General features: G+C 35.3%; 1 protein-coding gene across 1 annotated transcript; it reads right to left on the reverse strand.

Moving 5' to 3' along the window:
• Positions 1-27894: 27894 nt before the first annotated feature.
• LOC116117658 (sugar transporter ESL1-like) lies at positions 27895-31046 on the reverse strand. The gene is made up of 18 exons (XM_031403680.1): positions 30845-31046; positions 30679-30741; positions 30493-30582; positions 30353-30412; positions 30123-30188; positions 29975-30040; positions 29815-29890; positions 29672-29736; positions 29510-29602; positions 29312-29392; positions 29123-29207; positions 28976-29019; positions 28833-28895; positions 28684-28743; positions 28546-28599; positions 28364-28423; positions 28127-28241; positions 27895-28019 (listed from the first exon to the last, which is right to left on the reverse strand). Exons 1-18 carry the CDS (start codon positions 31022-31024, stop codon positions 27895-27897), a joined length of 1446 nt encoding a protein of 481 aa, XP_031259540.1. The 5' UTR covers positions 31025-31046.
• Between the last annotated feature and the right edge of the window lie 41043 nt (positions 31047-72089).

The raw sequence follows: 72089 nt of genomic DNA on the forward strand, positions 1-72089 counted from the left end.
AACTCTCTTGTATCAGCACTATAACCCACGGCACAAACAACCCCATACTTCTCCAATTCTTTTATTTCACTCAAACTACATTCTCATCACTCAACAACACTTCTCACAATTGAAGTGTATTCAACAACCACACAGCAAATATTCATCTTAACTCATCTCAATAACATAACAACTTATACATACATAAATCTACTCAAAGGATTTCTCAAATCTCAACTTGGGTTGGATTTACTTACCTGTAATGGAGAGAGTTCAATAACACTTTTCTTTCCTTTGATAACTTGTCTTCTCTACAACTTTAAGCAATAAAACCATAAGACTTCAATATACATATATAAGCAAAACTTCACTCTAAACAAGAATCTTACCTTAGGATGCCTTAGATTAACTTTCTACCCAAACTACTCAAAAAGCCCTCTAAAATTCTTGAAATATTGAAGGAAGAGTTGAGAGGAAGTGGTGAATGGGAATGGCGGTAGAGAAGAAAAAATAAAGGGTTTTCTAAACCGAAACCCTTATTAACTTACAATTAACACTGCCTTCCCATTTTGCCCTTGCTCTTCTTGGAAATTTTCATCTAGTCCCTTAGTCAATTACAATAATGCCCTCATTTTATTGTATTCTCCCTGAAATTCTATCTCTTTTCACTCCCCAATTTTTCAACTGAAAAGACCATTTACCCCTAATGAAAGTTTAAGGGATTTTCTTCACATTTCTCAAAATAACTTTAACAAAATTCAACTAAGGGTATAAGAACATAAATTAAATACATACCTCCATGTGGGCGTTACACATGTAACAACAATACTAAACATAAAAGATGATTTATTCAAGGTCACAATAAAATTTGAAACATAAAAAATTGAAAACAACAACTCTTTAACGGTTGGCCTTGGCAACTCTCTTGATTTCATCCTTCTTCGAACCTAATTTTCTAGATCTGCATGTGATCGATTCTAGCAACTGCTTCTCTTGTGGTGCAGCTTGCTTGCAAATTGAGCACTTATACCTTCGAGGAATCCTAGAGGCTGATGGATACGCTTAACTCTTTTTCTCCTTTTTATCTTCTTGAATGAGGATGGATGATAATGTCAACCAACTCTGGCGGGCACCACCCACTGCTCTTCTGGAGGAACTGGATATATGTTTCTAAATAAGCCAACATGTAGGGATTTGCCATAGAGAGGGGAGCAAAGTTCCATGTAAATTTTTGAACCAAATCCAGCTTCCGTTGGTGTTTTAGTGCTGTAGTGCATGAGGACAAGGTAAACATTGAATGTCAAGCACTTTACAGCTACAAGCTTTACTAAGAAGGTTAACTAGGGCATCGGACCATAGCGTGCACGGTGAACCCTGAGCTTAAGAGGATAGGCAAACAGTGCATTTGACAGTTCCATCGTTTCGCAAAATTTTTCAACTGACGGAACAAGGATTGTGGTAAAATTATCGACTTTGTACGATGCTCATGGACCACTGTAACATGGCCTCTGGTTGCATCAAAAAGTGCGACTATTGGAAATCTCTTTCTATTAACAACTTCGAATTTATGGACTCGGCTATGTTCGTGGTCATGACATCAAACCTTCTTCAGGAAAGTAAGCTCTATTTCATCGCTCGAAACCAACATCAGCTCAAGATACTTAGCAAATTATATACCTTGATTCGGATTTTTCGGAAGTGCTCCTCGAACTCATTAACTCGATAGCTTTTGCTGCCATGTAGTCTGTCTGAAGGAGGCAACACACTTAAACTTTTATTTTATGTTCTCACTAAGGTGCCTGATACAGAATCTGTATGTGCTTGAGGGTAAATAGTGGCAATCCCCTTCTTTATAGAGTTAGCCTATCAGATATTATGCACAACTCGTCACTGTTAGGCATATGGTACGTAATTGCTGAAAAAACCAAGTCCACGACTATGTCATTCTTAGAGTCAAACCTACACCATGCAACGGGATATGTGTGATTCTTGCTGTCTTGTGCAGTGGCCACAACAATGTACCTTCATACTTCCCATCAAAAAGCAACCATCAATAGCCAACACCTTTCTCATGTTTACAAAACCCCTTATAGCAGAACCGTAAGCAATAAAAAAATATTTAAACATCTATTCTTGTCCCACTTCAAAGTCATCTTGCTACCGGTTTGTCAACTCAAGCATATAACAGTACGCTTCTATACTGCGTACCATGCTCTGGCGTGCCCCTCACAAAAATCTTGTGCATTTGTCTCCCTTTCCAGCATTTCCAATAACTAACAACACATCCCAACTCTGTGTGCAAAGTCTCTGAATGTCTTTAGAAGATGGACCTTTCCCTTCAACGAACTGACTTTTGACAAATTGTCTAATAAACATCAGTGGAGGCTTGTCGATGCTCACCTGAAATATGTCCCAAACCACATGTGTGCTCAGGGTATATGTGCTAAGAATAAATTTTTCGGACTCCGTCAACCTTCTATAATAAACCCGCCACTTGCACTTTCGATCATGACATGCAACCGTCACAATGATGAATTAGAGTTTTGGTGATTAGGGCTAGTTAACGAACCGAGCCACTCGCGAGCTGGCTCGGCTCGGCTCGGCTCGAGTCCGGCGCGTTAACGGCTCGGTTCGTCTGATAACGAGCCGGCTCGACTGGTCGAGACAAAACGAGCGAGTTCGAGCCATACAAGGCTCGGCTGCCGGCTCGCGAGCCGCGCCTAGCTCTAAAAACCGGGAGTGTTTTTGAGAATTTCGAAACATGGGACTTAATTGAAATAATGCAAACAAGTTTGAAAAATAACAAACTAGCCCCATTATTAAAATCCCCAAATCGCGAAAAATGTGTCACACTGAACCCTTGCCGTAAAATTTGAATCAAATCCTCCAAGGTGTTGATTTGCGGGCCAGATCTGGTCATCTTCGTTAGCTTCGTCGGATCTTCGTCGGTATGTTCATCTTCGTCGGACCTTCGGCAGCGTGGGATCTTCGTCATCTTCATCGATTTTCATCAGATCTGAATTGGATATCATCGGCTCATCATCAGTCCTGGCTGGTCGATTGGGATTTAATTGTTTGTTGGGGTGGGGGTTCTTCATTTTTGTCAAATTTTAACTTGTTTTTCGTGATTTGTTCGTCTGTAACAGGGGGCTTTTTCCGATGAAAGATTTCAGGAAGAGCAGTCTGTGAAGAGTAGTGCCATGGTGGTGTTGCTGTGAAACCCATACAAGGTTAATGCTTGTGTATATGTGAAGAGTAGTGCCGGTATGGGTTTGTTGACTGTTATTTAAATGTGTTATGAATTGTGATTGTGGTTGGTGTGGGAAAAAATTTCAATTGTAGTTGTTAATGGTTGATGGTTGTTATTATAATTGTGGTTTGGGGATGTGGGTTATGGCGTTTGCATTTGTTGGTGGGGGCTGGCCGATAGGTAGTTTTAAATGTGGTTGTGGCTTGTTGTGGCTTGTGGGAATGTGGTCCTGCATCTGGTGGTGGGGACGGGGATTTAAAAATTTGTGGCTGACTTATGGAATGTGTTCATGTGGGGTAAAGAAAGCAGAGCCAGTTCCTTAAATATGAGTAGATGAGATTGGTGTTTGTATGTATTCATCTTTGCTATAGAAAGTAAAATTTATTGGGGCAAGTAATGTACGGTAATATAAATGCCATTAAGTTCTCCTGTACATTAAAGGTCCCATGTTACATTGATGCTCAAATCTGACTCAAATTGATTGCCAAAGGAAGACAGTTGATTTAGTAACCTTTAGTGTTTGAACAATGGTGTCAAATGGTCCTTTTCCTGTCACATTGTGTTGAACTACAAATCCCAAGAATGCCAACACATATAATTCCTTGCATATTCAAACATCATCTATTATCGGCACATATAAAGCCCACCCGGTTAAGTATAATGAGAGCTTAAGTAAAATCATGCTTAGAAGTGAGCAAAAATAAGAAATGCAATTTGCACTAATGTGGGGTCCGTTTGGGTCCACTTCAGTCTAGATAGATGAAATGGGGATCTACCTTGGTTTGTGTGTATTCTAAGCTGTTACTATAAAATATCTATATTTTTAACCCTTAAATGTAAAGTAGACAGAAAAAATATCAATGGAATATGAATTTCAAAACAATACTGAAGAAGGTTTTAGACTCAAGATTCATCAGAGGAACTTTGCAGGGGGTAGAGAGGTCATTCAAGCTCTGTGGGAATCGTGTCTCTAACTAGATAAAAATAATATACATGTTATATAGCATGTGATTATGATGATAATGGGAAATACATGATATGTGTGAAACAGATTATTCTTCAACATTACTTTGCATAGACAGATGATTTCCCAATCTGGCCTAGTGACTCACATGGATACGGGGTGAGTTCTTAATATGGCATGGCATGGCAGCACATAGATTTATGTACCTTTCCAATTTATTTACATAAATTAAATAAATCAAGTTCAATTCAATTTATGTACCCTTCCAATTTATTTACATAAATTAAGTTTATATATGCAACTTTAATGAATTCAAAATAAAACATGTTAAATTCTAAATATTAAACATGTGAAACTTAATCAAACATGATACAAAACCAATGTCTCTAATTAAAGAATGAATGAATGTTGGGATGTATGGTGACAATTAATATTGGTGTGCAATGTATAATGTATGGTTGATGTGTGTTGCAATGTAATAGTTTGACATTATTCATATTGGTTTTGCATTAAATTGTTGATTTTTTTTTTTTTTTTCATTTATAGGTTTGTAATGGAGGGTAATTCCTTAAGTACCCCTGCAATACAAGATACAATTACCGATACACCTGGCGGTAACCTTAACTTGAATGCAACCACTACTGATACGGAGTAAATATTAGTAGCCGGATAATGGTGATGAAAATAAAATCCGATCGAAGCAAAAAAGAGCGAAGACTTCAGTGGCATGGTCAGAGTTCAAGGAGGTGGTACTCCCTAATGGCACCAAAAAGGCTGAGTGTATCCATTGCAAAGTCAAGTGTTGTATATTGCCACCGGAAGCACCACCCAGTTAATAGACATTTAAGCCGGTGTTTAAGGAGAAAAGCTTCCATGAGGCGACAACATATTAGTTTTCCGACTGCGGTAATGTGTTCCAACTACTATTTTGCCAGCTTTAAGTGGGAAGTTTGACATGTCGAAATGAGGGAATTGATCGCCCATTGGGTGCTTATGCATGAGCACCATTACAGTGTGGAGGAAGAGGGCTTGAACAATGATGAAGTATGGGATTCTGGATGGACTTCAGTTTCCCGCCACACTTGTAAAAAAGATTGTATGAAGGTATATGAAAGTGAGAAGGCCCAATTGAAGACTTTGTGAAGACTGTGACAAAAATCAGTTGACTACAAACTTATGGAATCAGGGAATCAAAGATGGAGGACATGGTGTTGACGGGCATTGGATATATAGTAGTTGAGGCTGAATAGACGTATCCTTAACTTTGTTCGTCTACCTCCTCCCCGGACTGGTATTGCGATTGCGGATGGCATTTTCAAGTGCCTAATGGGATGGGGAATTGAAAATAGGTATACACTATTTCTGTGGATAAGCTTTAAGTAATGAGTTGCGATTAAGGTTTGAAGGAAATTTTGAAGTTCGGGGAAACTCTTTGTGGAGGTAAAAGTTTCATGTGAGATGTTGCGCACATATCTTGAACTGATTGTTCAAGATGGACTTCACTAAATTAGGTACATCATTGACGACATCTAGAGAGTGTTGTATATCAACAGTTCCGAAAGTAGACTCAAGGTATTTTTGAGATTGTTTAACAACTTAAATTGCCGTATCGGAAACTTATTTTATTGTAAAACAAGGTGGAATTCACCTATGAAATGTGGCAGCGACAATTAAGTTCAAAAGGTTTTTCCAAGAGTGAAGAGAGAATACAATTATCATAATTCCGAGTGAGAGGATTGGGAGAAAGTGGAGAAGTTTGTGAAGTTTTGAAAGTATTCAATGGTTCAACAACTCATTTCCGGAAGTGATTATCGACGTCTAATTTATCTTGAAGGAGGTGTGTGCAGTGAATGTATGTTGGATAGTAAAGTGAATCTGAAGTAGAATTTATTAGGTAATGGTTAGGAAAATGAAACAAGAGTTTGATAATATGGGGGGAATGTAATGTATTGATGTCTGTGGCTACTATATTGGATCCTCAGTGAAAATTAGGGTTATTCAGTGGGCATTCCCAAGATGTATTCAGAGGCGAAGGATGGGCAAATATGGTGACGGTCCGGGATGCATTGTATGAGTTATATGGGGAGTATGTTCAAGCAACCAAGGTGTGACTATCGCCCGTGTTCTACATCACAAGGGATGGACATGGAGCCATTGGTGAGGTGTCTGCGGTTGAGGGGAGCCGAGGCCTGGGATGATTTTAGCACTTTTGGACGTGGTTGAAACTGTTGAGCCTAGTCAGTCTGAGCTAGACTGTTATTGGGGAGGGATGCCATAAGTGTGTGGGGGATCATAGATCATTGTATGCCTTACAGTGGTGGAAGGCAAATTCAACCAGTTTCCTGTTTGTCTACGATGGCTCGAGAGATACTAGCCATCCCGATCACTGGTTTGCTTCAGAGTCTACTTCAGTGCTGGGAGCAGAGTTATTGATAGTTACCGAGCTTCTTTGTCACCAGCTAGGTGGAGATGTTGTTATGTGGATGGGACTGGTGTCGCACTTTGAATGGAGTGAAGAAAAGGTGGAAAAGTTCCATGCTTACATGTTTTGTTTAATTCTATATTTAAAATAACTTTATTCAACCTATAGATTATTTTTATCTCTTTTTCACTTAGAAAGAGGAGGATGAGGATCACTTGGAGATCAGCTTATTCTTATCAGGTGATAGGGTCAGTGTTAGTTGATTCACTCGTGAGTATTGGCTGTCGACAGTAGGATTCTGCAGGTCTATATTTATTACTTTTGTGTTGGGTTTGCATTTTCATCTTTACGGTTTATATAAATGACAATTATACTTAATATGTTTCATATAAGTGGTTTGTAGGAGGAGTGGGGCTACAATAGACATACAGCCAATTATCTTTTGCTATTATATATATTTTTTGATGGATGGGGATGTCACTTGATGTATAGTTATGCTAATCCCCAATTTTGTTTTTGTGAAAATTTTATTAAGTCAAGTGAACTAAACAAAAAATATTTAGTTCACTTAACTTAATTTGTGGTACATACAGTATGTTAAATGATAATTTGTTAATAGCAGTAGCATTTCATTTAATGTTGATTTTATGTAGATTTAACTGTTGGGTGATGTCTTATGGAAAATTACTTTTTCAATATTTTTCAAAGGAATTATCTATCCATCCACTCTTTTTGAATTCATGAGCAAACTTTGACTCAAATATTTATTCTTAGCTTACTGCATGAAGCAATTTAGAATTAATTTGTGTGACATGAAATACATGTAGCTATTATCATTAATTCATGTAACAGACAATGATTAAAAATTGCAATTAATAGTTTCACATTATATATAAATTAATTAAACACACTTTAGAAAAAAATGATAATCTATTATGGGAAATAAAATCCATATGGGATTGAATAAAAAAAAACATTACATAGTCAGACTACTGCCCAGGCGCTCAGCGAAATTTTGTGAAAAAAAATTGAAAAAAAAAATTATTTGGAGATGGCTCGCGAGCTGGCTCGAAAATATACTAAATCTACTATCGAGCCGAGCCGAGCCACATAATTTCTGGCTCGGCTCGGCTCGGACTCGGCTCGTTTACTCTTCTTCTCTCACGAGCCGAGCTCGTTTAGCCGAAAACTCGGCTCGATAACACCCCTATTGGTGATGAACTCAAAATTACGTCTCACGGCAACAAGTTTTAGCTTCCTCACCATTTCCTCTTTGTTGTCAAATAAATACCCTATACGCAACTCCGATCCATTCGTAAAAACATGAGCTGGTTCACTACTACCTGCAATTGCCCCTCTGAACCTGCATAAAGGACTATAGTGTTCTCTTCCTCACAAACTACACCTTCTGCATAATCTGTATTTAAAGGAATCTCTACATCTGCGGGAACATGTATAGGCTCCTCCTCCTCAACATTTTCATTTTGCCGCACATGACCAACCTCTTCTACAGTGTCCTTCTTACCACCTACTCTTGATTTTTCAACTAACAAATCAATGCCCTCGTAGTTCAAATTAAAACCAGCATTCTCTCTACCAACTTCCTCGTTATCCTCTTCCTTTGAACCAACTTCCAATGGTTTATCTACAAAAGAAACCCTTAAAATTGGTCTTGAACCATTATCGGCCATATCAATCATATATAACTTCACACCTTCATCCGACTTTAATATAGTAGGAGGTACCTTATAATGTTTAGGAACTCTGCTTAAGACATACTTCACAACTATATCACTACGTGAGCAACTCAAATCACCTCTTCTAATTATTTCATCAATCAAATCATCAAAACTAACCTTTATGCTCAAAGCAATTAGTATAACTTCTTTGCTCTTCCCAATCCACTTCCAGCAACTTTCTTCCTCCACCCACTCACCAAAATATTCAACACCCAAAACAACTTGTCCCATGTCTAATAATAGCCAAGTACCTATAATGCAAGAAAAAAAAATATTATTAACTGATGTATTAAGGGTTGAAAGATTTTAAAAAGCATCTGCAGTGTCACTTGAGCGATCTGGTGTATCGCTTAAGCGATCTGGTATATTGTTTACTGGATCACTTAAGTGATCTGGTATAAATAAGCAAAATCGCTTAAGCAATCTTATGCCATTTACCTGATCGCTTAAGTGATATGCTGCCATACACATATTTATAGCAGATTGCTTAAGTGATCTTCTGTCATATACCTGATCGCTTAAGCGTTCTACGATCTACTGCATTATACCAGACATACTAGATCGCTTAAGCGATCCATCATATCCAGAACACATTTTCAGTCATCTCTACTGATAAGAGTGTAATTTATATATTTTTTTATTCCTTCCATATTATGTTTTTTGTTATATTTTATGCCTAGTTGAGTTGATTAGAGTTTATTTTGTAAGTTTGGCATATTTGGATAGACTTTATGAAATAATTGAGAAAAGATTAGGAAATTCCAGATTTTTTGTTATTCTGACAAGTGTTGCGTTTTTCAAATTTTTCATGGAGTCAGATTTTTCAATTGCAAAAGTGTTCTTCAGAAAAAGTAAAGTAGACGAATCAAGCCTTAGAGAAAGGTATTATGGGAAAGAATTCGAGTTCGTTTGGGCCATCATTAGTTGTTGCAAAACCGGACCTGGAATCCTATTCGCGGAAGGATTTCCTGGCTGAGTATTAAGTCTTCGAATGGGCCTAACTGGAGCTTCAGATATCGAAAGCAGGTGATTTAAAAGCCCAAATTCATCTACACATCCAGGACTACAACGTTTATGAAGTGACCAAGCCCAGAAAAGTTCTTTTACATTGTGAGAATCCTGGTGCAAGCTGGATTACGAATTCTGTTTTCCATATCTAATAAGGAATTGACAGTTTTGGAAGTCTATCGTTTAGGAAACGTCTAGGAAAGTAATTTTTGTTTTTCCTGGGGTAGAATTGAGGAAAACACGTTATTTATTTATGAGTTGTTAGGTTAAACAGGGAGAGGGAGAACGGCAATGGAGGTTTTTGTTTTGTTTTTTTTTTACTTTCTATGTCAATATGGGCAGCTGATCTTTCTTCTTCAGTTCAAGGGGATTTTGAAGCCTGAATTCATGTCATTGGTGTAACTTAACTTCAGTAACATTGTTCTTAATCTCGTTCTTATTGGATTTGTTTATGTTATTCTGTTTTAATTGTTTATGATTCTTGTTTGGGTGATTTAGTAATGGCCTGCTAAATTGTTTAATCGGAATTTTATCTGTTAGAATTAGGAATTGTGATACGTAATTGTCCTCTTTCTATTCAATGAGTAACACATGATGATAGATGATTACGAACAAGTTCTCAATCTGTCACCTTGAATAACATAACCTAAGTAAAATAATAATCCGATCTTGCGTGATTGTTGCTTGGATTGATCTATTTTCCTAATTCTTAAGGCTGCCATTGAATTAAACTTAGAGAACTTATTCTAGGTTGTTCAAGGGTTAGGATCTCATTGAAGAGCTTATTTCAGTAGTGACAATTAAGAGAAAATTCGGGTAACAAAGCTTGTTGTTTCCTAGGGTCAATAATTCTATAATAACGAGATAGAATAATGTTACGGTTAGTTCATATCCAATGCATGTTTAGGTGGATCTTGAATTGAGAACTGGTTGTTTTTAATCTAATATTTTCTACCATTGGAGATTTATTCGTTTCACTTTAGATTGCATTGTCTACAACCCCTTTCATTATTTTGTTGTCATGTTTACTGTTTAGGATCTTATTTTATTTTATTTTTTTGTTGTTTTCGTTGTGGTTGTTGGTTAGAATATAGGATTTAATCGAATCATTCCAAGTGGGATTGACCCTTGCTCACCCTATATGCAATTTAGTAGTTAGGTTAGTAAGGTTATTAATTTGAAGTATTTGGCACGCTACCATCTATCTACAATCGGTGCTACCACCCCCAGCTACCCACAATACAAGAAAATATTCAACAAATTTCACTCCATTCAACTTCCATTACATCAAACACAACCCAACAACCTAAACAACTAAATCAAAATCATAACCCAAACCCAGTCTATCATTAAATATTTGTAAATCGAAATATAAAATGGAAAGGGGAGATACACATACCTGGACGAAATGTCAAGAGGAGGAGGAGGAGGAGGAGGAGGAGAAGAAGGATCTGCGACGGAGAAGATGTTAATGGCGGAGGAAGAAGATAGTGTTAATGGCGGGAAGAAGAAGATTTACATGACGAAGGAAGAAGAAGATGTATAGGAAGAAGAAGATGTATACGAAGAAGAAGATGCAGAAGAAGAAGAAGAAGAAGATGTAGACGAAGCTTAGAAGAAACAACAACCAGGGGAGGGATGCGTTAATGGCAGGAGGAAGAAGAAGAAGGTGCTTGGGTTTTGTTTGCAAGAATTTCAGCTCTTTGGGGACATATTATAATTTTTAAAAGATTACACGATACTTCATTAATCCTAATTAACCACTAATCATGTCTAATTAACCTTAATCAATAACAAGACTATTTACTTAACACTTTCAAACTACATGACCTTTTACTGAAATTTGAACTTCATATGACCTTTTAATAAAATGCCCTAAAATCACTGTTATTACTTATTAGTATTGAAGTTGTATATATTCCCTTTTTCTTTCTTACCAATCTCCTCTGAGATGGAAAAAATCTGCTTATTCCCTTGGTTGCATATCTGTTAAACATTTTGATAAATTTAAATGTGCGTAGTTTATTGTTTGGAAAATTTGTACCGAAAATCTGTATCTCCTTTTTAGACTCCCATATTCTTGGTAGATTAGAATCTGTACTTTGGAAGCCTATCAGATTAAACCACTTTTGTTCACTGCTGCATCTCCATAGAACAATTACAGTGACACAGTTTTACTGCTGTAAGTTCAAATTTTCATGGATATATATGATCTATTTGTTTGCAGCTAATTACTCAACAAATTATGTAATTACTAAAAGAAACACCTAGTCTTTTTAATTTGTTTGAGATATATGCTTAGTAAATCCTAAAAACTAAAATATATCTTTAAATCTGTTTACTCATTTCTCTTGTGCTTGATTGATTTAACTAATTCTCTCATGGTTGTATCTATAAATTGCAGGTGCCCCCAACCCTTACATTTGTAATGGATGGTGAAATGCCCTATTATTTGCTTGCAAAGGATTTAATTTTACAAGTATAGTTGGGTCTTGATTTTTTTTCTTTCAATGGAAATAAACACATCCTCACAGCTTGTTGAGTTTGAGAATTTTACAGTTATTCTTGGATGACCGAGCTTCCCTTTTCTACTGTTTTTAAAGTTATTGTCACTTTGCAAATAATTGGTGAAATATCTGTGGCTCGTGCAACATATAAATCTATGGAGTTCGTTGGCTCAACTGTTGAAAGTTAACTGTAAGTAAACTTAAGTTTACCTCTAATTGCAAGGATATCAGGTTCCTCTGAGTTTCTGTCTGCAGATGCTTCTTTTTCTTTGTTTATATTATGAAAAATTATGAATTTAATTGCTCTGCTCGTATTGTAATGGACAGATGGAAGAGCGCATGACACTATGCAATATGGTTGTTGAAGCTGGGGGAAAGAATGGTGCGGTCCCTCCAGATACTACAACATTTAAGTATCTCGAGGTTAGCGGACTAGATCATCATGTGCATCTTTTCCATTTATCAGTCTCTAGATAATAGCTTCTTTTTGACAAAAGATAAATATCGTTTTTATGTTCTTCTTAATCTACTCTTGAGAAGATGTCTCTTTATGCTAGCGTGTGCTTACAGTGGTATGTTCTATTTTGTGCAGGATAAGACATCTGCTCCCTACGAACCAGTTTATAGTGATCAGCAAGCAAGGTAACTTTCTGTGATTTAACGGTCATTAGAGGACATTCTTTAAGCTATTTTGAATTATGCTCCTAATCCTCAGTCAGATGTGTGTAACTTAATGGTATCTTTGAACTTAAGAGTAATCATTTTGCAGTCTGTAAGGAAAATGTAATAATGGCTTTGCTCAATCAATGCGTTACTGATGCTGCTGAAAAGTTTTTATAGTAGTACAAAGGAAATGAATGGTAACGGATTGTTGCTAGTCTTATTATTGGAAGTGTAGGGGTCTCCTAGGTTCAGATGGTGACCAAACTAATGAACCAACCAGTCCTCCAATTATCATTACTGAACCAAAAAGAGAATACTAGGCAGAAAAAAAGATGCATTATGCCATTCAGGTTGAACATTTAATCAGTATAAAATTTAGTTGACAAATTGGTTTGCTTGTAACATACAAGGGGTAATGATAGAGAACATAAATACCTACTGCTGCCCCTGAGAGGCCCACGTCCTCCATGATTCCCGACTCAACAGTGTTAAGAGATCGCACAGCGGAAAATATACATTAATTCGAGATAAATAACATAGGAATAAAGTCATATCACACAAAGAAACACGATATTTACGTGGTTCGGCATAACTCGCGTACATCTACGGATGAGAGAAATTTATGGTATTTTTATGAACATGATATACAAGTGTACACAATACCATGAACTTGATACAATTAATAGAGCAGAAACAATCATAGTTTCTGATAGACCACCTCCCGTTAATATGGTCTATAAGTCAAGGGGTCGTAAAAAGAGCACTAAAGGGGTAATGAGTGTGAGTGAGAGTTTGTTACGGGATTCTGCATGCAAGTGGCTAGATAGAATAAAGTTTGTTAGAGTAAGGTTAGTTTAGTAAGTATTTGGGTATAAATAGCTACAGAGTGGTAAAGGAGGTATCAAGTAGATTCTTATAGGTATTTTGGGAGGCTCCCAGCTCCTCGAATTGCTGGGGATTGATCTGTGGTCACTCTTTCTTGATGTTGCTATTTCTTTCAGTATACAATAATAACAATCAGTTTTATCAGGTTGTGTGTTACTTTCATTTCTGCTCGTGTGTTGTGGTTGGATTGAGTTAATTGAATAGGTGGTTCCATCAATTTGGTATCAGAGCTAGATTAGGTAACGGTAAAATCCCAAGTGGAGAACAGAATGGAAAAATGTGGAGAACGAGATGAGAATCGTGAAGGAAGATATGGGCACAATGAAGACCGACTTAGGTAGTGTCAAGGAGTACTTAATTGAGATGCGAGAATTGATGAGGTTGAGGGAGGAAAGGGAGGAGAAACGTTATCAGGAGAAGGAGAAAATGTTTGTAACTCCAGAAAATCAGAGTTCTGACGGAGATAAGGGATATGAATGAAATCACAGTGGGGATAATGGGAAGGACGAAAAAAAATTCGCAAACTCGAGCAAACCATTTTTAACAAAGATGATCCTTTCGGCTAGACTTTCAAGGCTGACAGATATTTTGCCATTAATCGATATGAAGAAAAGGAGATGGTGGAAGCCGCTACCATGTGCATGGAAGGAAGAGCCTTAAACTAGTATCAATGGCTGAATCTCGGAGACCAGTCCAGAATTGGAAGGATTTCAAAGCTGTTTTAATTGCCATATTCAGACCATCCTTTCAAGGGACAACCTATGAGGCATTGGTAGCACTAAGACAGACTGCATCAGTGACAGAGTATTGCAAAGAATTTGAAGCACATACATCTCCATTGAAGGAATTAGGAGAAGAGATGCTAATGGGTATCTTCGTAAATGGACTGAAGGAAGAAATCAGAGTTGAATTGCGACTCATACAGTACAAGGATCTGGGTGAAGTGATGGAACAGGCCCATCGTGTTGAAGAAAAAAACTAGGTGCTGGATAAAATTAGGCCCAAAATGACTAAAACCCATAATGTAAAAATGGAAGGGTACTCACGGGTCTCTCCAAGCCCAGAGGTTGGACGACCCAGTTGGTGGTCCAATACCACTAAAAACTTAGGCGAGACCCATTCTTCGTCAAATCGCTCTGTCGACATGAGGGATATTCCACTGGTGACGACAACTTCAAGCTCTAGAGGGGAAAATTTTCGAAGGCTAACTGAAGCGGAAATTCAATTCAGAAAGGAGAAAAGGCTTCGTTTTAGGTGTGACAAAAAGTTCAGCCCTAACCACCGATGTAGGAGTAAATCTCTACAGATCTTGCTAGCATGGGAAGATGAGGATCCAGAGAAGAGCAAAACACCACTAGACAACAATGAAGAACCCACTACTGAAGGTAACCCTCTAGCCTTGTCCATGAACTCTATCGTCAGAATCACATCTGACAAGACTTTGAAAATTAAGGGAGAGATTGAAGGGGTGGGGGTTATTGTGTTGGTTGACAGTGGGGCATCCCACAATTTTATTTTGCACGACTTGGTGCGCAAACTGGGCATGTAAATTGAAAAAGGAAAAAATTTTGGGGTGATGGTAGGTAATGGTGTCACGGTGAGAGGAAAAGGTGTTTGTAGGGGAGTGCAATTGGAGGTTTAACGCATTAAGATTACCCAAGATTTTTTCCATTTTGATTTGGGTGGAGCTGATGTGGTATTAGGGGTGACGTGGTTGAGTTCATTGGGTGATGTCTGCGCAAATTGGAAGAACTTGACAATAAAATTTGAATTGGGAGGCAAAAGGGTGAGCCTACAAGGAGATCCATCGCTAGTTAAGATAGTGGTATCTCTAAAAGCCATGTTAAGGTCACTCTATTCCACTGGAGGAGGCTATTTAGTCGAATTTTGCTCTACTGAATGTGTGCCAGAACAAAATGAAAAACCTACCGACCCTAGGATTGTATCATTGATGGAAAAGGTATAACCAATTGTTTGACCAACCCATTAAACTACCCCTACACCGACAACATGACCATGCCATAGTCCTGCAAGAGGGAGCTCGACCACCCAATATACGGCCCTATAGATATCCTTATTTCCAAAACAATGAAATAGAGAAAATGGTGGGAGAAATGTTTGTAGCAAGGATCATTCAGCCTAGCACCAACCCATTTGCCAGCCCAGTGTTACTAGTTAAGAAGAAGGATGGGAGTTGGAGGTTTTGTGTTAATTATAGGGCACTTAATGAGATAACTATCCCTGATAAGTTTCCTATACCCACTATTGAGGAGTTGGATGAATTAACTGGGGCTGTTTTCTTTTCGAAGCTTGATTTGCGATTTGGATACCACCAGATTCGATTGAAGGAGGAGGATATTCACAAAACGGCCTTCCAAACTCATGACGGTCACTATGAGTTCCTAGTTATGCCATTTGGCTTGACTAATGCGCCATCAACTTTTCAAGCCCTGATGAATGCTATTTTTAAACCTGTTTTGAGGAAATTTGTGCTGGTCTTCTTTCTACAAGACAATGACCTGGTAATGAATAAGAAGAAGTGTCTGTTTAGTCAGCAGAAACTAGACTATTTAGGCCATATAATTTCAGCGCAAGGAGTGGAAGTAGATCCACACTAGATTGAGGCAATGGTTAAGTGGCCTGTTCCGACCAATGCCAAAGGTCTACGGGGATTTTAAGGCCTCACGGGGTATTATCGAAAATTTGTCAAGGGGTATGGCAGTATTGCACAACCACTTACGGATTTGCTTAAAAAAGATTCATTTAGTTGGAATGAGGGAGCTCAAATGGCTTTTGATAGACTCAAGGAAGCTATGACTACGGTTCCAATCTTAGCAGTTCCAAACTTTGCACTTCCCTTTGAAGTGCAGACTGATGCTTCAGGTCATGGAATGGGAGCAATTCTGGTCTAGCAGTCAAGACCCATAGCTTACCTAAGCAAAGCCTTTTCACCACAAGCCAAACAGAAGTCAGTATATGAACGAGAACTAATGGCCATCGTTTTTGCAGTGCATAATTGGAGCCCGTATCTATTGGGCAAACGATTCGTCATCAAAACTGACCAAATGAGTCTTCAATTTCTCACTAACCAACGAATTAAAACTCTTGAACAAAAAAAAGTGGCTATCCAAACTAATGAGGTTCTCTTTCGACATTCACTACTGGCCGAGAAAAACAAACAAGGTGGCAGATGCTTTATCACGAAGAGTAGAGGGACCAGATTTGAACACCATCTTAGTAGTATAGTTTACAGAATATGAAGATCTAGCTAGTGAAGCACAACAAGATCCCAAGTTATAGCCTATCATTCAGGACCTTCTCTTTGACCCTAACAGCTGCCCACACTACAGACTTAGGTAGGGGTGTCTTTTGTACAAAAACATAATTGTTTTACCAAAAGGCTTCAGATTCATAGCTAAACTTTTGGCAGAATTTCATTCCAGCCTAGTTGGAGGGCATTTGAGGTTTTTTAGGACTTACAAACGGGCGGCAAAGATTGTTTATTGGGAAGGGATAAGGCAAGATGTTCAAGAGTTTTTAAAGGCTTGCACTATTTGCCAAGTCAATAAGTATTCAGCCATCAAGCCAACTGGGTTTTTACAGCCTTTGCTTATATCTTAGCAAGTCTTTGATGACTTGACGATGGATTTTATTGGAGGTTTACCATGAGCCAAAGGGTTCGATAGTATCCTCGTGGTGGTTGATCGGCTCACCAAATACGGCCACTTTATCCTCTTGTCTCACCCTTTTAGTGCGAAGGAGGTTGCTACGATATTCATGAAGGAAATTGTTAAGCTCCATGGATTTCCCAAGTCTATAGTTTCGAACCGAGATCGACTCTTTATGAGTCAATTATGGCAGGAAATCTTTAGAGCAGCGGGGACTTCTCTCAAGTTTAGTTCCGCATACCACCCACAAACGGATGGCCAAACCGAAGTGGTCAATCGGTGTTTAGAGGCATATCTGAGATGTTTCTACAGTTCCCAGCCTAAACAGTGGCCAAATTGGCTCTCTTGGGCAGAATTTTGGTACTACGAAACGTACCATCGGTCCACTAAAATGACACCATTCAGGGCCCTTTATGGCAGAGACCCACCACTCCTTCTCAAGTTGACCGATTACCCCTCCTCAGTTGAAGACGTGAACCAACAGCTTTTTCACCGCAATGCCATCATAAATGAACTTAAACAACACCTGGAATCTGCTCAGGGACACATGAAAGAGCAAGCTGATAAACATCACAGAGATATCAGCTTCTCTCCAGGAGATTTTGTTTACCTCAAACTTCAGCCCTACAGGTTCAGGTCGTTAGCCAGGAAACTGAATGAGAAACTCAGTCCTAGGTTTTACGAGCCATTTAAGGTGGTGGACAGAATTGGTCTAACAGCTTGCAAACTGGCTCTACCCTCCACTGCTCGTATTCATCCAGTGTTCCATATGTCCTAGCTCAAACGCAGCCTACACAACTCCGTTCCAATTCATCCACTTCCCACATTTCTCACCGAAGATATGGAACTCCAGGTTCACCCACAATCAGTCCTAATGGTGCAATCCCTACTTAATGGTACCAAAGAGGTCCTCATTCAATGGAAGGATTTGCCTTCCTTTGAAGCTACATGGGAGTCTTTCGATGTCATCAACACACAATTCCCTCAATTCCACCTTGAGGATAAGGTGGCTCTCTTGGGGGGGTTGGGTTATTGATAGACCACCTACCGTTAATATGGTCTATAAGTTGAGGGGTCGTATAAAGAGCACTAAGGGGGTAATGTGTGTGAGTGAGAGTTTGTTACGGGATTCTGCATACAACTGGCTAGATAGAATAAAGTTTGTTAGAGTAAGGTTAGTTTAGTAAGTATTTGGGTATAAATAGCTACAGAGTAGTAAAGGAGGTATCAAGTAAATTCTTATAGGTATTTTGGGAGGCTCCTAACTCCTCGAATTGCTGGGGATTGATCTATGGTCACTCTTTCTTGATGTTGATATTTCTTTCAGTATACAATAATAACAATTAGTTTTATCAGGTTGTGTGTTACTTTCATTTCTGCTCTTGTGGTGGTTGGATTGAGTTAATTGAACAGGTGGTTCCATCAGTTTCTAACCATACTCAACCCAGTACCTATAACGAAAACAATCCTAGTTTCTAAGACACTCACCCATAATGTTTAATAATCCTTACATCAAATACATTGTGTTCTCACATTCTCTCATAACCTTAAATTGGTTTTCATTCACATATTTATATTTTTTTCCTGATAGGATTCGTATTTCAACTCCTAAAAGGACTCCTAAATTCTATTCTTATTTACAATTGTATTCTTTATTAAATAGTTTTCCAAAAGACATACCATTTCACATGGGAACAAATAGGAAAACAAGCCACAATATCCCAACAAGCACGCAACGAATATCCTACCTACAAAGCAAGCATACAATATAATTCCGGTCATTGAAACTTGATATTACATCTATGGTATATAGAGAGCAAAGTATATTATCATCCTAAGATGACTTTCAACTGGAAAGACTTTAGTTTTTGAGAATTATCAGGGTTAGCTATACTACTTACAGAGCAGCCATCAACTAAATATTTACAAGGATATACTGTGACAACTGACAAGGATGCAGTTCATGGTGACTTGTGGCTTTTTATTGATGTATTTCCTTGGAACAGCTGCTTCTTGGCACATATTGGCTCTAATTGGTAACCTCTTGCAATTCTGATGTTTATTGCATTAAATCCTGTTAAAACTTTACATATAAGAATTTCTTAATATCTCTGTTTCATTTTGTTTCAGGTTCTGTTCCATGTGTATTGCAAGTTGTTGGCTTATTCTTCATACCAGAGTCTCCTAGATGGCTGGTAATTTCAATTAAAGAATCTTTAATTTTCTTTTCCGCAAAGGCAGAGATATTGGGAAAAAAATAAATAAAAAAACAATGTGGAGTACAAACATTTTCTTGTTTTAGCGTTTTCCATAACGTGTAACCTTAACTTATCTCCTCTTACTGCCTTATAATTTCTTTTGCTGAACCTGCTAAATACAATTCCATTAACATCTACAGTTTTCTACAGGCAAAGATTGGTCGAGAGGAAGAGTTAAGTACTACTCTACATAGTTTTAGGGGAAAGAATGCTGATATTTCTCAAGAAGCAGCTGACATTACAGTAAGTTTCATCCCAACTTATATAAATAAGTCCAACTTCAATGGAAGGGAAATGCATTTGGAAGATTTATATAATTTGTACGAGAACAAGATATGAGGATCCCACAGTTGTTTAGGATTATACGAAGACCTCTGAGAGGATTACCTAAGCTGGAATTTTCAACATGGCCCAGAGAAGATATGCTTATTCACTCTTGGTGAGTCATGGTATATGTATGTGCATTTACATAATCCCCTTGTATAGATGTAGTTGTTCCTCTGATCTCCGTATGACTTATTTGTTTGATTGTTTCAGATTGAAGTTGGACGTATGGCCTTGCAACAATTAGGAGGTTCAAATGCAATTCAATATTATGCCTCCATATTTGAAGAAGCTGATAAATTAACAAAATTTCATATTGCTCAAATAACTAATATAATTGAACGGAATGATAATATGAGCCCTTTTATAAATTTAAGGGTGAGCACGGGTAGTGGGTAGAACCGGAACCGAAACCGAAACCTACCTGGAACTGGCACTGTGCGGGTAGGTTCCAATTCTATTTTGTTGGAATCGACACTGTGCGATTCCGGTTCCGGTTCTTATGTGCGGAGGAACCGGAACCTGGAAAAAGAACCTGAAACGAATACCCGGTTTGGAACCTACTTGAAACCTGTAGCGGGTACCCAGTTTAGAACCTGTTTGGAACCGATTTTTGGAATCTATTTTGGAACCTAGGCTGCAATGAAATATTTGTGAATAATGGGGGGTTTCATTATTTTATATATAAAAAAATTTAAAGTAGAAAAAGTTAAAATTTTAAAATAACCTAATTAAATAAATATAAAATTATACTTATTACATATAAACTACACCATATTAAAAAATTTAATATATTGTAATATATTAATATTAAAGTTTTGATTAATTAAGTGTATAATTGGCATTAGGATCCAATTAAAAGTGTTTTAATGTTATTAAAAAAATTATTTTTGAATAAAATAGTATATTTGATTGAATAATAATATATTTAGTTATTTACTTCAATTATCAAGTTTTAAGTATATTTACAGTAAATTAGCAATTAATTAATTATATATGATAAATTGATAAACATTAATAAATTTAATTACTAGTTAAATATCATCCTTAATCAATTATAATATTATATTATAGTTAAATGATTACTTAATTAATTATAATTTTATAACATTACTTAATTGATTTATAGTATAATTAATTATAGCATTAAATTAATTGATTACTACTTAATTGATTGACTTATAACATTTAGTATATTACTTAATTAAATAATTAGAAATTTAATTAATTATAGTATTACATTATAGATCTATAGTATAATTACTTAATCAATTATAACATTTCATTATAAACATTAGTACAATACTTAATTAAATGATTAAAAATTTAATTAATTATAATATTACATTAAAGATTTATAGTATGATTATTTAATTCACTATAACATTACATTATAGTATGATCACATAATTAATTATAATATTACATAATTAAATGATTACTTAATTGATTATGACATTATAGTATAAACATTAACAATTACTAATTTACTACATAAATATTAGCATAATACTTAATTAAATTATTAGAAATTTAATTAATTATAACATTCTATTATAAACAAATTAATTATAATATTATATTAAAGATTTATAGTATGATTACTTAAATCATTATAACATTTCATTATAGTATGATTACATAATTAATTATAACATTACATAATTAGATGATTATTTAATTGATTATAACATTATATTATAAACATTAATTATAATATTACATTATAAATAAATGATTACTTAATGAAATGATTAGAAATTTAATTAATTAAGCATTACATTATAGTTAAATAATTACTTAATTAAATTATAATATTATTATATTACATTTAATTAATTATAGCATTACATAGTTAAATGATTACTTAATTAGTTATAAATTTATAACATTATATTATAAACATTAGTAATTTATTACATTACTAAATTACTTAATTAAATGATTAAAAAATTAATTAATTATAACATTACATTATAGATTTATGGTATGATTACTTACAATTATAACATTCTATTATAAATATTAGTATATTAATTAAATGCTTAGAAATTTAATTAATTACAATATTAAATTATAGATTTATAGTATGATTACTTAATTCATTATAACATTACATTATAGTATGTTCATATAATTAATTATAAGATTACATAATTAAATGATTACTAAATTGATTATGACATTATATTATAAATATTAGTAATTTACTACATAAACATTAACACAATACTTAATTAAATGATTAGAAATTTAATTAATTATAACATATTAACATTACATTATAAATTTATAGTTCGGTTACTTAATTAATTGTAATATTACATATTTACATTATAAACAAATGATTACTTAATTAAATTATTACGTAATTAATTATAACACTATTACATTACATTATATTATGATCACTTAATTAATTATAGCATTACATAGTTAAATGATTATTTAATTAGTTATAAATTTATAATATTACATTATAAACATTAGTAATTTACTACGTTATTACATTACTTAATTAAATGATTAAAAATTTAATTATTTATAACATTACAGATTTATAGTATGATTACTTAAGCAATTATAACATTCTACTATAAACATTAGTACATTAATCAAATTATTAGAAATTTAATTAATTACAATATTAATTTATAGATTTATAGTATGATTACTTAATTCATTAAAATATTACATTATAGTATAATCACATAATTAATTATAACATTACATAATTAAATGATTACTTAATTGATTATGACATTATATTATAAATATTAGTAATTTACACAATACTTAATTAAATTATTAGAATTTTAATTAATTATAACATTACATTATAAATTTATAGTATGATTACTTAATTAATTATAACATTCTATTATAAACATTAGTACAATAGTTAATTAAATGATTAGAAATTTAATTAATTATAATATTACATTATAGTTAAATAGTATATTACTTAATTAATTATAACATTACATAATTAAATGATTACTTAATTAATTATGATATTATATTATAAACATTAAACATTAGTAATTAATTAAATGATTAGAAATTTAATTGATTATAACATTACATTATTGTTAAATAATTACTTAATTAATTATAACATTACATTATAGTATGATCACTTAATTATTTATAACATTACACAGTTAAATAATTACTTAATTAATTATAAATTTATAACATTACATTATAAACATTATTAATTTACTATATTTGTCATTAGTACATTACTTAATTAAATGGTTAAAAAATCTAATTAATTGTAACATTACATTATAAATTTATAGTATGATTACTTAATTAATTATAACGTTATATTATAAATATTAGTACGATATTTAATGAAATAATTAGAAATTTAATTAATTATAACATTATATTATAATTTATAAATGTATAGTATGATTACTTAATTAATTATAATATTACATTATAATTAAATAATTACTTAATTAATTACAATATTACTATATTACATTATTACATTATAAACATTAATAATTTATAACATTAAATTAACTATATTAGTATTGAGTAGTGGGAGAATCAAAGAAGTTGGTGCCAGTTTCTAACTTTCTATATTGTTGTTTGTTTGAATGATTTTGGTGAAGTTATTTAATGTGAATTGTGATGAATAATTGTTTGTGTTTTGGTTTTGATTGAGGAATTTTATGTGAATTGTGATGAATTGATTGAATTCAAGTGTTGCCTAGAGATTAGAGGATTTATGAGTTACATTGGACACAAATGAATGAGTAATCAAAATTTGTTAGGGGTGTATTTGTAAACTTTTAAGGTATTTTTGTTATTTTTTAAACTAATAGGGGTGTAATTTTTTTTACAGGGTACCTGGGAAAGGAATCGGAACCTGCATTTTAGGTTCTAGTTCTTTGAATTTAAGAACCTGCATTGTACGGTTTCAGTTCCGGTTTCTTTTTTTGGGAACCTGCACTGTGCAGTTCTGGTTTCGGTTCCCTCGAAAAATGCAGGGTACTCGGAACCCTCACCCCTACTTTTATTTGCAACAGATTTCTCAAGCAACTTAGGGACTGTATCAATGGCTATAATTTCGGTACTTGACTCTCAAACACATGTGAGATTCTTCTAATTTCCAGATTCCAATGCTCAGGCATGTGAAAGTGTTTTGCAGATCCACAAATGTTCCGGAGCATCTGCACTACTGATAGATAAATCTAGAAGACGTCCACTTCTCATGGTAAAATTGAAAAACGATTCATCGTAACTTGGTGATTCAGTTGGAAAAGAAGTTTATGGTGAAGATATTTTATGATTGCAGGCTTCTACTATTGGTGAATGTGGTTAAGTTTTATCATAACAGCATTGGCATTCTGCTTGCAGGTTTTAGACACTTCTATCTATTATGTTCACAATTCTCTCTGACATATCTTAAATGAAATAATAATGTTTAAAAATCTTGTGTGTGTAGGATATTCACCCTTTCGAAAAGGTCACTGCTGTACTGGTGTACATTGGCATGATCGAGAGTTGATTTCAGATGTTTTGCTATAAAGACTATTTGGCACTATAATCATGAAATTTTCCTAAAGATCAGCAGCATGGCAATCTAAATTTTATACTTCCGCTTTCTCCTTTCCCTTGAATCTCGTATTAGTTGACCAAAATATGACTAATACATTCTACATTCTGCACTCAGGGCTTTAATATTGCCAGCCTTCTAGGCTTGGTAGTGATACCAACTGTCATAACATCTGAGGTATCTGACTGCATTTAGCGCGCTCTACATATTTTCACAAATTTATTGACAGGAACTGGTCAATAAGTTAATGAACTACATTCCAGATATTTCCTATTATTATGCCTAAAAAGTCACGTTGATGTCAGCTCAATAAGTGCCTAAAAGACAAATTGTAATTCCTGTCAAGCCCATACCACCTCAAAGATATCTTATACTAACCCTATCTCATTTTAAAAGAAGAACGGATGAGAGCTTTCTATGTGTCAAGGCAACTTGCAAAACACTCATTACATTGACCTCAGAGGTGTATAAATTGACATTTCTCTTCACGAAAAGGAGAGGTTGGGCATATGAGAGCTAGACATAGATTTGAGCTTCATTATTTCTCTCTGTAAGCAAAGTATTTCTTCATCTTTGTATGTTTTACGTGCAATATCATAAAAATAGTCAGAGAACAATAAAATAACAGTGGATGTAAGATTTGATTTAAGCATCCGAACTATTATAAAAACCTCTATTGTCAGTCTATTATTTATGTTTCTACATGCAACATATATAATCTCAACTCCATATTCAAATCTGATGGATTCATCACGTGTAATTTCTAAGACTCTCTTAGTACTTTGCACGTGCGAGTCGTTGGTATCCAAAATCAAGCATCAACAGTTTGGTGGCCCATGCAGGTCTCAAACCTGCGTCCAAGTTCCCTGATGGTGTGGCTAGATCACAGATCGCAAGCATCAGAGTTCTTCGATCACGTGGCCAGATCACAGATTGCACGCGTCAAGTTCTCCGATCGCGTGGCTAGATCGCATATCGTACGCGTCAGAGTTCGTAGATCACGTGGCCAGATCGCACGCTCAGATCATCGGGATCACACGTTCAAGATCGTTGAGATCACGCGTTTAGATTGCCCGGATCACGTGGCCAGATCGCAGATCTCACGCTCAGATCATCGGAATCGAGCGTTCAAGATTGTTGAGATCACGCGTTCAGATCGCCCAGATCGCAGATCGCATGTTCAGATCATCGGGATAGCGCGTTCAAGATCGTTGAGATCATGCGTTCAGATAGCCCAGATCGCTTGGCCAGATCGCACGCTCAGATCATCAGGATCGTGCATTCAAGATCGTTCAGATCACACGTTCAGATCGCCCGGATCGCATGACCAGATCACAGATTGCACACTCAAATCATATGGATCGCGCGTTCAAGATCGTTGAGATCACGCGTTCAGATCACCCGGATCGCGTGGCTAGATCGCAGATCGCACACTCAGATCACCAGGATTGCGCGTTCAAGATTGTTGAGATCATGAGTTTAGATCACTCGGATCACGTGGCCAGATCACAGATAGCACGCTCAGATCATCAGGATCGCACGTTCAAGATCGTTGAGATCACGCGTTGAGATAATAAAGATCGCGCTTCCGAGCGGCCAGATCGCTCTTTCGAGCACTTAGATTGCTAATCTCTTGTTCTCAAATCAAGCTTTGCGCTTTCTGATCGGACTCCTGTTTTGTGATTGAACTCCTTAAACTCTTTGATCGCAAAGAGCTCTGAAGCTCTTAGATTGTAAAGAGCTATCGAGTTCTCAAATCAAGCTCCTTATACTCTCTGATCCAGCTCCTTGTGCCCTTAGATTGAGCTCATAAGCTCACTCGTTTACTTGAGATCGTGTGCATCAGATCGTTCAGATCGCATGCCTCAAACTCTCAGGTTGAGCTCATAGCTCTCAGATCGCGATCAGCAACTCTCAAATCGCGATCAACTCCTAGCTCTCAAATCGCGATCAGCTCTTAGCTCTGACGTTGTGAACAGCTTCAGGTCGTGTTATCAACTCTCAGATCGCAATCAGTTCTCAGTTCTCAAATCGTGACCAGCTGCTAGCGTCAGAAAAAACACGTAGAAAACTCAAAACAACCTCGAAACATGCCGAAACAGTGGATTTTAGCCTTGAAAATTGCCCCAATTGGGTTCCCCTATTGCCACAACGTAGAGCTCGGAACAAGCTTTTCGTGGATATCTTACGGGCTCCAAAACTCCTCTCGGATCAAAAGTTATGGCTGTTTTAATTTGGCTTATCCATTTAAGGCCTCTAAGTCGTGCGTTTGGGCTTCTGACGCTAGCTCCCTCTAGGAATTCATTTATTGGACATTTCATGTCAGTTACCAGATCGCGCTAAGCTTCGGATTGCGCCAAGCTTCCAGATCGCAATCCTAGCTCTTAGCACCTGATCGCACCAAGCATAGTTCGAGCTCTTCAGTTCGAGATTGCAGCCTACAATGCGACAGCCATTCAGATCAAAGACCTGAGTTTTTGAAATGCGATTACGCACGCCAAAAACTAGGGGGGTTATGTTATGCTAAAAAGTCACGTTGATGTCAGCTCAATAAGTGCCTAAAAGACAAATTATACTTCCTGTCAAGCCCATGTCACCTCAAAGATATCTTATACCAACCCTATCTCATTTTAAGAGAAGAACGAATGAGAACTTTCCATGTGTCAAGGAAACTTACAAAACACTTATTACATTAACCTCAGAGGTGTACAAATTGACACTTCTTTTCACGAAAAGGAGAGGTTGGGCATATGAGAGCTAGACATAGATTTGAGCTTCATGATTTCTCTCTGTAAGCAAAGTATTTCTTCATCTTTGTATGTTTTACGTGCAATATCATAGAAATAGTCAAAGAACAATAAAATAACTGTGGATGTAGGATTTGCTTTAAGCATCCGAATCACTATAAAAACCTCTCTTGTCAGTCTATTATTTATATTTCTGCAACATATATAATCTCAGCTCCATATTCAAATCTAATGGATTCATCACGTGTAATTTCTAAGATTCTCTTAGCACTTAGCACGTGCAAGTCGGTGGTGTCCAAAATCAAGCATCAACACCTATAAACATTAAGGGTTCAGCAAGAAGCCTTGTGATATTGGTTTGTTGGTTATGCGCTATTCTTTCTACTTACAGTTTCAATTTTATGATGCAATGGAATCATCTGGTAACTAAATACCCTTGCCGCCCCGCCCCTGCTTCTCATCTTCTCTGTGTTGCTCTCCTTTTATACTCACACCCAAATATTTATGTATTGGCTACTCCCATGTGCTGGTACATTTTTCATATTGGCTGGTATATGTGCTTCAGCTGTCCTATTTTTGCATTTTTGGTACCGGAGACCAAGGACAGAACACTAGAAGAAATTCAAGCATCCCTTACATATTTTCCCACAAGAGTAGGGTGAAATTATTATAAAGAACAGAAATGGAATGTATCATTTGCTGCAAAACTTTAGACTAATAAGAGGTTCAGATTTCCTGAGCTGATGGAAAAGGCAAAAAACTGTCATTTACATGATTAAGCTAAGTTCTATTATTTATATAAAAGATAAAAGCTATGTTCCTACCAACATAGAAGAAAATTGAATCAAACCTTTGTTAATTGTACTTGTTTCTCCAATAAATCAACTAGATGTACAGAAATCTGTTATTGGTTAAATTGGGACATGGAAGCTTGTATTTCTTCAAGTGTTCGTCCCTTAGTCTCTGGCACTATCTTTGCAACAAATAGGATTGTTAAACCGCATACGCCTGAGAGTATGAAAAATGTTCCTGTGTAATTGTTGGACAAAACATAATGTATTAAAGAGTGCATTCATGACTCATGAAAATGTTATGAGTGAAGGAGATAAAACAAGGGTATTTATTGAAAGCTATACCTGCTGAGCTCCATTCCAACATAAAATTGAAAGAGTACGAAACAACCAAACCACATGCCGCGCTAGTAAAAACCAGAAGGCTTCCGGCAGAGCCTTTCACATTTGTTGGGAATATCTGAAAATGAAGATTAGTAGCTTAGTCTAACATATAAACCATCTTTTCTTGCTACAATCTAGTCAATATTTTCCTGAAAAACAAAAAAGGAATGTGGAATCAAACGTGAACGAGTTTTATACCTCGGACATTATTACTGTTGGTAACCCTGCCATGCCTATTGGATAAGTTGCAGTATATCCCTGATCGCAGTTTACGCATCAATCAGCTCATATTAGCTGTTTAATCTATTCTTTGAATTGGACAGAACAACTAGAGTACAAAACTCGAACAGTAAAATAGTCTTTCATGTAGACATTATTACCAATATGCCAATGTAAACCAAAATTGGAGTGATCTCATCCGAATAGCCATGGTCCTGTTCCAAATAAAGATTGTTTATCAATTTTTTATATAAAATGAGAAACAATACCAAATACCTAATTTCAGTTTCATAAGAAACCTGAAAGTAGAAGGATAATCCAACAAGGAGCGAACTTAAGCACATTCCAATACTGGAAACCTGCACAAAATCAGAAACTTCACCATGGACTGATTTGGTTGATGACTACCTAATGAGTAACTTAATCTGAATTTTCTTTAAATTCTAACCATAAGAAGTGGTCTTCTTCCGCATTTATCGATTAGGATTACAGATAGAGCAACTGTAGGAATCTGCAAAAGATTTCAATGGTTATATGAATATACAGAAGGCAAACTCCTACATTCACATACAATCTATAGGAATCAGGTACCTGAATAATAGCCACTGAGATTGACCCAAGTGTACTTGGAAAGCCTGTAATAGAAAAATTATTCATATCCTTGTCTCCTTGTTCTTTAAACTTTATCAAGGAAAAAAAAAAAAATGAAGCAACAGTATAGGCTGCTGCTAAACTCACTTGCAGCTTCAAAAATTGAGTTCACATAAGATCCAATTGCAGTCTCCCGTCCAAATTCCTGCAGTATCATAAGACCAATTCCAACCTGAACAAATAAAAAAATTCTTAGACAAGCCAGACAGTCGCAAAAATCAAATTTACCATGTACAAATTCATTATCTTTATTCATTTTCTGTTTTGTATACTCACAGTGACTGAATAGGCATATTTATGCTGGAAAAGGCTAAAAAATCTATCCTCTGAATGCCTCTCAAAGACCTCTGTATAAGCCTGCTCAAACAATAGAAGAACATATGTATCTAAACCAAAATTTATACACAAAATATATTAAAACTTCAGGAGGAGAAAATTTAATTGAATTTCAATATACAAAAGTGGAAACTTCACTTTTATGTTAGCGGCCTCTTGAGAAATATCAGATTTCTTACTCCTAAGCCGCTGCAGAGTGGTGTATAATTCATTCTCTCGACCAATAATTGCCTGCAGGATATTTCATTGATTAAAAAAGCATTTTATGCTTGGTTTGGAAAAAGTAGGAATAGGACTCACCAGCCATCTAGGGGATTCAGGAATGAAGAATATACCAAACAATTGCACAAAGCATGGAACAACGGCTGAAATTTTGACAATATAGAACACACATTATTCTCAATTGGAAATACCTATAATCTATAAGTAAAAGAATATATTACCAATTAGAGCCAAGATGCGCCAGGATACAAGAGTTCCAAGGACATATGTTAGGGAGAAGCCACAAGTAAGCATCAGCTGTATGCATCACAGAATATTTATTAAGAAGTACAATGAGTTGGACTTATGGAACACATTCTGCAATAGTTAAATTAATTTTACCTGATTAGCCGATGCTAATGCTCCTCGAATATTGTTTGGTGTAATTTCCGCAATATATATAGGCCCCTGCCTTGTAACAAGAATGCAAGTGCTGTTATGCATCAACCATATAAATTAATTACTATACAATGAAAATTTTATTTAATACCGCATAAGAAATGATTGCAATTCCAAATCCCAGAGACACTCTTCCCAGATCCAGTGACCAAGCCGCCTTTCAACAAGCATTTTAATTATCAACCTCGTCAAGGAAAGAAAATTAAAAGATATATAACAGTACATTGATTAAGAATCTAAGATTTAAGGCCTTGCAATCGACGGTTGCTTATTAATTTGAGTACAACTGTGGAAAGGAAATTATATTAAACTGAAATGCACCTGGGAGAACGCTATAGATAGCCAGCCCAAGATGAAGAAAAAATCTGCCAGCCACATTGCCTGCTTGACAGGATCAGTAAATTATTAGAAAAGTTAGTGAGGCTTATAGTGATATCTAAAAATGTAACAGAGAAACTTACTCCTCTCCGACCAATCAGGTCAGTTATTTTCCCATTTATTAATGAACCTAGAAGTCCTCCAATCGCTAATACAGAACCAAAAACAGAATACTGCACAATGAGAAGAATGCAACATGTCACAAACAGGGTACTTGAGTTGGATAGCTAGTAACAAAAGGTGTAACCACAAAATTAATATATGCTTACTGCTGCTACTGAGAGACCGAGATCCTTCATGATTCCAGATTCAGCAGGCGACGAATATCCTGTCTAAAAAGCGGTCATATAAGCAGTTAAATACTTGCTAACGAAGTGTACTCTATTAGATTCTGACACCCAGTTGAGAGTCTCTAACTTAAATTATGTTACTAACTGCACAGCCATAAGCAAAGTAACCGCACACGATAATGAAGGTGCTGAAAACAACGACAGGTGTAGCGGAAGAATCAGTTTCATCAGTTATGTCATCGCCAGTGCCAACGCCGCTAACAATATGAGCAGGTTCAAGAATTGAAGAGCTTGGCAGCAGTCCTTCCAGGCTTTCTCTCCCCATATTATCTTTTCTTGTAAAAACATAAAAGAGAAAAGGGAATATATATAATAATAATAATAATAATAATAAAACTTTTCTATAATAATACTCTATATAAGAATAACATCTATATAGTTATAAATAAAAAATAAACTCTACATTGTAATAAGTTACAATTTTTCTAATTCCTGTATTAAGAAAGTTGCCTCTATATAGTAATAATTATCTATATATTGCAAAAATATATATATTATGTTGCATTAATAGTTTATAATGAAATAAAATATTTATCTAAAATTGTTTGGGACAATAATTTATGTTTTAACTTGCGGGTACGTAATAACTTGCTAGCATTGACACATTTTTATTAAAGTTAAAATATTTATAACTTCTCAAGCATGTTTAGAGCTTTTTAACAGAAAACTTTTTGTATTTCCGTACCATCATCCTGAGGATTATTTTCTTTCTTTTCTTGTCTAATTACAACAATGACTACTAAAACAAAGAATTGAAATCATAATACATACTACTAAAGTGTGAATTAGTCAAAAATCAAAACAGTAATTTTTGTAACCAAACACGAAATAAAATGATGACGCGTAGGGCTAACCTTGATGCCGAAAGTCACTGCTCCATGCAAGGGAAAAATTTTAAAGGGTGAGCTAAAAATACTTAATGAGTGGATGATTTTGTAAAACATTTTTCTCTAGAAAATCATAAAGTATGAAAATAAGTACTTATTAACTGTTTACTTTATTAGTTCATTTCTGATATAGTAAAACTGATAACTGATAAATGATTTGATACCATAAACTAATAATTGTTGTAATATTGTAAAGATAAGAATTGATCTAATACTATAAAACTAATAACTGATACTAAAGTTCTCACCACAACTAATATGTAGGGGAATATTTGTCATACCTGGTAGGCCTCCCACACACAAGCAAAGCAGAAAAAAATATGTCATACCCAGCAAGCTCTAACTACTAAAATTTTAATTAAAATTCATTAATTACTATTTGGTTCTTCACTTTTATATATTAGTTTTATATAATATTTAACTGCTGAGTTTCTTAGCAGTTGAGTAGTTATCCCTAGAAGTTGTCTTTGATGGAAAGACTTTTGCGTACTTTAAAAGGGGAATAGTTACAGGTCCCCAATACACGCAATTAATTATGATATTCCCAAAACCATCGTTCTGAGAATTGCAGTGCATTGGAAGAATCTGTAATCTTTAAAGAAGATAGCAACAACAAATTGCTATGGTTGGAGATTAGTGATAAAGTTATTCCACTTCCGCAAATTCCATGAATGTATGAACATGTATAAAATAGATATGATATGAATATATATACATGTTGAATAGAGTGTTTTTTACATTATTGATCTTACATGTGGTATCAAAGCCTTTCTTTTAATCTCTGCCTGCATGTAATTGTTTGTTGCAAATTTGGAGTATATTGCATAAAATTGGGAACTTTATATTAAAACCCTTAACTTTAATAGAACATAATTTTTGTATAAATCATATTTGTTTTCGATTTTGGTATCATTGGAATCCTTGTTGAAAGAGCTTTCCAATGATATATTATTTTTCAAAAACGGAGTTGTGATTGTAAAGTTATACTAGTTTAAAATTTCAGTAAAAATCACCGTTTGATTGATTTTGGCGCCATTTGGGATGCCACCGACATAGGCTATACGTCCACGTTCAAGTTTCCTCTCTTAAAAGCCGCAAAATTGGATGGAATTGGGCCCTTAAAAACTGCCAAAAAATGGGTTAAAAAGTTGTTGAAAATGAGTCAAATTGACCTGGTCAAGGCTAAATGGCTCAGTTTGACCGAATCAAACTTGGTCAATGATCCAATGGGTCAACTCAACCTGATCAAATCGACCTAAAGTCAAATCAATCAATGGATCAATCAAACTTGGTCAAACGGGTTAACTGACTGGTCAACGGGTCAAACCAACCCGAGTTTGGCCAATGACACGTGCATGCATGTAAAGGCACGTGAATGTGCATGATGGCACGTGGTGTCCTCTAGAGGTGCATGATGGCACATGTTGTTCTCTAGAGGCGTGTGCTATCGTGTGAAGGCACGTGGTTAGCATGTGTTGGTGCGTGAAGGGGCGTGGAGGTGTCAGTTGGCGCATGGCGGCGCGTGGGTGTCAATGACAATACGTGTGATGGTTTTTATGGAGCATATTTGTTTGTAATGCATAATTTCCTGTGATATTCTTGTTTTAATTTGTATTATGTTGTGTTATATGCTGTAATTCATTTTATAACTATGCAGTGTCATATGATCATATATGTTAGATTAATTTAGAGTGGCCATAACATCTCAATTATGATCATATTAAAGTTAATGACAACATTTTGTAGTTAATCATGTTGATATAATTATTTTACCCACAGGGAATGTTATATTTTCATGATTAATTAGGATGAAATAGAAATTATTTTTATTTCTTAACTAGAACATAGGTATTATGAAATATTAATTATTTCTAGTTTCATCATTAAAGGATAATGAATCATAATATGTAATGTCTTTACCCACCAGGATGGTAGACCATAATAGATTTGGTACTCTAGCGCATTCCAAGTATTTTTGTCCTTGTAATTTTAATTAAGGGTAATTTGGTTAAATCATGTAATTTTATGGCCAAATCTATCTTTTAAATGAACCCTTGACATTTTAGGAATTAAAATTAATAAAGATGGTTATAGAATATTTCAGAAGTTTTAGGAAACATTTACTTAAAACTCTAATTCCATCCAAATGGGTATTAACTAGGGCTGTTCAACCAACCGAGCCGCTCACGAGCTGGGTTGGCTCGGCTCGAGTTTGGGTCATTAACGGCTCAGTTTGGCTGAGTTCGAGTCGACTCGGCTTGATTTGTCAAAGTATATGAGTTGAGTTCGAACATGCCTCGGCTCGGCTCGTTTGGCTCGCGACCCGAGTCAGGCTCGAACTGGAAGGGGCTATTAATGGAGTTTTTAGAGTAAGGAGGATTAAAAAAAAATTTTTAAAGGAAAATGTTTTAAAAAATGACAAACATCCCCCCGATTTTTAAGCCCTAAAAACACGATCAACCATTGTATGCCGTAAAACCAAAGAGGGGTGAGCAATGTGAAGTGTCTTTTGTCATCTCTAATAAGTGTAAGCTGGCTCCAATGTCTTTCGTGGTCACCATCTGCTTCGCCGTAGGCCCGTAGTCTGCTTTATGGGGTCTCCTTCGAATCTTGTCGTCAAAAGACCCAAAGGCCAAAGTCCCAAACCCATCTGCTTCGCAGTCGTCTATTGTGCTGTGGGCTTGTCGTCGCCATTGCCATGAACATTGCTGTGTAGCTGAAGGTGTCGGCTTGTAAAGGACTAAAGGTATATTACTTTGTCTCTATGGGTGTAGTTTGCGGCCAAATCTGATTAATTTATTTGTGTGGTGTGGGTGTATTTTGCTCTCCAAATAATCTGCCAAAATCTTATGTAAGCTGTGAATATTTGACAGGTCCTAGAATATGTTTTCTGCAAGGTGAGGAGTCTGAGCAGAGTATCAGGAGTGAGGACTGAGGACCAACCATCTACTCTAAAGAAAATATACTCATTTTAAAAGAGTTAGCACTTAGCAGGTATACCGTATAAACAAGTCACAACACATTTGTAATTTGTAAATTGTAACTTGTAAGACTGAGGAATAAAGGATAGATTAAATTAAGTGGATCTACAAATTGTACAAAAAAATAACCATCTTTTGTTGTGCTGCACATTTGTAACTTGGAGTTGGAGAACATTTAATGGAAAATAAATTATTTTAAAGATAAAAGATGGTAATATTTTAGTTAGCTTCTGGTCCCCCACTGGTAAAGTAATATGAAAAACAAAAGTTGCTACCTTGTTGGTCAACTGGTCCCCTACTGCTACTGGTAAATTAATAAAAGATGCATTAAGGCATTAATAAGAGCAGCTGTGCAACCAGCGAAAAAACCTGCAAAATTACCCTTAAAAGTGTGAATGAAGGTTGACAAAACTCCATAGGCATTTAATGTTTATGTAGTTGAGTGGGTTTAATGGAGTTGAAATAAGAATTTTGCTTTTAATGTTTATGTAGTTGAGTGGGTTTAATGGAGTTGAAATAATAATTTTGCTTTTGGTCTTAAGATGTTCATGGCTTTACTTCGGTTTGCATTTGAGAAATGCTTGATTTTTTTTTCTTATATAGGTTTGTAAATGGACGGGAGTTCCTCAAGCACCCCTATGGCTACAATGCAAGATACAATTACTATTACACCGGGCGATAATCATAACTTGAATGCGACCACAACAAATACAGAACAAAGTATTACTAGCCCGGATAATGGTGACGAGAATGAGAATCCAATTCAAAAGAAAAAAAGGGCTAAGACATCAGTGGTATGGACGGAGTTTAAGGGGGTGGTACTCCCTAATGGTAGCAAAAAGGTAGAGTATATCCATTGCAAATTAAAATTGGGTATTAATGCCACCGAAGCACCACCCAGTTCAATAGACATTTAAAACAGTGTTCAAAGAGAAAAGCTTCCATGAGGCAACAACATATTAGTTTTCCGATTGCCGGTACTGATGTTTCAACTACTGTTTTGCCAGCTCTAAGTGGGAAGTTCAACATGATGAAGATGAGAAAACTTATCGCCCATTGGGTGCTCATGCATGAGCATTCATTTATGGTTATGGAGGAGGAGGGCTTGAATAACATGATGAAGTATGGGATTCCTAAATGGACTCCGGTTTCCCACCATTCTTGTAAAAAAGATTGTATGAAGGTATATGAAAGTGAGAAGGTGAAATTGAAGACTTTGTTGAAGAGTGTGACAAAGATTAGTTTGACTATGGACTTATGGAATTCAGGGAATCAAAAGATAGAGTATATGGTGTTGACCGGGCATTGGATAGATAGTACTTGGAGGTTGAATAAATGTATCCTGAATTTTATTTATCTACCTCCTCCCTGGACCGGTATTGCGATTGCTGACTCCATTTTCAAGTGTCTAATGGAATGGGGAATTGAAAATAAGGTATACACTATCTCTATGGATAATGCTTTGAGTAATGATGTTGCGATTAAAGTTTTGAGGGAGAATTTTGAAGTTTCGGGAAACTCCTTTGTAGAGGTAAACAGTTTCATGTAAGATGTTATGCACACATCTTGAACCTCATTGTTCAAGATGGACTTTATCAAATTAGGCACATTATTGATGACATCCATGAGAGCGTGTTGTATATCAACGCTTCAAAAAGTAGGCTTAAGGTATTTTCTGAGATTGTTCAACAACTTAAATTGCCGTTTTGGAAAATTATTCTTCATTGCAAAATAAGGTGGAATTCTACGTATGAAATGTTGGCAACGACAATTAAGTTCAAAAAAATTTTTCCAAGATTGAAAGAGAAGGATACAGCTTATCATTATAATCCAAGTGAGGAGGATTGGGAGAAAACGGAGAAAGTCTGTGACATTTTATAGGTTTTCAGTGGTTAAACCAAACTCATTTTAGGGAGTGATTATCCGACGGCGAATTTATTCCTGAAGGAGGTGTGTCTAGTGAAATGTATGTTAGATAGTAAGAGTGAATCTAAAGATGATTTTATTAGAATAATGGTTAGGAAAATGAAGGAGAAGTTCGATAAATATTGGGGGGAATGTAATGTGTTGATGTCTATGGTTGTTGTATTTGATCCCTGGTTGAAAATGAGGGTTATTCAGTGGGCATTCCCTAAGATGTATTCTGATGTAGAAGCGCAGGCAAATACTATAATGATCTTGGATGCATTATATGAGCTATATGAGAAGTATGTTCAAGCTAATCAAGTTGTGACTATTGCCCGCACTTCTACATCAGAAGGGGATGGACATGGACCTGTTGGTGATGTGGCAACGGTTAAGGGAGCCCAAGCTTAGGATGATTTTAGTAGTTTTCTGGATGTGGTTGAAACTATTGAGCCCAGTAAGTCTGAGTTGAACTGTTATTTGGAAGAGGGATGCCATAAGTGTGTGGGGGATCGTGACACATTTGATGTCTTGTAGTGGTGGAAGGCAAATGCAATCAAGTATCCTATATTGTCTACGATGACTCGTGAGATACTAGCCATCCCGATCACTACGGTTGCTTCAGAGTCTGCATTCAGTGCTAGGAGTAGGGTTATTGATAGTTACCAAGCTTCTTTGTCTCCCGATACGGTGGAGATGCTCTTATGTGGATGTGACTTGTGTCGCACTCTGAATGGGGTGAAAATAGGGTGCAAAGTAAGTTCTATTGATTATATTTTTTTCTTTAATTAAACATTTAAACTTACTTTATTCTAACCTAAAGTTTATTTTTATCTCTTTTTCATTTCAAAAAGAGCAGGATCGCTTGGAGATTCAACTTCCTCTCCCGCCAGGCGATGGGAGTTAGCAAATTGTATGATTAACCCATGACTCATTGGCTATAGTAGTAGGATTGTGCAGGTTTGTATTTATTAATTTTGTGTTTGGGTTTGCATTTTCATCTTTATGTTACGGTTTACATACAATGATAGTTATACTTATGTGTTTCACTTTAATTTGTTTGTAGGAGGAGTGGGGCTGGAATGCACATACAGGCTATAGCCAATTATATTTTGAGGATTTTGGTCGTTTACACATTTTATTTTGTTACTGCCATTATATATATATTGTTGTTTGGGGATGTAATTTGATGTATAATTATGCTAAACCCCCATTTTATTTTGATGAAAACTTAATTAAGTCAAGTGAACTAAATAAAAAATTTTAGTTCACTTCACTTAATTTGTCGTACATTCTTAACAGAAATGGGATGCTAAATAGTAAATGCTTAACATCAGTAGTATTTATTTTGATGTTTATTTTTTAAAGCGGTTTAGTTGTTGTCTAATGTATCAGGACATGAATTGCATGGAATCTACTGTAAATATATTAAAAAAAAATTGATTTTTTTTGCTAGCTTGCAAGCCGGCTCGAACTCAGCTCGTTAAGCCGGCTTGCAAGCCTGACTCAAAATGCCCTCCCCCTACATGAGCCAAGCCGAGCAATGAAATTTGCGACTTGGCTCGAGCTCGTTTCTGCCTCTTATTTCATGAGCCGAGCTCGTTAGGCCGAAAACTCAGCTCGTGAACAACCCTATTATTAACCGTTGACTCTAAAATGTAGTAAAAGACAACTATACCCCTAATTTGTTTTTATTTAATAGTAAAATTTTTGAAGTTATTAAAAAGTATAAATTAAAGCTTTTTTTATTCTAATCCACTTCCTTTGCTTTAACTCAATAATTACAATTTCCCAACATGGGCAGGTTTTATTTAAAGTATAAATCCAACCATAAAATATAGTGACTTACCAATTATATCTTTAATGGAACGAAAAATATTATATTTTTAGTGTACGACGCTAGACTATGTTACAGTTGATAGTTTAAATCGAGTCTAGAATTAATAGTATAGTTAGACAATCTAATTAAAGCATACTAGACCATGATAGACCACGATAGATTTGGTACTCTGGTGCATTCCAAGTATTTTTGTCCTTGTAATTTTAATTAAGGGTAATTTGGTTAAATCATGTAATTTTATGGCCAAATCTATCTTTTAAATGAACCCTGACATTTTAGAAATTAAAATTAGTAAAGATGGTTATAGAAATTTCAAAAGTTTTGGAAACATTTACTTAAAACTCTAATTCCATCCATTGGTTATTAACAGTGACTCCAAAATGTTGTAAAAGACAAACTACACCCCTAATTTGTTTTTTTAATAGTAATTTTTGAAGTTATTAAAAAGTATAAATTAAAGCTTTTTTTTTATTTATTCTAATCACTTCCTTTGCTTTTCCTGATTACAAGCAAAATCTCGTGGGGACAGTTGATTATTTTTTATCTTACGCCAAGCATATATTACTTTTCTTTTTGTTGGCATTTCCATCATCAAGGCAAGTATCTTTCATCTTTCTGGTTTGTATTGATAAGAATGTCGTTATTTTATCTATAAACATAAGTACCATGGTCTGACAATCAATTTTACAGCCAGATTCAAAACTTCACCCACTTAAAATCAATTTGTATTACAACAACAAAGAACAAATGGCAGAAGGAATAGCATTTGACATTGCGGGGAAAATCTTGGTAGGCTGGGGTCCTTGGTTCTCGGAGAAGGCAATTGGCATGGGGTGTTAAAGATGAGATTCAAAAACTCAAAAACACCGTCAACACTATCAAAAATGTACTTCTCGATGCTGAGGAGCAGCACAGCAAAATGAACCACGTGGTGACAGATTGGATTCAAAGGCTCAAAGATGCATTTTATGAAGCAGATGACTTGCTAGACGATTTTTCTATCTACCTTCAACGACGAGAGGTAATGACTGGAAATAAAATGGCAAAAGAGGTATGCATTTTCTTCTCCAAATCTAATCAGATCACATATAGTCATAAAAGGCTCATAAGATTAAGGCTATTAAGGAGAAACTAGATGCGTTAATAATGATAGGAACTTCGACCTTAAGGAGAGTCTTGAGGAAAAAAGAGTCATGAACATAGAAAGAGAAAAACACATCCTTCATACGTGCAGAAAAGGTATAGGAAGAAATGATGATAGAAAAAAAGTTATACAAATTTGTTGGACTCAAACGCGGATGAGAATGTTTCAATCATTTCCATATTGGGTTTGGAGGATTAGGAAAGACGCACTTGCTCAACTTTATACAAGATGAGCACATCATAAACTATTTTCAATTAGGATGTGGGTCTACGTATCTAATACCTTTAATGTGAAAATAATTGTGGAAAAGATCCTAAAATCTGCAACTGGTAAGAAAAATTGAAGGACTTGAAAGGATCAATTGCAAGAGTACCTACGGAGAAATTAATGGGAAAAAATATTTACTAGTTCTGGATGATTGTGGAACGAAAATCCCAATACATGGAATGAATTAAAAAATTTGTTAATGGATGGTGAAAGAGGAAGTAAGATACTAGTGACTACACGTAATGAGCAGGTTGCTAACAAAATTAAATCTTATGTCTATCCCTTGAAAGTACTAGATGAAAACAAGTCTTGGTCTTTGTTACAAATGTAGCCTTGAACATGAGATAGAGCCAAAAGATTCAGAAACTAGTAGAGATTGGAAAGAAGATTGTAGCAAGTGTGGAGGAGTTCCTCTTGTTATAACGACTATAGGCACTTACTTTATGGTAGTAATAAAAAGATGATTGGTTGCATTTTAAGGATAATGAAATGTCAAATGTGATTGAAGAAGAAAGTGATATTTTACCATCACTCAAGCTTAGTTATGATATCTCCCCTCACATTTGAAACAATGTTTCGCTATTGTGCATTGTTTCCCAAGGTTATAAGATCAAGAAGCAAAAGCTAATATATCTTGGATGGCACAGGGTTTCTTCAAGCCTCAAATGAGGATTGCCCAGAAGATGTAGGTAATAAGTATTTTATGATTTTACTTTTGAGGTCTTTTTACCAAGATCCACAATATGATGAATGGGGCAATGTAATTGCATGTAAGATGCAGATTTATGCATGACCTTGCACAATAGTGGCAAGAATTGAATGCACCTTACTAACTTTAGGCACGGCTAAAGATGGGATGTAAGATGTCGTCATGTATCACTTGTTGTGGTGATGTAAAAAGATCATGGAAATTTCCAATTGGATTATATAATGCAAAAATACAAGAACTTTACTTTTATTTTATCGATCAAATTGGGATTTGACTTGGATGGTGATTGTGAAATTTTTTCAAGTTAAAGTACTTGAGAACATTGGATTTGGACAGTTAAGTTTAAGAAGTTGTTGCATTCAAATGGTAAGCTGAAGAGTTTATTAGTGAATTGTGGCATTTACGGTATCTCAATTTTTTTATATGCATATTGAAAAACTTTCAAATTCGATGTTGAGACTATGGAATTTGGAAACATTAGACCTCTCTCATTGTGACAAGCTTAAGGAACTACCAAGAGATATTAGAAAATGGTCAATCTCAGGCATCTTATAAACAAAAATGTGATTCTTAATTGGAATGCCACGTGATTAGGATGCTTGAGTAATCTTCAGACCTGTCATTATTTGTAGTAAGTCAAAGAAAGAAGAAACACAATGGGATAGAGGAATTGAATGGGCTGAACAACTTGAGGGGGAAACTAAATATAAAGAATCTAAAATACGAGGAAATGGCAAGTTGGCCAGTTTAGAAGGAAAGCGATTTCTCAGTTCTTGTATGGATTGGGGAGAAGTAATAATGGAGAGGTTCAAGGAAGTGATGAAGTGGTGTTAGAAGGTTAAAGCCACACCCAAATTTGAAAAAATTATTATAAGTTCATTCAATAGTGTGAAGCTGTGTAGCTGGCTTTCTCCCTCACTAAATTAACTTCAATTGGTATAAAGAATGTAAGAGATGCCAACGTATCCCAGTGTTGGATCAATTACCTCATTTGAAGAGTTTGTCTCTTCATATCTAGATGTTGTGGAATACATTTCAGATGAAGCAAGTAACAATTGTTCAACATTCTTCCCGTCGCTTAAAGAACTGGCACTCTACAATGTCCTAAATTGAAGGGATGGGGGAGGACAGATGTTGAAACGCAGCAGAGTTGCCTCATTTCCTTGTCTTTCCAAATTAGATATCCAAACTTGCCCCAACTTGACGTTCATGGCTGTATCCATCTATAGAAGAACTAAGGTTGAGTGAGACTAGTTCAAAAACATTAGAACGGACGATGATGTTGATGAATAGAGTGGGAGCATCAACTTCCTCCAGTTTTTGCCCCTCTCTCCAATTTAAAGTCTCTGCATTTTTAAAATTCTCGATCTAGAATCGCTACAGTGGGAAAATGATGCAAAACCTTACTTCTCTAGTGGATTTGAAAATTTTGTCATGTCCAAGAGTTCCAAAATTGGAAGAAGCTATAAAATCTCTCCGCTCTCTTCAAAAGCCAATTATTAAATCCATTGAAGAAAATGACCCAGAATGGATAAGTCTTCGGAGTATGGTCATTCGTAAAATACCTGATTATAGTTGAATTCAAAAGAGAATTCTTCATCAACAGGTTGATACTTCTCTTCAAATTTGTCAGTCGACCTTTCTTATTGTGTTTGACTTATTTCTTTTTGAGTTAACTAATTTCTTACATTTGTAATGCAAAGCATGGACGACACGGTTTTGGTTTGGGAGGGAGGGAGGGAGGGGGAGGGGGGGGGGAGGGGTGGTGTGGGGGAGTGGTCGGGGCCGTGTGGGTGGTGATGCAAATTTTTTGGAAGTTGTAGTTAATTGGATGGTATGTATCTTACTCTTACCCCTTCAAATTAGTTTCTTTGAATTCTTTCACATTCATCTAACATGAAATGACTTGATTCAAAGTTGTGGGCTTTGCAATGCGACATCAACCTCCTTCTCATTTGGGTGTCTCAGAAAATTCAGGTCATACAGCAACGTAATTTTTATTTTCTTCTGATTTCTTGAATTTTCCGTAACTTTTATTTTATGATTTCAATGTCAGCCATTTGGAAAATTAATTAAGCAAATTTGTAATCCTCTCATTTCTATAACTTCATTGTTTTCTTTTCTTTTCTTTCAAATGGTTAATGTTTCCATTGTTAGTCTATTTGCAATGTGAGGCAAGCACATTTTACTCAATCAAAACAACATTGCAGGTGTTGTCTGATTTATTGCTGCTTCGACAATTTGCAGACGCAAGAAATATCAACTATCTGGGTAATATGTCTGATTTTTTTGTTTGCTAAGATTGAAGAAAAAATTACTATTGTGTAAATATTTTAAATAGAATATTTTCCGGTAAAAAGAAAGAAAGACGTTTTTTAAACTTTAATCTAACTGGGAATTGCGCCAGGGTAATTTCAATCATTATTTGTGATTTTGCATGCGACAAGTTTTAGAAAGAAATGGCCAAAAGCAAGTTATAATAACTTTAATAGTGTAGAAATTACTGTTAATTACATTGATAATGTTGCTCCTCATTTTGATAATGTAAACAGCTGTGGCTTGCAATAGCAGAGCATTGATGCAACGCTTCCAAAATTATAACTTTGAATAAAAGGTGAATTTTTAGCCACCACAGATTTCGTTATTTTAGGAGCATCTCTTCGTTCAATTAGATTTTTAGTTTGCTCAGATTCTTTGACCTGACAATTTGAATATAGTAAACGACATATTCCCACCCAAGGTTTGGCGAATCTGCAAGTTCCCACCCCTGGTTTCATAAATTGTAGATTCTCATCCTTAAATTAACACCGTTACTTTTCTGTTAAAATAATCCCTACATCTCAAATTTATCTCAAATAACCCCCAGAGGAGATCCTAACCAAGCCAAAAATCTGGCCTGATTCAAACACCATTGGACCTCCCCGACACCACTATCTGCATCCCCTTATCCTCCTTACCAAAACCCCTAACTTTCTCACCTGATTGCACCTCAGTGAGGTGCTGGAATTTGGTTGAAAGGTGCGACAAAATGCAAAAACCTAAGGGAGAGGCTGCAATGATCAGCAGGCAATTGTGGTTGGCAATGTTGGGGGTTTTGATGGGGGGAAGTTGGTGATGCTATTGGTGTTGGGGGTGATTTCCAGTGTCGGGACCTGTCGGAATTTGGATGAAATACCGACTGAAACTAAGAGCGGTGGCTGGCAATTAGGGGGTTCAATTAGGCAAGGAGGTTAGGGATTTGATGTAGGGTTGAGGGGATTATAATGGTGGTGTCGGGAGGGGTTGACTAGGCCGAGAATAGGTCGAAATGGCCTGAAATCGCCGATTGGATGAATTTGAGAAGTCAAGAGTTATTTTAAAATTTGTTGGTGGGGTGAATTTGAGAAGTAAAGGGTTATTTTGAAATTTTTATCTTTACAATGACCATATTACCCTTTTAACTGTTAGATTAAACAGTTTTTTGTTAATTTAAGGGTGGGAATCTGTAATTTATGAAACCAAGGGTGGGAACTTGACATTCGCCAAACCATGGGTAGGAGCATGTCGTTTACTCATTTGAAAATCAAGGAGTAACTTGAAGCTGTTTGTTTTCATGGAAAAGCTTTTATAAGCACTCCTGATAACATCTTTTCCTTTTAAATTTTGGGATATTTGAACCTTTTATAACCTGTCTCTTTAATACAGTATTAATGTCTTTTTTCTTTTTTCTCTTCATTTTTAATTTTTAATTTTTTTAATTTTATTTTTTCTAGACAACATAAGCTTAGCTGTTCGTGCTTCTGAAGATGAAAGTTGAATGAAACCACCTCTACATACGCATTAAATTGCATGTTTCAAGCTCTAATTATGTACTTGAATTGTATTTACCAATGAATTATCTTATAATTTTCAAATTAATGTAGTTGGTGGAAATTGATATAAGAGCAGCAATAGAAGTCTCCAATTGATGCATATGAATCACTTGTAGCTTCTGATTTGAGCTGTGGAATGAATCAATTATATGCTATATCGGTAAGTTATTTTAATAATGTAAAACAATATTTTCATTTAGATAATGTGAAGAGTTGTAGCTTGCTATTTACATAAATTAGCGTTTCTAATTTTTTTTTTCATTTAAAATTTTAGTTTGTCTAGATTATTGGACTTGGCATATAGAATCTCAAGAAGTGATTTAAGCTGTTTTGTTTTCATGGAAAAAGTTTTGTTATAGTTCTCGACAACTGTCTCCCTTTATATATTTTTTTGCATTTTCTTATAATTGGTAGAACCTTTTATATGCAGCTTAAGTGTTTGATGTCCTCCTTTTTCTCTTTCATTTTTTTTTTTTTTTTTTTTAATTTCTTCTAGATACAATAGATGCTAGCTATTCGTGCATCTGAAGATGAAGTCACCTCTACATATTAATTAAATTGTATGTATCAAGCTCTAGTGATGTTCTTGCAATTGTGTTTTCTTTACTTTTTAAATCTTGTTAATTTAATTCTCATTCTCACAACTAATATCTTATTTCCAAATTAACATCGTTGGTGGAAATATATATTAGACTTTGTAAGTATATTTGTCAACTTATGAGTTTAGTGTGGTAATACTAATTTTGATGTGGGGACTTCATATTGTATTTGCATAACTATTTCTGTTTTGTTCCAGTGTCATGACTCTTTGTGTTTATGTGACCACACTCAGTTAAGTCTATTTTCATGCATGTCGTGTGGGCATATTAGAGTCCGTGTGATAACACTCGCCTAGCCAGATATCCCTTACACATGTTGCATCTTTATTTGTTGTTAGGATTTTATCCTTATCTAAGACAAGTGTAAGTGGTCCTTGTACACATGTAATTAGCTCATATAGTGTACTAGAAAATTCGTTTTGCTTTTTAAGTGGTCCTAGAAAGTTTGGTGAAAACTTTCCCAAGATGGCTAAACACAAAAGTTACATGTTGGCTGGTTGTCCCCTTGCATTGTTGAGCAAGTTTCTTTATATTAGTCTTCTCCAATGTATTACATTTTAAGCCTGAATATATCTCTGATAATCCTTTGCATATTCCTTGAGGTTTCCTTTGTTTTTATTCAGGTTTCATATGCTTAGGTAGGCTTACAAATACATTTGTTAAATTTTGTTTGTTTATGGCTGGAATGTTGTTCCTTATTGATGCTTGATGGAGTTTCAAGTTTTTAGAGCTGAAGTGTGTCTTTGGTGTTGAACCTTGAAGGAGCTCAAGGCTAATCAGGTGGTCTCGTGTATGAAGCTAGCTATGGTGGCTTGATGTTCAACTAAGGAGTGAAGATATAAGTGTTGTCATAAACAAGAAGTGTTTTGCAACTGATGCTTATCTTTAGCTTTGTGTTTGTAACACTAAACGTTTATCATAGTAGATTAGCTTCATCTAGACTTGGTCTCATGGATGTAGGCAAGTTGCCGAACCATGTAAAAATCTGTTGTGTGCTTTACTTTTTGCCATGGATGATTTGTTTGTGTTGATGATGATTAAGCCAACACATAAGCACACAACAGATGGGGACTCGTTTGCCCCGCCCCCAAAAATCCCCATAAAACTTTGACCCATGTCGTCCCCGACCACCCCGTGAAAACCCCGCCCCACCCCGAAATTTAATTATGATATTCTATATAATATTTTAAAATTTAGTGAATTAATTCAATACAATTTAATTACTTAATAATCTAATCACATTGTAATTAAGTAATTAATTACAATTTTATTAAATAATTAATTAATCCATTAAAAGTTTACAATTTGTAAATTTATTACACTATTACATAAACTAAGGTAATTGAGTTTCTCTTCTAAGTAAGTTATCTAAACTTTAAGAAAATTTTAGGAGAAACCTATATTAGAAAAATAAATATCAAATTGCAAAAATTCTGTTATCTTTCTAATTAATTAATTATTTATTTATTAACATTGTTTTATTTTACACATATTCTATTATCATGTCTCTCTAATCAATTAATTAGTCATAAACTTTATTAACATTGTTTTATTTTCATTCAATGATTCACCAAGACTTGATGCAATGATGTATGATGTATCAATCTTGATTTTTATTTTAATTAATTACTCATAAATTGCATTAATAGTTTTTGATATTTCTTTAAACCTTTTTCATTAAAAAAAGTAATTAAATCAAATAATTGACTATAATTTATGAGTTATCAAATATCAATCTTGATATTTAATTTTGATATTCTATATAATATTTTAAAATTTAGTCAATTAATTTAATACAATTTAATTACTTAATAATCTAATCACATTGTAATTAAGGCTCCGTTTGGTTCATTATTGGGTAGTTTTTAGAATAATTTTTTGAAAAAAGTTAAATTGGGTGGGTATTACGATGTGGAATTTTAAAAATTAATATAAATACCCCCTATATTTATTTATTTACTAAACAGCCCCAAATATAATATTCAAAATTAACAAAACACCCCCAATCCACTCATAAATAAGGATAGCCGGCCACCACCACCGGAGAGTGGCCAGAGTTGCCGTATCGGCGTATGACTGGCTTGATATTGCAGGTCGTACGCCGATATGGCCTTTTCCGACCAGATCCACCATTGATCTGGCCGGAAAAGGTCAGATCTACAGCTAGATCTAGCAATTGACAGTCAGATCTGGCCGTATTTGCTCGTCAACGATGGCCAAAGATACGGCTGTCGTTGATGGTCAACGATGACCATGTGTTGGTCGTCGTTGACGATTAGCTACGGCCAAAGATTTGGCTATCAACGGCTAGATCTTTGGCCTTAGATCTAGCCTTTTCCGGCCAGATCCATCGTGGATTTAGTCGGAAAAGGCCCTATCGGTGCACTACCAGCCAGATTCAGCTGGTAGTATGCCATTATACTAGATTCCGGCTATTTTCCGACGATGGTGGCCGAAATCTGGTAAATATGGGTTGTTGGGGGTTTTTTTGCAATTTCTAAAAAAATATTTAGGGGTATTTAATTAAATTAACAAATTTAGGGGGCTTAAAAAAAGTTGAATAATATTGTGAGTTTTTGCAATTTTACTGTTTAACTTTATTGGGAATACTAATAATAGTATTCCAAAATGTGAGCCAAATGAAGCCTAAGTAATTAATTACAATTTTATTAAATAATTAATTAATCCCTTAAAGATTTGCAATTTGTAAATTTATTGCACTATTACATAAACTAAGGTAATTGAGTTCCTTTTTCAAGTAAATTATCTAAACTTTAATAACATTTTAGGAGGAATTTGTATTAGAAAAATAAATATCAAATTGCACAAATTCTGTTATCTTTCTAATCAATCAATTAATTATTTATTTATTACCATTGTTTTATTTTACACAAATTCTATTATCATGTCTTTCTAATCAATTAATTAGTCATAAACTTTATTAACATTGTTTTATTTTATTCAATGGTTCACTAAGACTTCATGCAATGATGTATGATGTGTCAATCTTGATTTTTATTTTTATTAGTTAGTCATAAATTGCACAAGATGGAACATGGAAGAGACCAGGAAGTCCATTATGTAATGTAAACCACTAGTTGAACTTATGTTACATTATGGTGCAAACTTTTTGCTTATGTAAATTGTAAATGTAACAGTTTGAACTTATGTTACATTATGTGCAAAGTTTTTGGAAAAGACTAGGAAGTCTAGTTAATATATTCAAAAAAACAACACCAAAAGAAAAACAAGTCAGTCCCAAAAATAAAATATATACTAAAAAATTAACTAAATATACATTTATTTTCACATCAAAAGTTTATTCATATATTTCAGTGAGTTTTTATTTTACTGTCTAGGGTTATTACTAAAGAATTATACAAAATCAGTATAAAAAAAAAAAAAAAAAGTTAAAAATAATTCATATAAGCCATTCAGGGAAAATTCCTCGTTGAGATTATCCCCTGCCGAGGGGAAATCCCCACGGGGATTAATGCCCGCTATTCCCCAATGTTCGAGTCGAGGCAGGGTTGGGGATTCCCTGGCCACCTTATCTCTAGGATGGGGCGCGGATGGGCTAACCCCCAAGGAGTCGAGTATGGGTCCAAGGACTGCAATCCCTAGCCCTGACCCGCCTCACGCCCATCCTATAGAGCATGTACTGAAGAGTTATTTTAATTGATCATTGCTTGTTGTTTGTGCTTAAATCTTTTGTTTTTTGTCTGTTTGCATCTTAGTTATTTTTTGCATTTTTGAGCAGTTTTGTAATACTCCGTATTTTCTTTGTGGGTTTTACTTAATTTTATTTATGTGAATCTAGGGGGTAATATGTAAGAATTGAAACTTTTTAGAGATGTTTTGGTAAGAAATAAGGCATGGTGGGTTATTAGGTAGTTTTGCAAGAGTACTTGTGTGAAATTGGAAGTGTGAAAATCTTTTAACAACTTTATGAAATTGATTAAGATGAGGGGTCCTTTTAATATTGTGTCATGCAAGGGTACATGCATAATTCTCCAGGGGTGAGATCATGATAAAACTTAACTTTATTTAAAGGATTTTGGGGTGCAAGATGTAAGAATCAAAGACTAAGGGATGCATGCATAATTGGCCAATGCAAGATGGATTAAAGGCAATTTCTTTAGGAGAATTAGCCCACGGTTTTGGCACATTGTTTTGCCATTGATGGGTGTGAAATTTTATTAATTTTGAGATGAGGAATGGTGGAGTGGAGAAAGAGATGGCCGAGAGAAACAAAAAGAAATAAAGTGTGAGGAGAAGCTTGTTTATTCTTTGTCTTTCACATTTACATTCATTCTCCTACGCACATTGAAAAAGAGAAAAAAATAACATTTGAGTTAAATAGAGGAGAACCGAGTGGTGCTTGTAGGAGAAGAGTTTTCAGAGAAATTTTTGGGTAAAGGAATAAGGTTACGCATGCATTTTCAATCCTTTTTAATCAATCTTTCACCTTCTCTTTGTTTAGATCTTAATTCCTATAATAATTTTGGATCAAATAGGTGAAGAAGATAGGAGGACCGAGCACTTGAGTTAAAAGCAAAGGAGAAAGTGTGAGTGGAATAGTATTGCATAAAAGAATTCATGCATCTAAAATTTCATCTCCGTTTGGATTCTATTTTGTTCATATGGGTGCTGACCTTGCTGAATGTTTCTTTTAATTAATGAAATGGTTTAATTATGTGCTAGAGTGGAAGTGGAAGAGAAAGATTATATTAAGAAGGTGTTAAGATTGGGCCAGTGAATTTCATTAATAGGAATGGTTATAAAATTGTGTTTATGTAATTTTTTTAATCTTTCCTTTGGATTATACGGAAATGCATGCTATGGTTGGTTGATTTGATTGGCTATTGGGCTCATTTATTTGTTTACAATTGGGAGTATTTTATTTGTTTTGAAAACAAATGGTGTAGAATGAATTGGAAGGTTGTGGGTTAGTTATAAAATTGACTTTGATTAGAAACATGAATATGGGTGGATACTAAATGAATTTTGAATTTTATATTTGAATGTTCTGTTAAACTTTGTGATGAGTGGATGGCTGGAAAATTTGGGAAATAATGGGCATGAAACTGTTGGCCTATATTGTACAGAATGTGGACGTTTACTTTGCCTAAAAGGTTAGAGATTGGCTGGATTTTTTGGAGGCAATGGGTATGAAATCATGAGCTGGAGGTTTATTTAAAGTGTGTGTATATATATATATATATTTGTTGCATTGTTGGCTTGATATTGTTGGAGCCATCAGTGTAGTAATTGGTGCATTTTCATAAACTGCAGACTTGACTTAAACGTGATTGTTGAGTGGGAATGAGTGCTTGAAGTTGGTAAAAAGGTAGAATTGATATTAAGGTAGAATGGATATGAAGTTAATGAGATATTAAATAGTACAAATGGTCCATTTTTATTTTGGAAATTGCGGAAAGAGTGTTGAATAAAAATGTGAGATTTTTCTTATGGGCACTAGGCTCTTGGCAGCAGGGGGTTAATTGTCATGTTTAGAAGTTTTGGGACCTTAGCAAAATTGATGATAAATATAGGGTGTAAATAGAATTTTACATACTTTTGTATTTTTACGTGGTGAGCATTGTATTCATGATTACATGCCTTTTATTGGAATTTATATCATATTATATTTTATATATGCATAAGGCATGCATGATGCATATTTGGAATGAAATTGTGGATGCATGATTATTGTTATGTTTGACTCCCGGATTGGAAACCGTACCCATCCCCCCTCCAGACATAAGCTAGTATTTGACATTATCCTCATGCGCGCATTGAGATGGTCCGTCGTACCGAACCATTGGTATATCCTACTAGAACAAGACGGATGCCTGACGAGCTCCAGGCGGGATTACACCAGGCGGTTATTGGCCGGTGTGGGATTTTGGACGCCCCGAGGGTAGACTGTGGGCGAGATTATATTTGATACCATATCATGACACCCCGAGGGTAGACTGTGGGTTGAGCATGGTTATCCAATGATGTTCGTACCATCCCGAGGGTAGACTGCGGATGGTGCCACCCCGAGGGTAGACTGTGGGTGGTGTAGCTTCATGTCTGAGTTAGGGACTGGTTCAGATAGTTATAAGCTTGGCCCCTAAGGGCTAGTAGGGTGGTGATAATTGATTTATTTTATATGATAGTGGTGTGTGATTTCATGGCATCCGAGAATAATATATATATATTGTTGTTGCCTTATCATGTAAGTACACTAGTGTTGTGTGGCATACAATTATTCATACATGTTTTCAAAGTTAAAGTTATTTTCGTATAAATTATATTATCCGCTCACTGGGCTTCCCAGCTCACTGTTTTATGTTTCCTCCCCCAGGATCGTAGATCGGGTTCGTGTGGAGCATACTCTACGCTCTAGGTTGGCCTTGACGCATGATGATTTGCATCTTTTACAAACTTTAGTGGACTCTGATACTATGTTTCTTTTGTAACTGGATTTCAGTTCCTGTTTTTAGAATAATTATTTGTGTATTTCCACCTTCTAAACCTTAAACATGCAAATGCACTACTTTTCACTTTCGTCTATAGACGAAATTGTTTTTATGAATGTTTTTTTTTAAAGAGTATTCACCTTCCTTTCGGGATCTTGAGTCTCCTGGAGCGCCCGGATCCGGTGGGATAGGGATACTCGGGAGGGGGCGTGACAAGTTTTGCTAGCTACAGACATTGTGAGCACATCTGTTCTGTGTGTTGCCACATCTGCTTTGTGACCCCTAACTTGTGTGCTTGTGTGTGACCACATCAATTTTGCCTATGACGACGCCTATTGTGTTTTTACCATGAACTTCTTTAGTGAAGGTAAGTCTACCAATAGACCACTCATGTTAGAGGGACCTAACTATGCCTTTTGGAAACCTAGGAAGCGTGCTCTGTAGGCTTTTTATCATGTTGGCAGTGAGCAATATCACAATTAACCACCAATTAATCATCTTATTATTCACAGACCAAGATTAGTCTCTAGCAAGGCATGATGGCCACCTAACAAATAAAGATCAGTGAAGAATCGATACCTGTCAACGGTATGGTTACCATGCAATCCAATTCTTTCATCATACATGATCTCATCAAAATTGAGGTATAGAAATAGTGTCATCCTCAGATCATATCATTGATGTATATGGTGTTTAGTTATTGAACTAACGACCGAAATTAAATCGGATTTGAGTGACAACTCAATTCCATTATGGCCACAGATTTATGGTCGTTGCCATATAACCAAACTGCACAGTGAGTTAAATTCTCCCGTAATTAGGAGTAATGAATTATTTGTCCATCCACCATAGCCACGATATATTTCATAATGTAGCCAATCACCACCGTACTGATAACCCTAAAAAGGAGTGCGTTAGGCTAGTGTCAAACCACACCACTATGTACACATAACATTCCAGTGATCTCAAGTCTTAGGATCACATGCACCGCCATCCATAAGAGAATTTGTTTCGTAGATACCGAGTTTACCATCTGCATGAAATCCTTCCGTCGATCGGTCCAGTTAACTTGCATTCAACAAGCACCCACGCATCGCAGCAAGTTGTCACCTGACAACTTTGACATGTGAGACCTGTCACTAGCTTTCAATAGGGTCGTTTAACGTTGTGATAGTCTTACCATATTATCTGTGTCCTAGGTTAGAATAATACTAGGGCTATAGATATTTCTAGAATGGTCATCATATGTACTCATAGGGATCTCACATTTAAGACTTAAAATGCTTGATTCTCCCGTCATGGTTCTATATCATCCTAAGGACATATATTATAACATACACAAGGTACAAATTACATCATATAAATATTGCCTTTATTAATATATATAAACATGATACATTAGAGACAATTTACAATAAATTGATTGGCTCTATCACACTTACTCTGACAATGTCCTCGTGTCTTGTTGGAATTTGATAGTCTCTTATTGGAATTTGAGAGTGTTAGTGGCTAAAGAATTTATTAATTCTTCTAGAGACTTGCCTTTAGGTAGGGGAGCATTTTTGTCACCGCACTTGATAAGGTTATTGTGCTTTTGGATAAGGAAATATGGGTGAATTAGTAGGAGCAATAGCTTGGTGGTTTCCCAAATAGCTAAAGTTAGGGTGGTCCCTCCATCTTAGGTAACAAGTGTTGGAGAAGGGGTAATACCTTTGTCTTTGTTGTCCTTGAAATCCTTCCAAAGCATTTGCTTTCTCTACATTAGGATCTTGAAGAATAGGGCACATATTAGTAGGATGACCATTGTTAGAACAAATTCCATATGTTTTTACTTGTCTAGTTGCCATTTGTTGCACAAGCATAGTCAGAGTGCTCAACTGCTACTCAATATTGTAGAAGTACCCACTTCACTAACCTGCTCTGGTGGTGGATCGGATTAGGAGCCAAACTGTTGAGCATTCGCAACCATAGTTGGAATCAAGTTGCTTGCATTCTCAAGGGTTTTATCAAAGAATGCTCTACTGCTTGTTGCATCAATCATACTTCTTTCCATAGGCATCAATCCCTCGTAGAAGTGTTGGAGTAAGAGCTACTCACCTATTTGATAATGAGGGCAACTAGCACAAAGTTTCATGAACAGCTCTCAATACTCATACAAATTTTCCCCGTTGTACTACCGGATACCACAAATCTCCTTCCAGATGAGAGTAGCTCTAAAAGCAGGAAAATATTTATCCAAAAAAGTCTTTTCATTTCATTCCAATTGTCAATTGTCCCGGATGGTAGATACAGTAAAACCTCTCTATAGTGATACTCTATATAAGAATAACATTTATATAGTCATAAAAAATTCTAGTCCCAACTTGAGATAGTTATAAATAAAAATAAACTCCACATTGTTGTAATAAGTCATAATTTTTCTAATCCCCGTCTTAAGAAAGTTGCCTCCACATAGTTACCTTGCCACAGTAAATACATGTTAATATCTTTTTTTTATCTTTATCTAGGTCCTCAACAACTTTGCCTCATACTACATCATTACTTCCTCGAAAAGATTATGACGAAGCACCCGTAGATGTAGAGTTTTGCCTAGACCCAGATGATGACATTCTCTTTCTTTATCTCTTACCTGGCACACAACAAGCAATAACAAAATTAGTCTCCACCTTCATAATTAGAGTAAGCTATAAATAATTTAAAAGTTAATTAAAATAATAGAAATGAGTTTTTTGAATTGCTGTAATTTAAACGAAGAATGATTAGAGTGATTATTACCACCTCACTTTCTTCAAAATTAATAACAACTATTGTATGTTTCCTTAAATAGAATGATTAGAGTGATTATTACCACCTCACTTTCTTCAAAATTGACAACAGTTATGGTATGTTTCCTTAAATACCACAATATCCTTAAAAAACGGAGTACATAATTGTAACACCCTGGCCCACTGTCGGTCCAACGCAGTCAAGATATTGTCCGCTTTATCATCCTGGGNTTCACCAAGACTTGATGCAATGATGTATGATGTATCAATCTTGATTTTTATTTTAATTAATTACTCATAAATTGCATTAATAGTTTTTGATATTTCTTTAAACCTTTTTCATTAAAAAAAGTAATTAAATCAAATAATTGACTATAATTTATGAGTTATCAAATATCAATCTTGATATTTAATTTTGATATTCTATATAATATTTTAAAATTTAGTCAATTAATTTAATACAATTTAATTACTTAATAATCTAATCACATTGTAATTAAGGCTCCGTTTGGTTCATTATTGGGTAGTTTTTAGAATAATTTTTTGAAAAAAGTTAAATTGGGTGGGTATTACGATGTGGAATTTTAAAAATTAATATAAATACCCCCTATATTTATTTATTTACTAAACAGCCCCAAATATAATATTCAAAATTAACAAAACACCCCCAATCCACTCATAAATAAGGATAGCCGGCCACCACCACCGGAGAGTGGCCAGAGTTGCCGTATCGGCGTATGACTGGCTTGATATTGCAGGTCGTACGCCGATATGGCCTTTTCCGACCAGATCCACCATTGATCTGGCCGGAAAAGGTCAGATCTACAGCTAGATCTAGCAATTGACAGTCAGATCTGGCCGTATTTGCTCGTCAACGATGGCCAAAGATACGGCTGTCGTTGATGGTCAACGATGACCATGTGTTGGTCGTCGTTGACGATTAGCTACGGCCAAAGATTTGGCTATCAACGGCTAGATCTTTGGCCTTAGATCTAGCCTTTTCCGGCCAGATCCATCGTGGATTTAGTCGGAAAAGGCCCTATCGGTGCACTACCAGCCAGATTCAGCTGGTAGTATGCCATTATACTAGATTCCGGCTATTTTCCGACGATGGTGGCCGAAATCTGGTAAATATGGGTTGTTGGGGGTTTTTTTGCAATTTCTAAAAAAATATTTAGGGGTATTTAATTAAATTAACAAATTTAGGGGGCTTAAAAAAAGTTGAATAATATTGTGAGTTTTTGCAATTTTACTGTTTAACTTTATTGGGAATACTAATAATAGTATTCCAAAATGTGAGCCAAATGAAGCCTAAGTAATTAATTACAATTTTATTAAATAATTAATTAATCCCTTAAAGATTTGCAATTTGTAAATTTATTGCACTATTACATAAACTAAGGTAATTGAGTTCCTTTTTCAAGTAAATTATCTAAACTTTAATAACATTTTAGGAGGAATTTGTATTAGAAAAATAAATATCAAATTGCACAAATTCTGTTATCTTTCTAATCAATCAATTATTAATTTATTTATTACCATTGTTTTATTTTACACAAATTCTATTATCAGTCTTTCTAATCATTAATTAGTCATAAACTTTATTAACATTGTTTTATTTATTCAATGGTTCACTAAGACTTCATGCAATGATGTATGATGTGTCAATCTGATTTTTTTATTTTTATTGTTAGTCATAAATTGCACAAGATGGAACGAAGAGACCAGAAGTCCATTATGTATGTAACCCAGTTGAACTTATGTTACATATTGGTGCAACTTTTTGCTTATGTAAATTGTAAATGTAACAGTTTGAACTTATGTTACATTAGTCAAAGTTTTTGGAAAAGACTAGGAGTCTAGTTAATATATTCAAAAAAACACACACCAAAAGAAAAACAAGTCAGTCCCAAAAATAAAATATATACTAAAAAATTAACTAATATACATTTTTTCACATCAAAAGTTTATTCATATATTTCAGTGAGTTTTTATTTTACTGTTAGGGTTATACTAAAGAATTATACAAATCATTATAAAAAAAAAAAAAAAGTTAAAAATAATTCATATAAGCCTTCAGGAAAATTCCTCTTTGAGATTATCCCCTGCCGAGGGAAATCCCCACGGGATTAATGCCCGCTATTCCCCAATGTTCAGTCGAGGCAGGGTTGGGGATCCCTGCCACCTTATCTCTAGGATGGGGCCGGAGGGCTAACCCCCAAGGGTCGAGTATGGGTCCAAGGACTGCAATCCTAGCCCTGACCCGCCTCACGCCACCTATAGCATGTACGTGAGAGTTATTTTAATTGACATTGCTTGTTGTTTGTGCTTAAATCTTTTGTTTTTGTCTGTTTGCATCTTAGTTATTTTTGCATTTTTGACAGTTTTGTAATACTCCGTATTTCTTTGTGGGTTTTACTTAATTTATTTATGTGAATCAGGGGTAATATGTAAGAATTGAAACTTTTGAGATGTTTTGGTAAGAAATAAGGCATGGTGGGTATTAGGTAGTTTTGCAAGAGTACTTGTGTGAAATTGGAAGTGTGAAAAATCTTTTAAACTTTTGAAATTGATTAAGATGGGGTTCCTTTTAATATTGTGTCATGCAAGGGTACATGCATAATTCTCCAGGGTGAGATCATGATAAAACAACTTTATTTAAAGGATTTTGGGGTGCAAGATGTAAGAATCAAAGACTAAGGTATGCATGATAATTGGCCATTGCAAGATGATTAAAGGTCTTTAGAGAATTAGCCCACGGTTTTGGCACATTGTTTGCCATTGATGGTTGTGAAATTTGATTAATTTGAGATGAGATGGTGGAGTGGAAAAAGAGAGATAGCCGAGAAAAGAAAAGAAAGAGGAAGGAGAGAGAGAAGGGAGAAAGAAGAGAGAAAGAAGGAAAAGAGAGAGAACGTTCGGCCAAGGAGGAAGGAAAGAAAAGATAAATGAGAGAGAAAGTGAGTGAAGAGAGATGAGCTTGGGGCAGCTGGGTATTTCGGGTTGAGCTAATTTTTTTTGTGTGATTGGATTAACCAAAAGTGTTTTAAAAACTCAATTCCTGTTTGCATGTAAAGTGTTGATTTCTATTATAGTGTTTGATCCAAATTTTGGTGTGATATCTTGTTAATCTGCTTGCATGTGTCGGCTGAGCTGACTTTAAAGTGCTGCATGTCCAGTTTCGATTCTAGCACCATGTCTTGATGAAATCTGGAAATTTTTGTGAGTGGAAAATGCATTGAATCCTTTTCTAAAGTTTGCATTTTTCAGTTGCATGGTACTTGATGTTTATTGTTTCACGCATTTAAAAGTTATGTGTAAGTTGATTATTGGAATATTGTTTGTACCATAGAGATAGTTTGGAGTTGTTGATTTGAGAGTAATGGAGAAAGTATAAAATGGGCAAATTAGAAATGCTAACTTGGCATGCATGTGTGCATTTTATGCATATACATAATGGTTGAATAGAAAGAAAATATGAGTTGTATGTTGGATATGGTGGCTGACTATTGTGGTTAACTGAAATTGGAGATTTAATGCAATAGTTTTATACGGGTAGAGCATATATGTTGATCCTAAAGAACCAAGAGTTGTTAAAGTATGTTTTTGGTTATAAAAGTTATGTTGTGAAATTCAACAGCCTAAACTCGGAAAATTTATATATGTTTCAGGTTTGTAAATGAAGCTAAATTTCAGATATTTTGTTTTAGACTTATTAGAGATTGGTTGAAAATTGATTTCACCCCAAAATTCGAAGTATGGGATTTTTTTTTAATGAATTTTGAACGCTATGAAATTCTAGAATTTCATGTTTTCTGTAGAGCATGCATTTTCAGAACTGAAATAATGCACTTATACTTATCCAAATTGAGTGATTTTAATTCTGGTGAATCCTATATGTGTCTAGTTTAATTCTGGAGAGTTTCAGGAGGTTTAGATTAAGGGCTGAATTGTTATGAATTTTACAAGTCAGTAACCTCAATTCTAGAAACATTGCAGATTTAAATGAGTTGAAAGAATATTGTGTTTTAAATAGTTATTGATTCTGAAATGACTTGAAATATTACTGGATCACATATATTTGTCTTGAATGCCCCATTGAAATTGTAGCTTGATTTGGTGAGTGGATTAAACCAAATCTTCTTCCAAATCCTTAAATCCATGCTTGCATGTTAACTTGTGATTTTATTTTAAATGTTTTGATGATTTTGGTATATATCTTACGATTAGTGTCGACATATGCTATGGTAATGTGATGTTGAAAGTAATTTTTAATCTGGGTTAAACTGTCAGTTTTAAAACATGTTTTGAAATTTTCAATTTCACCCCTGGATGTGATTTTTGAATGTTGTGTCATATATGCATGATTATTATGTTTGACTCCCGGATTGGAAACCGTAACCGTCCCCCTCTAGACATCAGCTAGTATTTGATATTTATCCTCATGCGCGCATTGAGGTGTCCGTCCTACTGAACCATTGGTATATCCTACTAGACAAGACGGACTGACGAGCCCTGGCGGGATTCACCACGGTTATTGGCCGGTGTGGGATTTTGGATGCCCCGAGGGTAGACTGTGGGCGAGATTATATTTGATACCATATCATGACACCCCGAGGGTAGCCTGTGGTTGAGTATGGTTATCCAATGATGTTCGTACCATCCCGAGGGTAGACTGCGGATGGTGCCACCCCGAGGTAGACTGTGGGTGGTGTACTTCATGTCTGAGTTAGGGACTGGTTCAGATAGTTATATCTTGGCCCCTAAGGGCTAGTAGGTGGTGATAATTGATTATTTTATGATAGTGGTGTGTGATTTCATGGCATCCGAGAATAATATATATATTATATATATATATATATATCTATATATATTATATATTATACTGTTGTTGCCTTATCATGTAAGTGCACTAGTGTGTGTGGCATACAATTATTCATACATGTTTTCAAAGTTAAAATTATTTTCGTATAAATTATATTATCCGCTCACTGGGCTTCCCAGCTCACTGTTTGTTTCCTCCCCCAGGATCGTAGATCGGGTTCGTGTGGAGCATACTCTACGCTCTAGGTTGGCCTTGACGCATGATGATTTGCATCTTTACAACTTTAGTGACTCTGATACTATGTTTCTTTTGTAACTGGATTTCAGTTCCTGTTTTTAGAATAATTATTGTGTATTTCCACCTTCTAAACCTTAAACCTGCAAACGCACTACTTTTCACTTTCGTCTATAGACAAATTGTTTTTTATGAATTTTTTTTTTAAAGAGTATTCACCTTCCTTTCGGGATCTTGAGTCTCCTGGAGCGCCCGGATCCGGTGGGATAGGGATACTCGGGAGGGGGCGTGACAAGTTTTGCTAGCTACAGACATTGTGAGCACATCTGTTCTGTGTGTTGCCACATCTGCTTTGTGACCCCTAACTTGTGTGCTTGTGTGTGACCACATCAATTTTGCCTATGACGACGCCTATGTGTTTTTACCATGAACTCTTTAGTGAAGGTAAGTCTACCAATAGACCACTCATGTTAGAGGGACCTAACTATGCCTTTTGGAAACCTAGGAAGCGTGCTCTGTAGGCTTTTATCATGTTGGCAGTGAGCAATATCACAATTAACCACCAATTAATCATCTTATATTCACAGACCAAGATTAGTCTCTAGCAAGGCATGATGGCCACCTAACAAATAAAGATCAGTGAAGAATCGATACCTGTCAACGGTATGGTTACCATGCAATCCAATTCTTTCATCATACATGATCTCTCAAAATGAGGTATAGAAATAGTGTCATCCTCAATCATATCATTGATGTATATGGTGTTTGTTTATTGAACTAACGACCGAAATTAAATCGATTTGAGTGACAACTCAATTCCATTATGGCCACAGATTTATGGTCGTTGCCATATAACCAAACTGCACAGTGAGTAAATTCTCCCGTAATTAGGAGTAATGAATTATTTGTCCATCCACCATAGCCACGATATATTTCATAATGTAGCCAATCACCACCGTACTGATAACCCTAAAAAGGAGTGCGTTAGGCTAGTGTCAACCACACCACTATGTACACATAACATTCCGTGATCTCAAGTCTTAGATCACATGCACCGCCATCCATAAGAGAATTTGTTTCGTAGATACCGAGTTTACCATCTGCATGAAATCCTTCCGTCGATCGGTCCAGTTAACTTGCATTCAACAAGCACCCACGCATCGCAGCAAGTTGTCACCTGACAACTTTGACATGTGAGACCTGTCACTAGCTTTCAATAGGGTCGTTTAACGTTGGATAGTCTTACCATATTATCTGTGCCCTAGTTAGAATAATACTAGGGCTATAGATATTTCTGAATGTCATCATATGTACTCATAGGGATCTCACATTTAAGACTTAAAATGCTTGATTCTCCCGTCATGGTTCTATATCATCCTAAGGACATATATTATAACATACACAAGGTACAAATTACATCATATAAATATTGCCTTTATTATATATATATAACATGATACATTAGAGACAATTTACAATAAATTGATTGGCTCTATCACACTTACCTGACAATGTCCTCGTGCCTGTGGATTTGATAGTCTCTTTGGAATTGGAGAGTGTGGGGGCTAAAGAATTTATTATTCTCTAGAGACTGCCTTAGGGGGGAGCATTTTTTGTCACCGCACTTGATGGTTATTGTGCTTTTGGATAGGGAAATATGGGTGAATTAGTAGGAGCAATAGCTTGGTGGTTTCCCGAATAGCTAATGTTAGGGTGTCCCTCCATCTTAGGTAACATGTGTTGGAGAAGGGGTCATACCTTTGTCTTGTTGTCCTTGAAATCCTTCCAAAGCATTTGCTTTCTCTACATTAGGATCTTGAAGAATAGGGCACATATTAGTAGGATACCATTGTTAGAACAAATTCCATATGTTTTTACTTGTCTAGTTGCCATTTGTTGCACAAGCATAGTCAGAGTGCTCAACTGCTACTCAATATGTAGAAGTACCCACTTCACTAACCTGCTCTGGTGGTGGATCGGATTAGGAGCCAAACTGTTGAGCATTCGCAACCATAGTGGAATCAAGTTGCTTGCATCCTCAAGGTTTTTTATCAAAGAATGCTCTACTGCTTGTTGCATCAATCACTTCTTTCCATAGGCACAATCCCTCGTAGAAGTGTTGGAGTAAGAGCTACTCACCTATTTGATAATGAGGGCAACTAGCACAAAGTTTCATGAACAGCTCTCAATCCTCATACAAATTTTCCCCGTTGTACTACCCGGATACCACAATTCTCCTTCCAGATGAGAGTAGCTCTAAAAGCAGGAAATATTTATCCAAAAGTCTTTTCATTTCATTCCAATTGTCAATTGTCCCGGATGGTAGATACAGTAAAACCTCTCTATAGTGATCCTCTATATAATAACATTTATATAGTCATAAAAAATTCTAGTCCCAACTTGAGATAGTTTAAAATAAAAATAAACTCCACATGTTGTAATAAGTCATAATTTTTCTAATCCCCGTCTTAAGAAAGTTGCCTCCACATAGTTACCTTGCCACTAAATACTTTTAATATCTTTTTTTTATCTTTATCTAGGTCCTCAACAACTTTGCCTCATACTACATCATTACTTCCTCGAAAAGATTATGACGAGCACCCGTAGATGTAAGATTTTGCCTAGACCCAGATGATGACATTCTCTTTCTTTATCTCTTACTACACGGCACACAACAACATAACAAAATTAGTCTCCACCTTCATAATTAGAGTAAGCTATAAATATTTAAAAGTTAATTAAAATAATAGAAATGAGTTTTTTGAATTGCTGTAATTTAAACGAAGAATGATTAGAGTGTTATTACCACCTCACTTTCTTCAAATTAATAACACTATTGTATGTTTCCTTAAATAGAATGATTAGAGTGATTATACCACCTCACTTTCTTCAATTGACAACAGTTATGTATGTTTCCTAAATAGCACAATATCCTTAAAAATGAAATACATAGTTGTAACACCCTGGCCCACTATTGGTCCAACACAGTCAAGATACTGTTCGCTTTGGCATCCTAGGTGGTCCGAATCCGAGCCCAACCCCTCAGGGTTTTGTTTTCAAGCCCAAGAACTCTTGCTAAAGCCCAAACACTTCTGACTATAGGGGTTCCCCTCGTATATAACTAGCCTAGGCCTTTCTTCCCAAGCGATGTGGGAAGTCTCAACATCCCCCCCCCCCCCCCCCTCCTCTCAGAATCTACGTCTTTGCCATCAGATCCAACGTCCTCACTGCGATCCCTCTTGGTCCAAGCGAGATCTCTTAACTATCCACACAGTTCCTCTTGGGCTAGGTGTTAAGTGTTGAAAATGCGGATTTATTTTATGATTTGGGGGTGAAATTATAAGAAATTCAAGTTTTAACGCATTATTTAGGATGAGTTTTCTTGTTTTGTTATCTCTCAGAATCACGAGTTTTGTTGTGTTTTCAGGTATTCAAGTGCAAAAAGATGGATTATTCATGCTTGTGTTGGTGTTTGGATATCCTAGACCCGTTAAGTGTGGATAAATCAAAGCGAGCGGAAAAAGAGTGAAATTCTGCATTTGAGCCGCAACGCACTTTTTTGAGTCGTGGCGTGATGATGACAAAACTGATTTTGAGCTACAGCACACTTTTCTGCACCACGGCATAAAGTCGATGAAATCCAAATTGCGTTGCAGCATGATAGGGTTTTTGTCGAAGGAAAAATCACCTGCAACCATGCCACAACGCAATTAAAGTGAGCCGTAGCGCAATTTAAGTGAGCCGCAACGCAATTCATCTGAGCCACGGTGCAAATCGCAATATTTGGAAAAACTCTGCATTTTCAACCCTAATTTTGGCGACCATTATTTACAATTATGCCATTTTGCCTAAAAACTATATAAAGGCAACTTTACTATGATTTTTAGATATATTAGGTTTTAGAGAACTCTTTTTCAACTTTGGAGGCTTGGAAGAGAGTGATTGATTGTATAAGGCTATACCTTGATCATCTTGAGTGGATTTTGCATCCAAATGTGTAAGTGTAAGATCAAGGTTTGTTTTATTGTATTTATGAGTAGATAAACTCTTTCCTAGTATATCCAATGTAATCTAATTAGACTACTTTGTGTTTATTTTTTAATCGAATGTTCAATTGATCTAATGACATCTTAGTTTTGTTCATTTATGTTTAGTCAGTTGATTGATCATTATTATTGCATGATTACCTTTGATTTATGGTTGAATGGTTGTATGAGTCAAGGTTAGGCTACACGCCACTAGCTAATCTTGAATATCTCTTGATCTTTGATCATTGTTGATGTCAAATCATGTTTAATAGTTGATTGATTGACTATATGACTTGGGGGATAGGCTACACGCCATTAGCTAATCTCAAATTGCTCTGATGAATGATTGATTTATGTCTATGTGATGCCCTCGACAAATGTGAGTTGGTTTGTGTTTGTTTTGGTACTTTAATGCATAATGGGTTTTTGTGATTTAGACTAGGCTACGTGTCACTAGCTAGTTTGGATTATGAAAACACTAGGTTGATCCAATTGGCCACGGCACGACCTTACCTTGGTAAGTATTGACCCTAAGATTTGGATCGATAAACATTCGTTAGATTAATAACATAAAGTAGGATAATTATGGTGAAATTGGATACGTTAGACCATATCTCATTGTTGATCACTTGTTTAAATATCATTTTTACCTTAGTTGTTATTTTAGTATTTTTTTTTCTTATTTGAATTTTAGTTAATTTAGATTTTATTGAATTGTTAGATATTTTTATTATCTCACTTGATTTTATTATTTTAGTTGTTTTTACACAGTATTAGGTTAATTGATAGCTCAACTCTCTCTGGGATCGACTCTCACTTGTGCACTTGCGGAGGAATTGAAGTTGTTTTTAACCAAACACCAGGTGAGATCTCTTGACTATCTGCACACTTCCGATTGGGATTGACTCTAATACCAATTGTAACACCCAGGCTCACTATCGGCTTAACATAGTCAAGATATTGTCTGCTTTGGCAGTCTGGGTGGTCCGAATCTGAAGCCCAACCCCTCACGGTTTTGTTTTCAAGCCCAAGAATCATTGCTCAAGCCCAAAAAGCATCTTGACTACTGGGGGGTTCCCCTGGTATATAACCAGCTCAGGCCCCTCATTCCCAAGCGATGTGGGATGTCTAAATAGTACTCAATTAAGTAGATGATCCATGAATTTAGTTTATTGGTTGCACCATGAAAGAAAAAGAAAAAAGAAAGTAATAATAATAATAATAATAATAGTTGCAGAGAAAGGAAACAGAATCTAAAACTTTACAAAAAGAATATTATGGCCTTGAAATGATAAATATATCCATGAATTTATTTTATGCCATCTTAAAATTCTCAATATATAAACCTTAATCACAACATTTTGTTTTGAAAATCATTAGTATCAATCATCAATCTTGATACGTAGTAATGAAGTTCCAACTATCAAAATCAATTTTCTGTTGTGTGAAGTTCCAATTATCAAAATCAATTTTCTGTTGTGTGAAGTTCCAAATATCAAAATTAATTTTCTATTGTGAAAAACTCATATTTGTCAAACTTATAAGTTGTGTGTGTACACAACAGTTATGTGTATACATTTGTTGCCAATCTTATGATTTGACTTATTTTTTTTGTTGTGTGTGTGCATATCAGTTCTGCATGCACACTGGTTGCCAAACTTGTGTCTTGGCTTGTTTTGTTTAGAGTGGGTGTGCACAACAGTATGTGTTTACACTCTCGCTTCAGACTTTTGCAAACTAGCACCGGTTGCATGTCTGATAAAGTGAAAAAAAATATTGTTTATCTTTGTCTATCACATTTTAAGACCTTTTTACATGTGTCATTGTATCCTTAAGTGGTCTTAGGGAATAAATTTTCTTTTTCTCCATTTGTTTTGTGGTCCAAACCAAAAGAAAGAATATTTTCCTTATTTGGACAAACATGAGTCAACCCCTTATTGGCTTACTTGGCACTATAATGTTGAACAAGAAACCCTACATTATATAATACCCTTTCTTGCATGTATGAATCTAGCCTTTTGATATTTTATTTCATTGTACTTTGAAATTTCTTAGAGTATTTCTTCTCTTAAGGTTGAAAGGTTCATTTCCATTTTTGTGCCAAAACCTCACCATATCAAGCATTGTCTTGATGACTCTTGGAACGTGGTTCCTTTGTTGATGTTGGTGCGTGACGTCGGTGCTTGAAGCTTGGTGGTTCACAAGCTATTCAGGGGTGTGTTCCCGGTGTGAAAAATATCCAAGGAGTTGCTACATGTTAAGGATTTAGAGTGTGGTGCTAAGTGTAAAGTTGAACAGAGAGTTATTTTTACTGTATCTTAGATCAACTTTGAACATTGTCTTGTAATATGTTTTTAACTTAGTAGATTCCTTTAATTTGGACAAGGTCCCATAGATGCAGGTTAAAAGTGGATTTAGCCGAACCATGTATATGACTGTGTTATTTATTTTCCGCACTAGTGTTTGATGTGTTTAAATTGGAAATGTTTTAATCTACTTGGTAATAATTTCGCTGCTCTTAAAATGGGTAACCACACTCTAAAATGAGTTAAAGAAAATATACCAGGCATACAAGCAACTGCACATATGCATGCACCTCTGCCCTCCCTCTTTCCCCTGCTCTCATGTGTAGTAACATAGAATTAATGGTGCCTGGAATGTGGTTTTGGTCCTACATTTTTCAAGTTTGTGTAAGTTTTCCTATTTGCTTTGACTCGATCTAAAGATATATTTAGCTGTAAAGTGGACCAACTGTCCACAATATCATCTAATTACTAGAGTTTCCATGTTTCCATTTTAAGAAGTATCTTTCCGAAAAATAGGTCATCAAGAACGGGAGCCCAACACATAACAAAGTATATTTCAGGTAAATCACTAGTTAGCAAACTGCAAATGACCAACTAAACAGTAAACACATAATGCTCTTAAATGTAAAAGTAAGTTAAAGAGAGAGAAATAAAACAAAGATGAATAAGAGTGACAGCTAAAGCAAATATAATAATATACCTTTCCTCAAGTCTCTAGGTCGAATACCGCTATTTTTTGTATGAAAATCGACAACACGTTCTACCGGACGGACGAACGAACTATTCATACAAGAAATTTCCCCACTTACTTACCAACCATTAGTTTAAGTAGGTGAATAAATAATGTCTTCCATAAACATTTATAAGTAATTTCACATTTGAAAATAAAACCTTCAAATTCACAAGTAGAGAACTAATTCTATTGCCTGTATCATCTTGAACACAAAATTTTATCAACAATTACATCAGCGAAAAGCAGCAAACTAATTACCAACGGATAGTAGCAAACCAATTACCAACGGAGAGCAGCAAACCAACCAGCGAAGAGCGAAGAATTGGAGATTGAATTCGACGAAGTTTCTCTACGGTCTCTCTGGTGGTGGGTTCGATCTTCTTTACAGTGCAGAATGAAGATTGAAGATGCAGAATTGGAGATTGAAGGATGTGGGGAGCAAAGAATTGGAAATTGAACTCAATAGAGAGTGCGAATGTGTGATTTGTTTGTTTAATTTAGGGAATGATTTAATTGACCCAATTTAGCAACTAGGTCGATTGAACCGGCAGATTAGTATTATTCCACCGGTTCAACCGTGATTCAGTTCGGGTTCAAAGGCTAAAACTAGTTCTTGGGAGTGTCCGGACCGAAGAGGAGGCTGGTTCCTGGTTTGACCGATTGAACCACCGGTCCAGTTTGGGCTTTAATTCATTGGTGCATACATGCGAGCTGATTAGACTTTACTAATTGCTTGCTTCGCTGTGGCAGTGGCTTGGCTGGACTCTAATCCAGCCAATATTTTTTTTTTAATTTTTTGTTTTACTTTTTATAATTTTAATCCTAATTTATTTTTAATTGTAAATGATTTTTAAATTATGTTAAGTTGTCAAAACTCAAAGCTAATTATTTTTTTACAGTTGAGTCAAAATAAATTAAGTGTAAAGCTACAACAATCTCAAACGGATCCTACATTTAGTTCAAAAGCACTTTAAAAAAAATTCGAGATTTTATTTATGTTTAAAGTGTTACTAGTATGATGAATAATTGGTTCCAAAATTTCCAATCGGACTTAAATCTTTCGTTTTATGATTAACAACAGATGAGAAGCAATTCATTCTTGAGTTTTTTGATAAATTAGATGATTCATGGTTTAAAACATTACTGTAGATTAGCTTGATTAACCTAGAAGGAACCACAACAAGGTAAGAATGTCTCTAGACGAAGATGATCTCAAAAGGTATGCAAACAGAGGTTACATCATGAGGTACCCACTACTTAGAACCTTGACCAAATTGTCGAGCTCATCACCACCTTGCCGGTTTTCTTTAACATGTTTAACATTCACTTTGCCATCTTACCTGCTACCAATGGACATTGTTCAGCTAGCCCGTGTAGTTGCACGCTACTATGTAGCCCCAAGTAACAAAGGGAGTGATCCGAATTCCCACGCCCACATTTCTCTCTATCGAAGCCATCACTGGGTAGTTAATCTCACATCTCTAAATTTCCATCATAGGTGTCAAAAAAGCCAAAAGGTAAGAAAAGCAATACAATAACTGTTGTTAGGGGTGAGCAGGTCTAGATATATGTCCAAATCCTATAGAATTGGAATCGAAACCAACTGTTTCCAATTTCTAAATGCTTGGAACCAAAACCTGAAACACAAATTCCGATTCCGATTTCAGGAACCTGGGAAAATTACGAATATTCCCTATTATTCACAAAAATGACAAATATTTCCTATGAAAATTACAAAAACCCCACCTTTGATAATACTAATATTATTTAAACTATTTAATAAGTAGAGTAGGTACTAGGTAGGCTCCTTTTTACCTATCATGAAGTTCTAGCACATTTCCAAGATTTTACACTCTAAAACACCATCTCTGCCATCCAATTCAACCTGTAAGGCTGACAAATAATCTATTCGTCTTAATTATGATTTATCTGATAATGAAAGGCCCAAGCTTTCTTCATTAAAAAATAGTATATCTGGTATGCAACTTCAATATAATATTTTCTTTTTGCAATATGTTTATCTATGAAACTAGGACCAATTTTATTATAATAAATCAATTTAAAGAAATACACATTTTCAAATTCGGAATCGGAAACGGGGAGTCTCGATTCCTATATTTGAGAACCAAAACCTATCATGTAAGAGTCAGTTCCCGTTCATATCTGGATTTAGTAGTTCAGGTACCCATCGATTCTAAGTCTACCCATTACCCATACTCACTCACCCTAAGCTGTTGCTTCAAAGGACAATACAAATAACAAGAGTAATGATCCTAGTGGTGATGATAACACTAGGCCCATAAATATTGGTGGCAAGATTTTTAGTAACCCTAGAATCATGATGTATTATTGGGTATGGGTGATTATGAGAATCTGGCCTTGCCAAATGGAACATTTGGACTGGGATTTAAAAGGAATAAAGCAGAGGATGGATTGCTTATTGGTTATGCGCACTCGGGCGTGGGTGGATCAACAGGTTTCTGTGACATAAAAAATAGGTTTGCTATAGCTGTGTCATCCAACAAAATGTCATATGGTGCTACAACTGCAAAAATCATTGATTTAGTTTGTTTAGAGCTAAATATCCCACTGTCGGTTGAGTTTTCATTTGTTAAGGACTTTGAAAGCCTATGCTTCGCTGAAAATGAGTATCTCATATTCCCTTTCTATAAATTATGTGCAAATCAAACATTGGTTCCACAGATGATGAATTTGTAAACATTTCATAAAGTAATTGTATTGAATATGAGAAGGCACTGTGAGATGCTTCTTTGCCATCTTTCATCTTTGTTTTAATTTTAGGGGGCGAGATTCATATGTTAATCATTTGGTGACGATATGTTGAGGAATAATACTTTTAAGTGTAAATTTTTTTATAAAAAATTATTTCATACAAAGTGATATATTTTAAAATGATAAGATGACTTCAGATTATAGATAAATTAAACAAATTAAAGAGGATTACTCGTCAAACATGTAGGGTTGTTACCAGGGTCAAGCCCAAAAATTAATATTAGAGGGGGCAAATAAAGTAATTTAATATTCAAAACTAATGGGATTGTAAATAATTTAATATACACTTGAAAAAAGTATGTGAGTGGAATATCTGAAAGTACATATAAACATAAGTACAGTCTAGTCAAAATAGAAAATTACGCATAATCACAGAATTTTTTTTGAGTAAGGTGATCGGCCCTCACTCGCCACTTATTAGTTATTGGCTCCGCCCATAATTGTTCCATAAATTTATAGGGAGTGGTTTGTATACATAACATGATTGTATATTGATATATTAGACAACACAAGTGGTGAGTTAACCCAAAAAGACAAAAAATATATATATTTATCAGTAATTAATGAAATATACAAAATATTATAATCTAATTGTTTATATTTATATTAGAATAATACTGTACGTACTAACGAATTTTACTAACCTTTGTTAAAATCACACATAGTACCGGTACTATGCGCATGGTACCCGTACTATGATTTAGGTTAGTACACCAGTTTGTAGAATCTATTAGTACCCATAACATTACCCTTTATATTAACGTATCTTCATAATATTTTATTTTCAAGTTTTTTTATTTTTTTTTTTAAAGGATGCTTAAAGTTTTTTTTTTTAAAAAAAAAAAATGGTTTGAAAGTGAAAAAAGTGTCTCAGAGTTTTATTATCCAGTAAGAATATGTTGTGATACTCTGAAAATCTGTAAGTATTTGAAAATTGAAGATGTGAATTGTGAGATGGTCAAAGTCTTTGCCTGGTCAACGAACCGAGCCGCTCGCGAGCCGGCTCGGATCGGCTCGAGTCTGGCTCGTTAACGGCTCAGTTCATATGTTAAAGAGCCTGCTCGACTCGGCTCGTGAGACAAAACGAGCCGAGTTCGAGCCATACAAGGCTCGGCTCGTCCGGCTCGCGAGCCGTGCCTGGCTCGAAAAGGCGGGAGGGTTTTTGAGAGTTTCTAAAACATTGGGACTTAACAAAATAATGCAAACAAGTTTTGAAAAATAACAAACTAGCCCCCATTATTAAAATCCCCAAATCGCAAAAAATCATTCACACTCGAACCCTTGCCGTCAAATTTGAATCAAATCCTCCCAAAGTGTTGATTTCCGGCCAGATCTTGTTCATCTTCCCTTAGCTTCGCCGGATATTGTTCATCTTCGACGGACCTTCTGCTGCCGTTGGATCTTCATCGTCTTCGTTGGATTTTCGTCAGATCTTAACTGGATTTCGTCGGTTCGTCGTTAGTCTTGGCTGGATATCGTCGGTTCGTCGTCAGTCCTGGCTGGATATAGTCGGTTCGTCGTCAGTCCTGGCTGGATATCGTCGGTTCGTCATCAGTCCTGGTTCGTCATTGTTTGTTTGGGGTTTCTTCAATTTTTGTCAAATTTTAACTTGTTTTTCGTGATTTGTTCGTTTGTAACAGGGGGCTTTTTCCAGTGAAAGAATTCAGGAAGAGTAGTGCCATGGTGGTGTTGTTGTGAAACCCATACAAGGTTAATGCTTGTGTATATGTGAAGAGTAGTGCCGAGTATGGGTCTGTTTGACTGTTTATTTAAATTGCTTTAGTGTCATTCAAATGGTTTGTGAATTGTGATTGTGGTTGGCTTGGGAAAAAATTTCAATTGCAGTTTGTTAATGGTTGACTTGTTGTTATTGAATTATTGTAGTTTTAGGCATGTGTTATGGCGTTTTTGCATTTGTGGTGGGGCTGGCCGACAGGTAGTTTTAAATGTGTTAGTGGCTTGTTGTGGCTTGTGGGAATGTGGTCCTGCATCTGTGTGGGGCTACGGATTTAAATTGTGGCTGACTTGTGGTTGTGGGATGTGTTGGTGTGGGGTAAAGCAAGAAAGCCAGTACGGCAGCACCTTAAATAGGAGTAGATGAGATTTTCATCCTTGCTACAAGTAACATTTAATTGTGGCAAGTAATGTAAACGGTATAATATCCATCTAAGTTCCCTGTACATTAAAGGTCCCATGTTTACATTGATGCTCAAATCTGACTCAAATTGATTGCAATAGACAGAAAAAAAATTCAATGGAATATGAATTTCAAACAATACTGAAAGGTTTAGATGATATGGAGAAATACATGAATGTATTTATTGTTTACTTTGCATAGAACAAATAAATATACATGTTAGCTCTACTTTCTGTAGCATTGAAAACTTAGCTTCTTGCATAGAGATAAAACTGTTGTAGTCCAAGAACAACAAATAAACGTTGTGTTGAACAAATTGGGAACTGTCCAAGAACTTTCTTGCCATTATCCTCTTAGTCTCTGCTTTCTACTTTCTCCACCATTTTGATAATTTTTTATATTTATTTATCTCATTTGTGTGTTGTTATTGTAGATTTTATTTTACAAGTCTTTCATTAGTGTTTTATTAGTCACAATAAATACATTAAATGTCAATTTTTTCTAAGAACTTTTAAAACCATGTTTGGTGTTGATGAGTACTAATCTGGCTCAAATTGATTGCAATAGACAAAAAAAAAAAAAAAAAAGCAATGGAACATGAATTTCAAAACATACTGAAGAGGTTTACATAAATTAGCTCAACTTCAATTTCAAGCAATAAATTAAGCTCAATTTCATTTATGTACCCTTCCAATTTAAGCTCAATTTCAAAGCAATAAATTAAGCTCAATTTCAATTTATGTACCCTTCCAATTTATTTACATAAATTAAGTTTATATTTGCACCATGTAACTGTATAATTCAAAAAATATTGCCATCAAATACCATTATTCAATTATAGAGCAAGAGATTTAGT

This window comes from Pistacia vera, unplaced genomic scaffold (assembly GCF_008641045.1).
Source record: "Pistacia vera cultivar Batoury unplaced genomic scaffold, PisVer_v2 Contig82, whole genome shotgun sequence".
Classification (NCBI taxonomy): Eukaryota; Viridiplantae; Streptophyta; class Magnoliopsida; order Sapindales; family Anacardiaceae; genus Pistacia; species Pistacia vera.

Excerpts from the sequence above, each read along its gene's own strand:
- LOC116117658 (XM_031403680.1), bottom strand. The coding sequence starts at position 31,024 with ATGGGGAGAGAAAGCCTGGAAGGACTGCTGCCAAGCTCTTCAATTCTT. Across the intron at positions 30,742-30,844 it reads ACTTTGCTTATGGCTGTGCA|ACAGGATATTCGTCGCCTGC; the intron begins GTTAGTAACATA and ends ACCGCTTTTTAG. Across the intron at positions 28,896-28,975 it reads TCTCAGTGGCTATTATTCAG|ATTCCTACAGTTGCTCTATC; the intron begins GTACCTGATTCC and ends AATCTTTTGCAG.